Below are 51,384 nucleotides of genomic sequence, written 5' to 3' on the forward strand. Positions count from 1 at the left end.
CGTGGGCCTGGCCAGGGGCGGCGGCGGCGGCACCGCGGCTCTGCGCGGAAAGGCGGCGCGGCCGGGGGCAGCGGCCGGGAAACGCCATTTCACGCGGAAATTCCTTTGGCACTTTATTCGCCTCCTCCGGTGCATGCGGGTGCCCCCACGCATCGGGGGGGGGGGAAGAAAATCGGGCGAAAGCTTCTGGGAATGAAACTCCGCGGTGCTGGCGCCGGCGCTGCGCGGCCCCGGCGCGGCCGCGGAAGCCTCCCGCCGCGCGGGGCCGGGCGGGCGGCGGCGGAGCGGCTCGCCCGGAGCAGCCCTGCGCGCCCCGCGGCGCAGCCCGGCGCCTCTCCCTCCTGCTTCTTCTCTGCTCCGCATCCGCGCTTTTCCGTCCCCCGTTCCCGGCTGCAGAGCTCTCCGCGCCCCCGCCCCGGGCACAGAAGCGGTGCCTGAGCCGCGGGTGGCTCCGCCTGGCACCTCGCTCTGGGACGCGCCGACGGCGATCCCGGCGCTTTCCCGGCGGGTGCAGCACACGCCGGCCGCGGCCCCGGCCCCGGCCCCGGCCCCGGCCCCGGCCGCGGCCGCGCGCGGGGCGCCCCGCCGCCGAGCCGGCTCGGAGCTGCGCGGCGGGCTTTGGCTTCGCTCCCCGCTTTAAACAAACGCGATGTCGGATAATGAGGGGATTCCTCTGTTGTATTCCTAACTGAATTCAGTTCTTCCCAAATAATAAGTATTTACATATATTTCTAATGAAAACCGTTCGCTATGTAGCTGCCAAAAAAAAAAAAAAAAAAAGGAAAAAAAAATCAAAAAAAAAAAACACCGCTACTGTGAAGCCGGGAAGATCGATTCAGCACAGCTCCGCGAGCAGACCGCCAAGATGTTATCTCTGATCGTCTTCCCAAATGCGCTCAGCCCTACACCCGCATCGCGGTGCCATCTGCCCCGGGCCGGCAAGAAGCCCGAAGTTTCACACGGCAGCACCAACATCCCCAGCGGCTTCTGCGGCTCGGCGAGAGATGCTGAAGACGTTTGTTCTTTTTCTGACGACCTGGAAGAAGCCGTACGGGGCTGTAAGAGCTTAATAAACCTCGAAGGGACTCATCCAGCTCCTCTCTCATTTCCTCGTCTTCACGGACCCTTTGCCAGGGCCAGCAGCGGTTCCGTTTTAAGGGTAAGAGTTGATATTATCAGCTACTTCCAGAATGTGTAGTTTGATTAGTGTGTACAATCCTGTTTTAGGTTCAGGGCTGGTCTCTGTGTGGATTAGTTCGCACAGCACATTATAAATAACTCATACAGTTGAGGAAATCCTGCCAAGACACGCATTCAGCCGCGTGGAGAGGTATCTTTACATTGTAATGTGTTTAGTTCCAGCGATGCTTCAGAAAGTGATCGAGAGCAGGAGAGGCAGGACGGGCACTTGCCAGCACGGGGATTCTGTGCTTCCCTTCCCAGCCCCCGGGCTGAGCTGGGACAGACCGGAGGTAAAACGTGAGAGTACACCGTTCATCTCCATGAATTACGCGAGGTCAAATAAGGAAGAGCGAACGTTTTCTAGCTAGGTATCCAAAACAAATCATGGCGATTTTCAGACCTTTTTTGGTGTTGTTTTAATGCTATACTGTTCTGCTCACGAGAACCTTTTATAGACCCCCGAAAGACTTTCAATGAGCACAAGATGTTTGTCCTTTAATACCACATTATCAACAAAGCTCATTCACTATTTTTCAATGAATTATCCCTTTTATTTGTTTATTTCTTTGATCAACTATAAATGAAAGTTATTCGTGTATATAAAACTGAAGTTTTTACTGTTGAAATTGAACTGTACATGTTTACTACAGGAAAAAAATATCAACTCTTGTTTAACAAGACATTATACATCAATAAGCAATAACCTTGTGGAGGATTTGCAATCACCTGGTCTATAAAAACAAGCAGGACAAATAACAGCAATTTATATGCAAAAGTAATGATTTAATGACTATAAGCAAGACAAAGCAATAGAATTGTGCTTCTTTTGCAGACTGGAGACAATGAAATGTTTAACTACAATTTTCCCGTACAAACATGAAACAATATCCATATAGAATAAACACCCTCACAAATGTATAACTGATGGGTGATGAACACACACGAAGTTCGACCAAAGCAAAGCACAAACTGAAAAGTGTTCTGGGCTGTTCATATTTTATGTTGGAAAAGTTCCTTCTACTTAAAAAAAAAAAAAAAAAACTTTTAGAAGCCTCTAATAAAATGCTCCTATGTGCAGGTCATTAAAGAAGAGGCATTCTCCACAATTTATTGGAAATATTAAAGTACCTGTTAAATTTTAATGAAGTTAGTACTGTACCATATACATATATATTATAACAAATTTAGATAAAATGCCTTCATCCAGCGAATTGCTGGCTCCTTAAAATTTATACCAAATAGTTTATGGCTTCTATAATGATCCTGTGTGCTTTTAAAAACACAATCCCACCACACAAAATAATAAAAATGTAATCAAACAGATCAATTACTTCCATGTCCCTTAATTTCTTTTCTTCACTGCATCACTTCAACAACATTTGGTAAAGTAAAAATATATCACTTGAAAAAAAGACAAAGCCAGTAAAAACCTTTTTAAGATTGCCAATTGCCTCCAGGTTATCAGAGACTTGCATGTGCCTTCCCAATACTGTAGCTGTCACACACAAAGTGTTTGTTCCAGTATGAGCAAAGCTCAAACAAGTGGCATCTGCAAGGGTCGAACCAGAAATTTAACAACCATATCATGAGTGCATGAAACACAATATTTTCTTTATAGTATTTATAAATATATCATACAATACTGTTTCCTGTTATGTCATATACCAATATGGCATTGTACAATAAGCATAATGCCATCTGATTCTTACAAAAGCGAATCATTTAAACAAGTCAGTAAATAAAACGGTAATACCCGCTTTTAGGCATACAGATTGTAAAACTGAAGTTTACTTTTCTTTTGATCGGTTCTGCGCAGCAACAGAGAATTAAAGATGCAACATAAGAATCAAAATGGCTAATACGCAAAAATTGTTATTCACAGTGACATGGCTACATATATGCATTATTCTATGCATATTCTTTCCATTTTGTTGAATTTCAAGATGAAAAAGCACTTGCTTTCTACAGGTTCACAAAACAGCATAATAACAATAACAATTGAAGAGAACGCAATGGAGGAGTTAGTCTGGATTAACAAACTACTTCCCAGGATTTATATCAACTTCTGGAGAGTCCCAGGTCCAGATGATGGGGACGGAAACAACTCCACATCATTCCAAACACGTGAAGGTGTAACTTCTGTTTGCTTCCCAGTCCTTCAAAAACAATTTACATATCAATCTTGCGTTTTAATTAACGTCCATATTGAATGTCACCTAGTCCGCCTTTTATAGCCAAGTTCAGTGTCACTACAAAAGAAAGCAATTTGGACGATAGTCACATGTATTAGCATCTATAAAGCTGTAATGGTATGGAGAGACCTATATAAATGAGGGGTGGGGGTGGTAGTCTCATTGGCGAGTCAACCAGACGAAGTAGCCGAGGAGCCATTTATGGAGGTTTTCCGCGCTCTGTTGGTGAAGGACGACTGGTGGTTACTGCTGGGGCTGCTGCTGGTGCCATTCATCGTGCTGGAGATGTGCGGGAACTGCGGGTGAGGAGACTGCACCGGGGTGCTGGGGCTGGGCAAGCACGAGGAGGTGGAGGGGATGCCTCCCGCCGGGCTGCTCGCCTTCTCGCTCCCAGAGTCACTTTCTAGTTCCCCGCTATTATTCAAGCCTTCCCGCTGGTGACTGATCTTCATTCTCTTGCAAGTAGGTCGCACTCGGTACTTGAGGGGGAGCGGCCCGTTCTGCAAGGCAAAGAGAAGACCCCGTAAGCACCCTCGCGCGAGCCACGGCCGGCCACCACCCAAGAGGAGGCATGCTGCTAATTACCCGTCTCCAAGTATAAATGTAGGCAATATCCATTAGCGTGTAGTAGTCCTTCAAAGGCTCCTCTTCATACATCACATCAATCTATTTAAGACATTAATCCTCGCATTAAGAAGCGTACAGGTATTTACTAGTAACACGTGCTTTTTTTGAGGTGAAAGAAGTCCCAAACCAGTAGATCAGGAACTTTAAAATCTGCTATGCCAAAAAAATGGAAGGGCAGAGAGGATTTTTGTAAATATTTTGTAAATATTTTAAATACGTTACTGAACAATTTCTTAATACCTCAGTATATGAACAGCATGAAAAAGTTACACGGGGTCACCAACTCTTCTGTGAGATATTTTAAAATATGCTCTTAATCCTATCAACAAACTGTACACTCTGGAAACACTCTGTGGTTATTGCTTGCTGGAACTCACTCAAACAAGCAATCAAAAATATAAACTAACTTAAGAAGCATGTTAACCAACATTAGCAGATTCAGAATATCAAGAATAAATAAATAAATAAATCTTTTCTCTTAGGTACCTGGAAAGTATTAGGTATATCCATTTTACTCCGCAGGAACTTCCTTAGATGCATCACAGTCATTGCTGCTGGGCAGCGTAAGTATCTTTTGTCATTCACCTAATGATACGTTAAAGAAAATCAGTCTAATGATAACAAGCAATTACTTCCACTAATGTTATATTGTAATATTCTATGTGAATTCTTTAAATGCACACGTTATTATATTATGAACTATAATGTAATGATTTTGAGGGCCATTTAATGAACATTAAAAGGTAAATTACAATTCCAGAAAAAGTAATAAAAATGCAAGTAATGTTACATACTAACAGATTTATAAGTCCTACTAAATTTCTTTCCACAATGCCTATTTATTGCATATTGATTTTTTAGAATGCAAAATAACTCAGATTCAATTTTAAAAATAATATTGCAGGTATTTTTTAATTTCTCAAAGTAGTTTACATTTATAGCTGTAAGAAGGTAGTCTACCTCCTCTGCACCTAGTACCATAATAGCATGTGTGCTTCTTTTGTTCTGGATATAAATATCTCTATATAGTATTCAATCACAAATGTGCGTGAAAGATGTTTGTGTCTGCTATGTTTCCTCTAAGTAAAGGAAAGTTATTTACCTCTTCCTTTGATTTTTCTTTCTCCTTATTTCCTTTTCGTTCCAGCCTGTGAAAAGGAATGAAACAATTACAACAAATAATAAACATAGCTGCTAACAGTCAGATAAACATAAAATATTGCCATTCTGGAACTTGCCTATTCTGGTCAAAGAATTCAATGGATAAGCTTATTATCTCGTCGTCTGTTATAATTCTTTTGTCTTCGTCAGCCACTTCTCCCCTGTCTTCATTAGAGCCATTGGCAGCTGCGCAGAAATTTCCACAATAATTTACATTTTGAAATTCAAATCAGGAAGAATGACAATTCTCAGTAACAAGGAAAAAAAATCTCCATACTAAGGTTATGAATTAAATCTACCTAACTGCTAAAACAATAAACTTTTATTATGCTGAATGTACTTCTTAAAATTTATTAATGGTAGTATATAATTTTTAAGTTAAAAAGGAAAAAGCAAAGCATTTAGGTCTGTGCTATTTTATTAAAGTTGTGAATGAGAGGCTATTACCATCAGCTGATGGATGAGCAGCATAAAAATCTCTTCTTCTTTTCATTTCATCTAAATGGAAAAGCATATATTTTTCTTTTAGCATATACACTGTAACTCCAGGTAAGGATACAGGATAGCAGTTCTGTCTTTGTTTTTCTGCTCTTAAGAATAAAAACGATTTAGCTACTTACTTTTGAAAAGGCCTGGTACTAGCTTGTACACAATATCTTGCAGAGTTTTATCTGACCTGAAAAAAAAACCCAAAATATAAAACTAAGCAGATGAAGCAACATTTTAATCCAAGTGGCAGCTCCTCATTTGTAATCTTTCTCAACAATGAGACATCTTCTACAAAGTGGAATGCTACTCTCAAAAACTTAACTGACAAACTTAATAATCAAACTAACACTGTTCTAAACACTGCTATAAAACAAAAAAACTTTTCAGTTGTGACAAAGCAATTGAAAAATAATTCTCCTAGATTGAATGAAGGCCCTAAAACCCACGTTTCCTTCAAAAAATGGAGAGAGAACACCACAAAGTAACACCAAAAAAAAACTTCTGAAACAAGAAGTATGTTTTAAAGGGGGTTGAATTTTAGCTTCAAAAGTTTTAGCTTCAAAAGTTTCAGCAACAGTTTTCATGACTACAATCTATGGCCCGACTGAAGCATGTCTGTGAAAAACAGAAAGTGGAGAAACTGTCGGCTATGTGTATATGAAAATGGGAGAGAGCAAGAGGGCATTCTATCAATGGCTAGCCTAGGCAAAAATAAAAAAAAAAAAAATAAAAAAAAAAAAAGAAAAGAAAAGAAAAGAAAAGAAAGACCAAGAAAAACTTTCAGTCTCTCATCCAGTGAAATCTTCTATTTCAATCAATGACAAAACTCCAAAGAGAGAGCATATGCACAGGTTAGCTTGAAAAAGAGACAAGTCCTTTCAGATTTAAATCAGAGAAGAAGAGATAACATCAACACAATTACTGCAAGTCTCCGCTTATAAAGTAAAATAAGACATACATGATATATATTACATCTTTCTCCTACCTTATGTTCAAAAGCGGTCGAGTTTTGTGCACTTGGACATCACAAATAGGACAGTACTTGCTTGTCTCCAAGTAACGCACGATACACGTTTTACAGACTGGAAGTCAAACACGTAAGGCTTTTAGTAATAGTTCTGGGTGACACTCAAATATGCATAGATAGAGGTGCGATTTTCTAAGCTATGCAAGCTACTAAATCGTCCATTGTCCGAAGTGCGCTGCTTAAGCTAAACAAATACTCAAATAAGCTGCAATTAACATGAAAAGGAGACACTCGGAGTACATATATTACTACTTTAACAAAGACCGTAGGGCCGTCGTCAAAAAGCCCTCTCGGGCGGCCAGGTCCCCCCATTCCCGGGGCTGCGGGAGCCGCAGGGGCGCTTGCCGCCCGCCCCGCGGGTGCTGCTCGCGGCGCGGCACGGCACGGCACGGCACGGCGCGGCGCGGCGCGGCGCGGCGCGGCTCGGGGGCGAGGTGCCCGCCGGTACTTACAGGAGTGGAGACACTCGATGATGGTGGTGGCATCGATGAAGTACCCGCCGCAGAGCACGCACATGAGATGGGGGTTTAGCTCGGTTATTTTGATTCTGGTTGTTCGGTGCATTTTGGCGTGGCGAACGGCGGCTCTGCAAGACACCCGCGGAGGCCAGTGAGGGGGGACGGGCCGCGGCCCAGGTGCGGCGCGGCGCGGCCCCCGCGGAGCGGCGGGGCCGCCGCCGCAGGCCGCCGCGCAGCCCCGGCGCGGCGCGGCGCGGAGGGCCGCGGCACCCGGCGCGGAGCGGAGCGGCGCGGAGCGGCGCGCCCGCCGGCCGCGCACCGGCTCCGGCTCCGGCGGGGGCGGCGCGGCGCGGCGCGGCGCGGGGGGCCGGGCGGGCACCGGGCTGCCGGCGAGCAGCACAAAGGGGAACCAGCGCCTCCCGGTGCGGCTGCCCTGGCATTTCCGGAGCGCGGGGAGGGGCGCGCGGGGGCGGGGGGACACGCACCTCGGAGCGGGCCGCGCACCGCGGCGGCGGGGCGCCGCCGGGGGAGCGGGCGGCTGCCGCGGCGGCTCGGTGCCGATCCGGATCCGCTCCGCTCTCCGCGGGGGTTGCTATAGCAACTTACACTTACACTTGGCATCCTGCCACCGCTGGGAACACGCGAGAGCCGGGCGGGGGGGCGGCCGGGGGGCGGGCCGGGCCGGGCCGGGCCGGGCCGGGGGTGGGACACGGGGCCCGGCCGCTGCGAGGGGGCGGAGGAGCCGAGGCGCCCGCGGGGGGCGGCGAGCCCGCTCGCCGGCGGAGCCCGCTCGCCGGCGGAGCCCGGGCCGGGCCGGGCCGGGCCGCCGCAGCCCGCGGGGCGCCGCGCTCGGGGTCCCAGCCCGGCGGCGGCGAGCGCGAGAGGCTCCTCCCGAGTCTCGGCCATTTCGGATCCTCGCAGGGGCCTCTCTCCACGTCGACTCGGTGCGAGGAGCCGGGCTCAGACCGCCGCCTCCCCCTGCGCCGCCTCCCGCTCCCGGCGCGCCGCGCTCCGCGGACCGAGCCCCCCGCGCCGCCGGCGGGCGCCGGGCGGCTCCGGCCCGCGCCCCGGGACCCCCGCTCCCCTCCTCTCCTCCCTCCCTCCCTCTCGCTCCCCCCAACTTTTTCTTTCTTTCTTTCTTTCTCGCTCTCTCTCCTTCTTTCCTTCCCCCCGCTCTTTCGAGTCTCGTTTGAAAAGCCTCCCGCGGACGAAGCGAGAGCGCTGCAAAGTTTTGCAAGAGGTGGAAACAGATCTGCAGCACCCGGGAAAGGTGTTTGGCTGGGAGAAAACAAACCTCCGAATCCTTTAATAAGCCTCCTTTCTCAGCAAAGAAACGCACCAAGGGGGGGAAAAAAAAAAAAAAAAAAAAAAAAGCCCAAACCGAATTTAAACGGTACAACATTAGTGACAACATGCAGAGGACCATGTGATCAGATCATTCCTAAAGCTAAATCAACACCTTGTCAACACAATGCAGCGACAAGAGTGAAAAACAAATGTCATTTTCACAGTCTGCAACCCATAAAACCCTATCGGAGGCACTGGCGCTGACGTTATATGCACACATACAACTTAAAATAAGAGGGAATAAGAGGGGAAACCTCACGGGGAGGGAGGGAACCCTACCAGCTACGCCAACTGCACAGTAAATTATTTTCTGTCAAACAGATCCTGAAAAAAAATAATACAACAATGTTACTCAGATGCAAACTATTCATTTCCCCGTGTCAGTGCTCCCACTACACCAGCTCATCTGCCTGGTCCCACTCTTCCCGAGACAGAGCTTACAAGCCGCCCCGTACTGCAGCGTGTGAGTTGATGCAGTCTCGAGACACAGCCTTGCCTGAGGTTCTCCCCAGCTACTCGCAAACTTCGATGTTAGACCGCGAAATAAGACAATACACCAAGGCTTCTCAAAGCTTGGAATTTCCGCCAAACTGCCCAGGACAGGGGTACAATATTTCTCAAAAAGGGTACACAGCGCCAACGAGCGACCTTAGCAGGGAAACTTCTCTTGCTGCTGCAGGAGAAGCTTTGAACGAGCAGCAGATAACCCCCCCCCTCCAATATCAAATGATAGCAAGCAAACAGAAAAGCAAAATGCTAAAGCACCAAGTGAGACCAGATCCCCAAAGCTGCTCCTAACCCCGTGTGGGAAAGCAAGAACCACGCTTCATCGTACTGCGATCTAAATGCCGCTTCCAGGGTCTCTGACCCTCCGCTTTTTACTTTTAAACTGATACCGATGGCTTGCTTTTCCCAGAAAAGGCTTCTGCGCCTCTGTCTCTGAAGAGCACAGTACTGTGCAGCCAGTGACTCTGAGGTCTCTTTAGATACTCAGATCTGGACAGACTGCTTTCACGGTCCTGTGTTTTATTTGTTAAAACCCCTACCTCATCGTTCATGAATATCTGAACTAAAAAACCCAGCAGCGACCGAGGCCATATAACTCGGCGGATGCAGAACCCTTCCCCAGCCCTGACATCCTGCACAAACCTTTTAAGACATTAACACCTTTTATTCCACGCAAGTTTAGCCCCTTCCTAGAAGGAGGAGGATTAAATTCAACCGTGAAGCTTGCCGAAGCCACCCCGAAACGCAGGTTATTTATTGCCCGAAGTTAGCACATTTTGAACATGCTTCGAGTTATCTCCGGGATCAGGGGTTTTATCCAGCGAGCTGCGTCCAGCGCCCGGCTTCGCGGCGGCGGCGGCCGGGGCGCCCTGGGGGGTCCTGGGGGGGGGGGGGGGTGGCGTGACCCCAGCGCCGCGCCCCTCACCGCAGCAGCCCCGACGCCGCGCTTTGCCAGGAGCCAAATCCTCCCAGATGGCTCAGCTCGTGGCCGCAGCACCAGGCGTGCCAACACGCCTCACGCAGGCAACGCAAACAGCCTCTTCACCAGCATAATATGTATTTACACACTGACACACGGAACAACTAAACGTAAAATATATGAAGATAACACTTGCTAGAAGTCAACAGCGCCAGCCAACTGATTATTTAGAGGCCTTAAACAGGTTATGTCAAAATGAAGAAAAACAGAAGTGCGTTCCCCTGCTAGGAATCAGCTACATTATTAAAAATCTATAAACGCGATAAGCTATCAAACCTGCTTTGACAGGTCTCTAAGAGAAAATACACAAAAAATATAGAAACATCATTCAGATAGGTTTGTGTACTTTACACCTATATCCTCTCGGTAAACTCTCTCATTAGTAATAAAGAAGCTGTAACACTACATCTTCACCTATTATCAATAAAACCTACTTTCCTATAAAGTCTATTATTACTCTTTCACTTAAGAATGTCCACATATGTTTTAAAGGAGGGATAGTATTTCTTTCAAAGAACGCATGTGTAGCTCAAATATCTTTGCCTAGCATACTGCAGCAAGGAAAGACCTGAGCAATGGCAACAGAGTGTAAAAAGACCTCCAGCCTTTAAATCATCACCTTAAAACTCCCTATCTGAACTACGCTATCCGTCTACTCCAACATATATTAAAACGTTAATTTTCTAGCTATCTGCCTGATCAGGTAGGTCAACACTTGGTGTCTCCGGCAAACTGAAAAAAAAAAGGAAAAAAAAAAGAAAAAGAAAGAAAGAAAGAAAAAAAGCCTTAGTAGTTTACAGGACGTGCTGTAACTAGGCGCTCTCAGCAGATTCAGTGGACTGCATTTCCAGAATCTCCCTGGTCTTTGGGATAGTCCCATAAAATAAGTTACTCTGACCAGTACTATGCAAAAATCCATTTGATGCTCAGCTGGGAACTGGGCACACATACCTAGATTTTCTGGAACTTTTTTGGAGGGTAGAGGAGTGAATCAAAGTTTCTAGCTGCTGAAAAGTGACTATCTCACTTTTATGCAAATGCCATTTTTCTGCTACTTTTTACCTCTTTATTTGCAAATATTTGCAGTAAACACACAGAAACGACCCAGGTTATATACTGGCAAGGCCATACAATTACATAAACATACACAATCAACTTTCTAGTGCTACCTCCAAACAGCATGACGAGCCAACTCGTGACACGTTTAAGACTCGACAAAGGATTTCACGTTAATTTGCCCTTCCCGGGCTCAAGAGAAAAAATACCAGTCAGAGAAAAGAAATTAAAAAAAAAAAAAAAAAAAAAAAAAAAAGCCACTATGTGCTACAGGCACATCACCTTTGCTCCAAAGGCTCTAGCAAATTGCACACCCCAATTCCCAAGGATCACAGTCAAATTGCTATCTCTGCAAAAAAGTTATTTCTCAATTTTGGTCACCCCTGTCCTCTCCCAGCAGGTATAAACCTAAAAACTTTAGCATTTTAAGCACAAATGTAAGAGGAGACATTGGAAACAACTGGGAACCGCCATCTTACAAACCATCAAATTTCACACAAGTACTTGTCCAACTTAAGTTAATAACATTTTCTGTTAGCTGCCCCGAAGCCTAACAACCCCACCAGGAGGATCGCTACCCCCCACTGGCCCTATCTCTATAAAATGGGTGCGTTATCTGGCACTTTAGCCTCCCCCAGACACATTTATTTCGGAGAGGACTGAAATCACTTGACCCAGGCAGCTCCAGATTTCATGAACGTCCCTGTTTAATCAAAATCTGCCTTTAAACAAAGGGCGCTCAGGCCGGGCTGGCACCACGGGCTGGAAATATAAATATTCTCCTCGGGGACCATGTGCACAGAAACATTTTAGGGGGCATCTGGAGAAAGAAAGGAACTAAAATTTGCAAATGTGGGTGCGTAGCGAAAGCGAGTGCACAGGCTGCTGCTGCTGCGTGTCTATATGTGTGTGTGTGTGGTTGGAGCAGCCTGTCAGCGCTTTTCCCATACGGAGAGCTTGGGGGACACCTAGGCTCCCCTTTGCAGCCCCCAAACCAGCCGAAAACCGCCGCAAAGCCCCCTCAGCCCCCCGCCCCGGGTAAGGAGACACCTCGCTGCATACATACCCGGAAAAAGGAGCCGGTGGGTGATGATCGGAGCGGCCAAAAAAGACAATGAAAGTTAAAAGTCGTTCAGCAGAAAATGAATGTGAGCCAAGCGGCCATCTTGAAATGAACTGCAGACGCTGTCAATTGCAATAAGCTTATTGCTGCTGCTGCTGCTGCACTCTGCTCATTTTAGTTACAAAACACCCGGGTTTTCTCCTCTCTTCCACCGACCCTTCTCACTCCCTCTCTCTCCCTCTGAGTTTGCGTTTTGGGTGGCTTAGGAGCTGGGAGCGGAAAGTCTTTCTAATCCGGATGGGTTCTCTCTCCACCAGCCCATTGTCTCTCCCTCTTCCCCCTGCTCTGCCTCTCGGTCTCTTTTTTTATTATTATTATTTCATAGTTGTTGGTGGGGGGAACGGGGGAGGGCGGGTGGAGGAGGGAAAAATGCAACGCTGAAGGCACACAGTGGAAACTGACACCGTCCCCAAAATGGCTCGGAGTTCGCCCGCCCCGCCAGCATCACGTGGGGCTCCTCATTCCTTAAGGGTGGCCTGGGAATTAGCGGCGGTGCAGCCGGAGCCCGGCAGCCCCGCCGTGACCCAGCCCCGCACCCCGCCCGCCGCCGCCGCCCCCTCCCCGCCCGCGCCGCCTCCCCTCCCCGGCCCTCCCGCGCCGCCGCCGCCGCCGCCGCGCGCGCCGCCGCGCGCCGCCGCCCCCCCGCCCCGCGCCGCCGCCGCCGCGCGCGCACCGCACGCGGCCGCTGCCTCCTTTTCGCCGCCGCGCGCCCGCCGCCCGTCCCGCCCCCGCCCCGGCTCGCCACGCTCCCCGCGCGCGGCCCCGCCGCTCTCCCCCCCGCCGCGCGGGCTCGGCTCGGGCTCGGGCTCGGCTCGGGCTCGGCGATTTCCCTTCCCCTCGCTCGGCGCAACATCCCGATTCCGCCTTTTCTGCCCCCTCCCCCCCGCGCGCCGCGCTCGCTCGCTCTGCCCATTCCCGTTCTTTCTTTCATTCCCTCCGCTCCCGACTTGCCGCCGCCCCCGCCCCGCTTCTCACCTCCGGCGGCCGCCCCCTCCCCACGCGCGCGCCTGCCCCACGCGCCGCCCCCCCCCGCGCCCCTCGCCCCCGCCGCCCCAGCTTCACGGCGGCCCCACGCCACCCCCCAGGCGGCCCCTCCGCCTCCGCCCCGCGCCCGCGCCCCCTCCACGCACTTGTTGCTCGCTCCCCACGCGCGGCCTCGACGCCCGCGGCCTCCCGCACCCTCCCCCCCCGCGGGCGGGCCGCGCCTCCCGCCGGGCACCGCCCCCGGCCGCCTCACGCCCTCGCCGCCTCGCGCCCGCCGCCCGCCTGGCGCACGTGGCCGCGGCCCGCGGCCGTTGGCGCCGGGGGCGACGCGCCCCCTCAGAGGGGCCGCGCGCCGCCGCTCTCCCGCGCGCCGCGGCGGCCCCCGCCGCCCGCCCCGCTCCCTCGGGCGGCCGCCGCACGGGGCCGAGCGGCCCGCGGCGGACAACGGGCCGCGCTCAGCCCGCGCCGCGCCCGGCCGGGGGCCGCGCCCGGCCTGCCGGCAGGTGCGGGCCGCGGTGGCGGAGAGGGGCCGCACCGTACCGCACCGCACCGCGGGCGCGCAGCGGGACCGCCGGGGCGTAGCCGCCGGCGCTGGGCTCCTGCCGGCGGCGGGGACGAACCCTGGGTCCCGCACAAGCGGCAGGAGCGGTCCCGAGGCGAAACAAAGCGCGGTGGGCAGCTTAGCCGGCGCCCCGCAGCACTACCGCGGGAGGAGGGGACGCTGCGCTCAGCGGCGCGGTTCCAGGAACAGCTAATTCACTCATTAAAAAAAAAAAAAAAATCCAAAAACGCAGAACAAGAGCGAATCAACTTTATTAGCTCCCGGGGGAAATAATCAGTGATAAATACTTAAAGTACACAAAATAAAACAGAAGGAATGCTTTGAAGACACTACCGCTAACTGAATTTCTACCGTGAGTTAATTTTCACAAAAACATGACATGAGCAAGGAATAGCATCTGCCTTCACGAAAATAGTGATTTTACTGAATTCACATCCAAGAACTCATAAAAAGGATCGTTTTACATCACGACATGCAAATAGAGACGAAAGACATTTGTCCTGTAGTAGACGCTCTTAGAGTACTTCAACCCCGCAGACTGACACCTTCCTTCCATCACATCTGAGTCGCTCTTTCGAGACTTTTTGCAGCATCTTTTAGTTTTCCAACTAAATCCTAAGAGATGAAATATTGTTTCAGAATAAAAATATTTTGCAGAAAGTCAGCTAACAGTAGAACATAACATTCTTTTACACAGCAGGGCAAGGGATAGCAGCACTATACCACAAAAGTTGCGATTGATATATAATGCTAGAAAGACAGTTAAAATAACTTCACGTTATAATGTAGTAAAAAAGTAGGAGTTGAAGGAAAACACCTTTTAAAATATATGACTGACTAAAACAGATCACTATTTTTAACGTGAAGATTTTATCAGCATCATTATGACGGTTCTTGCTACCATTTGGTCCTACATACATTTCTAAGAATACTGAAATTATTTTGAGTGCAATTTTACACTAGGACCATTCCCAGTCAAAGTATGTCAGATTCCACTGAGCGAGTGAACCAAATCAAAACACTTATTTGTAAGCTAAAGAGGGATTTGGAGAAACACGTTAAAAAAGTAGCAGTGTAAATCTGAAGTTTTAATATCTCCTAGTCTCTACCCCCAATCCCTTTTCCCAGTCTTCCACACTTTGGTGACTTTCAAGCATTACAATACCTCTTTTGTTCAGTTACACATTTAAATCGCTAAGTGAAGATCAACGTTTGTTTCATGTTTGTTTCATTTCTTACATGTCATTAACATCACTGAAGAGCCTTCAGTTCATTCACTATTTTAAATCACCATATATATTTAAATCATTGATCCATTTTGCTCTAATAATTTCTCTGCACCACGGGAAATGAGAGTTTCAGAAAACTGATTGATTTCCTTCCAAATAAATATTACAGCTATGAAAACAGATAAAATATTTGTGCAGGTAGAAAGAGCTATTTCCATGCAATCAGTTACTACACATCTTTATTTGAGAAGGCAAGACAACCACATGCAACGTTTTGTAGAAGCTTCTCTACTACCCTCCTGATCCCAGATATTTTTCTGAGAACAGTTTATAAACTTTCATTTTGATTGACAGTAAAAGAAAAAAAATATATTCACAACTAGAGTCAAACAATGGTGATGGAAAGAAGTACCTGTAATTGCTCCATCGTGCAACTAAAGCTAACATCTGGGTGTGATCCTGAATCACTGTTCTGAAGAGAAAAAAAAGTTTTATTAAAAAATGACAAGAGATTGCATTTTTTCCTTTGAGGGTACAGGGAAAGGTAGGTAGACAGTACCTCTACATTTAAGGTCACCAAATAGGATGGTCGGTAAGTTTTATGAAGTTGATTAGTCTAAATTAAAAACAAAGAATATACAGAAAGTCAGATTTCAGAACCAAAATAGACTAAGGAAACAACACCTCGATGTGTTAAATTACCTTGATCTGATATTCCAAGCGCCAAGATACATCAGTTATATGGAGAGGAGATCTGCCTATGCTGAAAAACACAATAGTTACACATACCCCACACTTAAAGAAAAAGTCATTTTTCTGAAGTTGTCCACAAACAAAGCCAAGAACCTTTTTCTGATACTTGTAATGTTTAATAAAAAGTTCAAAAAAGTTACTTAAGGAGGAATTACTGAAGGAGGAAAAAGAAAGTTTCAACAGTTGTTTCCTAAAGTCTGTTAAAAATTTAAAGAAAAATCTGTGAGCAAAGTTTCTTACTTTCATCACCTGAAGTATCTACATATGTTTTTCAGGACACTTTTAAAGTAGCTGTAACTGAAACTGTATGTGCTGACAAACTGACCTACCTTCCCAATAGGATTTCCAACATATCCTTGTTTTTCTGGGGGGGAAAAAAAAAATCTGCTATATTCAAATAAATTGTTACCAGAGTGGGGAAAAAAAAAAAAAAAAAAAAAAAGCAAGCATGGTAAAATCGGTTTAAAAACCTGATATTCGGTGCAAAATTCTTCTATTCTTTCTCTATCCAGTTTACAGTCTTCTAGACATGTGCTACAGAGAAAAAGACTTTATGAGTTTTTTGTTAACATTAAGTGAGCAGTATAGTTTACAGTAAGTAACAGCCACTAGAGAAATGAGGTAGCTTCAAAGCCATCAGTACCTTATAGCAGATTTGTCGGCTTTCTGTTTCCCTGCCTCCAGTATACACATTGCAGCTGCTGCGTGGCAGTGTTTTAAGACCGTAGGGTCAATATCTTTCAGGTCTGGATCGTCTAAAATAAATGAATTACTGACGCCACTCTTATCTGCGAAGTCCCAGTGCACGTTACCAGGGGCTCCTGCTTGCCCTCCGAACGGTGCCTCTTCTCCACAGCGACACACGCCCGGTGCCTCAGCGCGAACGCACCGAGCTCGCGGGCAAGGTGCCGGGGGCACCGCGCAAGGGAAGGGACGGCTTACGCGCACCGCAGAGCCGCGCCAGAACGGCCTCACCCAGCGGTCCACGCGTAGGCGCAGCTCGCCGAAGAGGGAGAAGAGGCACCGCGAGGAAACCCCGCCGCCCCCCGCGGGCCGGGGCGCGCTGCCCCGAGCGGGCGCCCGCGCAGGCGGCTCGCGCTGCCCCCGCCGCCGCGCACCGGCCCCGCGGCGGAGCCCGCGCGGCGCAGCCGGCGGGCGCGGTGCCGGCGGGCGCGGCGCAGCCGGCGGGCGCGGTGCTCTGGTGCCGCAGAGCCGCGCTCAGCGCCGCGGCCCGGGCTCCGCGCGGGGCCGCCTGCGCGGGCGCGCGGCGCGGGCGCTCCCCGGGGGCGCGCGTACACGCGCACGTGTATAAACACACGAGCTCGCGCGCACCGGCGGCAGCGGGGGCCCCGGCCCGGCCCGGCCCGGCCCGCCGCAGGCCGCGGGGGCAGCGGCCGCCGGGCGCGGCGCGGCGCAGGTGGCCCGCGGGCGGCGGCGGCGGCGCTCCGCGGGCGGCAGCCGCCGCGCGGGCGGGGCGGCCGCGCTTACCCAGGCCGGCGGCGGGGCCGAGGAGGCCGCGGAAGGCGGCGCGGAGCAGCGCGGCGTAGGCGCGGCGGGGGACGCGGCGCGGGTCGCCCAGGAGCCGCCAGCCGCCCTGCGCGTACGGCGACAGCTCCATTGTGGGCGCCGTGACCTTCGACACGGGCACGTGACGCGCGCGCAGCTGATCGCCGCGCGAGGCGGGGCCGCCGCCGCCGCGGGCGGGAGCGAGCGAGCGAGTGAGGGAGGCGCCGCCGCCGCCGCCGCCGCAGGGGCTCCGCGGCGGGCGCGCCCGGAGCCAGCCCCGCTTCCGCAGCGGCCGGGGGCCCCGCCGCCGGGCACGAGCCAGGCCGCTTCCTAGCAGCGCTGGCGAGGCAGGCGGCGACCCCGCTCCGCCGGCGCCCGCGGCGCGGCGCGGCGCGGCTCGTTCCGCCGCCGCGGCCCCCGCGCCGCCCCCGGGGAGCGGGAGGCCACGGGCCGCGCCCCCCCCCCCACCCCGGGCGGCGGCGCGGCCGGACCCACCACACGGACACGCACACGCGCCGCCCCGCGCGCGCGTGGGGGGAACGCGAAAATCCTCCCAGCCCCCGCGGAGAGCTGGGGGGGGGGTCGGTGCGGCCGCCGCCGCCCCCCGCGCGCGGGCAGCCGGCGCCGGCCGCGCTGCGCCCGGGAGAGCCCGAAAGGCTCCGCGGAGCCGCGCGTTTCCCCCGCGCTGCGCCGGTTGCAGCAGCCCGGTTACTGCCCCGCGCAAGCATTTTGCGCCTTTCTGTTTTCAAAAACAAAACGCTGAAAGAAGGCGTTTTCAGGCATTCATAGGTGTTATTTCCGCATGGTCACAAATTGGCACCCCCGTATGGTTTCACAGAGTTTTTAAGGATTGTGGAACAATGTTCATGTACCTACGGAAAAGCACATTGTGCATGCACTGCTGAAGGCTCTCCCGTCCCTCGCCTTCTTCTTCTTCTTTTTTTTTTTTTTTTTTTTTTTTTTTTTAAGTCAGAGACGATATTGTTTCTGACTTAATTTTATGAAGGATTTGGCTCGTATTACAGTAAAGAGAAGGATTTGTTACAGCATATTCCTTTAACTCATCAGTACTTTATTTCTCAGTAATTCTCAGCAGTGCTTATGTTTCTTGTTAAAGACATGTGATGCTTTTCAACTTAAGCAAGAGTCGACCAAATAAAGCCGTTTCTTAAGTAGTAGACCTACTGTCTATTAAGTCAGAAAGCCATGAATACAATTGCATCAGTTTGCCAGTAAGCTGGGGTTTTTTTAGATATGTCTGCCAGCAGATGTATGTGTTTAATGGTATTTTGTTTAATTTTTTTGCCATAGCTATGCCTAACTGACATGGGAGCACAGACTCAAGATAATTCTTTAATTAAGACTTCTATATCATTTTGGTAAAGGCATTGCACATTCTGACATACAGATATTGGTGTGGACTGAGAGATAAGTCTTTACTTGATGAGTCTTTATTGATGATTTTAGTAGACATACAGAGTTTTCTAAAGACATTTATGTGTTAAGCTATCAAATTCCTGATGTGAGGCATTTTTTGTTAATATTCATTTATGTATTTAAATATTGTCATAAAACATTTTTAATTTAATATTTTACATGTAAACAATGAAATGGCATGGATCAGCTATGGATCAAATTAGGTGACTGATCTAATAACATTTAGGTAAAGGCCTTATGAAATAACATGAATTGTGATGTATAAAACCTTTGAATAAAACCAACTTGAAGTGTACAAAATGGTTTAGAAAGGAAAATCATATTTTCCTTTGTGCCTTGTATTTCTCAATGGACAACAGCATTAATATATAATTTAGCCTTCACTGAACTAAGTTTTCTGCAGAACATTTCATAAAGGTAAACTCTATATTGAAATCTGCTTCAGAAAGACTGTAAAAGCTGAAGGCCCCTTTGAGTTTTTGTGATGAAACCACATGTATATAATGTTAAAAATACGCTCCTTTTTCTATAAAAGATGTATATCAGAAGAAGTTAATGTATATTCAGAAGTAATATATATTCAAAAAACACAAGACAGACCTGAAACAGCAGACTTCATAATTACGTTTCCAAGTATGTAAAATAATAGAAAAACAGAGAGGAGTGTTTTTCCTCTTTATTTCTAATGTTATTTGTCTTAAATAGTATTGGTAATAAGAATAGGTGAGATATTCCATCGTCATTTAATTAAAAAATAATGACTCTAGTCTGCTGCTTTGATCATCTGCTAATCTATGCTGCAGTCCATTTGTAGGTGGACAGTGCTGTCAGAGGACTGGACTCCTGACTAGAAAAGAGCTTTGAATTTACAATTTTCATTTTATCTGAGCTATTCAAGGTAATTGACTGGTAGCAGATTTAATTGAAAAGCTGTTAGGAGTTTTGTACTGGTGTTTATATTCATATTACTGACTAATTATAAACAGTCATCTAAGAGCTGAGTCCTGCTGTTGAAACCAGTTAAAATGTTGTCCCAGTAGGAGTAATAAGATCATGTTTTATCAATATTTGAACCATGTGAGTTCATCACTGGAATTTTTTTATTCTTCTCTTTTTGTGGTATTGTAATTGTTATAAGTAAGAGCAACTGTCTACATTGCAGTATAAGATCACACTTCAGTTCTGATGCGGTACCTGGGTAATCAGGTCGTTGTGACTTCTGAGTTTCCTGACGCTCTGGGTTGTCTGGTAACTCTGTTGTAAAAACAGGAGTTTTTGTATGCTTAGGAGTTTGTATTCTTTTTTACTTTGAAGTTAAAAAAAATTGCCCTAACTGCAGGATCAGGCCTTTAATCATAATACACTGTATATTAGGCCTCATGATTTGATGAAGAAAGAACACGTAGATTGTTGCTGCGTGTTCTGAAGTAATACTCCTGATCTGATACTTTGGCATAAAAATTAATAGCACTGAATTGGTGAACTCTGAGCTTCAGAGCTATGGGTGACAGAATTCCTGGTAATTTTAATTTTGCCAGAAATGAGAAAGGCATTACAGCAGAAAGGTGGGTCGACAAAATAGGCTATATTTTTATATAATTGTACAATATAGACAGTATACATAAGGCAAGAGTGCATAAAATGGAGGAGGAGAAGAAAAACATAAAATGGAGGAGAGGACAAAACTCTGAATTGCAGAATTACAAATGTAAAGAGACCACAGCTATAAAAAAGCATAGTTATTTTAAGAAAGTTAGAAATGTACAGATACGGCATACAGATATGCATGTTACAGAAATTTAATCTTTAAAATTCCCTCCATTTTTATAGCATTTTGAAATTTATAAATTTAAATCTATCTTAAAGGCAGAACAACCGCTAATGATTCAATGCAAGGTTACATGTTTCTTTTAAATCCTTTAGTAATTTTCATTACAAAATTTATATACTCAGTTTACCTGCCCGGCCTGTCAGCCTGGCTTTTTTTTTTTTTCTTTCTTTTTTTTCCTTTTTTCCCCCCTCTCTCTCTCTCCTCTCCCCACCCCCCCCCCCCCCCAAAAAAAAAGGAGGCGAGATTGTTTTTCAGATTGTTAAATTGATCTTAATTTTGTTTCACTGCTTGGGCATAGTGCACACACCCCTTTCATTATATTTTCCAAGAAGAAGCTAAACTATATATTGAAGAAAGAAAGCACAGAAGAAATGCATTAACATTTGAATATTAATTAATCAGTGAAATTAACTACTGCAGCCCACTCAGGCTAGCATTTTTTAACAGCATATGCTTTGTCAAAACAAAATAATGCAACACCATTCAAAATGCAGGGGCAAATCACTTAGCATGTCCAGAGCATTAATGCATAAAATTTAAGAGTAGAAATAAGTACTTTGAAATGCCTCAGAATAGCATTTTGTCTTCTATGTATTGTTCTCCACTGGGTTAGCAGATAATAGCCTAAGATGAGTTTTCTAGCATTGATTTTATGCAAAATTATTATTGACTTCAATAAGAGTTTCATCCACAGGTTAATGGAATGCCCCTGGAGTCTTTCTTTTAAGTAAATAGCAAGCCTTCTTTATTATAAAGTACATTTTACTAAAAAAATCTTTGAAACAGGTAAGAACACTAAACAATAAGTAACTAGTTACAACAAAATTTATTTCTTACTTGATTCCTATCTGAGAAAAGCCCTTGACACTCAATGCTTCAGTCACTGACATCAAAGAACAAGAGTATGTAAACCCAAATGGCTGAAGATTTTTCTCCTGTCACTAGCACCAAAAATGAAATACAGCAAAAAAATACTGCCTTGAACCAAGCCATGCATGGATTATTAACTTAGCATGATTCTTGTAGACAGTCCTCATATCTGGTGAAATTGCAGCACTTGTCACATATTAAAAATCACACAAAAGAAACTGGAAGTATGAATTTTTAATTCCAATAAACACATTGTTTGGCTATGGATAATGTTTATTTCAGAAAAACATACTTCCTTTACACACACATAATACTAATTAATAGATCAGCAGATTAACTTTTTAAATAAGTATGTGAAAGCATTTGGTCTTTTAATTAACATAAAAACTATGGTAGCTGAATATACTTTTGATGAGGTATTTAACATTTTTATTCCAAGTTTAACCTGAAAACATATTTGCTGGGTAGGTAGTATTTTTGGAATTAAGTTATATCAATCTAAAAAAAAAGCAATAAGGAGTTACTTATTAACATTTTGATTAGCTTTGTTCTGATTTGTTTGTACCTTCTATTTGTCAAAACTTAAAATCTTTTGGTTTTCCCTTCATACATTAAAACAGGCATATATTCTTAAGCTATAAATACCTTTTTTTAAAAGCTTATCACTTTTAAATTATACACTTTTAAACTATTATTTTTTCATTTTTTATTTAAGTACTGAGGTGAGATTGATTCTAAGGCAAGCAGAGAAGAACTTGTTTAAAATATTACAGCTTCTCTGATTTGTAACAATACTAGAAAATCTTATATTCCTTAAAAAGTTAATTTTTCTTTCATTTTACTGAGAAAAGATCATTTTAAATCAAAACTGTCTTTAAATGTATTTGTATTTATACCTTATATGCCAAATAAAGCCCTACTGAGAATTTGTACAGCTTTATGTCTAAGGCTGCAAAAAAATTAGTAATAAACAGGCATGTAAGCAAGCTTTGTTGTGATGTACTACATAATACATCCCCTCAGATAGTTTTGTCTTTTTGTGAGTTTTAACACATTTTAGATCCTACAAATTAAGTGAAACTACTGTATTTACTGTATTTTCAATCACTTCATTTCAGTCTCTGATAGGAAAATAAAACTATATAGTTCATAATATATTTGCTCTTTAAGATAAAACTCTAGTGTCTTTGACTAAATTTGTGGAGAATTATAAATGAGGCCTACATAAAAGATGCACACCTTTAATGGTGAATGGAGAAATACAAAAAGATTCCCACTGCTTCAGCAGAACTACTGAGGTACTTCAATGGCTAGTCCTGTGTCACAGATGAATATTGTTTATCATACTCACAAAAAAAAAGAAAATATACTATGAAATGCTTTTTTAATTATTACATCTGTATTCTCTCTTTGTAAGCAACTTTATTTGCAGTACATTTTAGACTGATGTTTTTGCTGCCCTTCAGATCATCTAACATAATTTACAGATATTTCAGAGTTGTAGGTAGCGTTTTCACACTATTCAGGCAGCACACAGATGCAAGCATCATGCAGTACTCATAGTTCCTTTATATTTAGCCTTTTTAAAAAAGATTTATTGAGAAATATCTAATCTCTACATGCTTTTAAAGTGTAAGCCAAATACATCTGAAACTTGACAGTGTTTTAAGTAAGACTTTTTTACATGTTCAAACACTTAGTGGAAAGACTATAGTCTCACTACTGGAAGCTTGTATGGGGGATATTATACGCTATTGTCAAGCAGCATTCACAGTCTGTCACATTAGTGCTAGAGATGTGTATAGAAGAGTAATTATTATAAGCCGACATCTAGCAAATGTAAGTAAAAATAGACAAACCTCAAAGGAAAATTAGCCTTTTTTTTTTAAGGTATTATTTGTGTCCAGATGTTTAATGTCAGGACACTAAAATGTTATTTAGCATAGGATCTAGCTGATAAAATAATTTTGTGTTTATGTAAGAAATAGAAACATGTTTTCCTTAGCTCTCCATTTAGTTAGTTCCTTCTCAAGGTAGATAAATACAAAAATATAAACAGAATGAATTAGCAGTAATCCAATATTTAAACAGATGAATGGTATAACACTTTTAATTCCATTTGTATGGTTCAGCAGTATTAGGCAGAAAAAGTATATAAATCTAGTAAGAAAATGTGCAGTTTTCTATTAAAGATGTAACAAATACTGTATCAAGAGAGAGCACTAAGTAGTATGTTTTGTTGTTGTTAGAATTAATCCTGCTATTCCAAGGAAATGCTTGATTCTGCTGTTATAGCAAGGCTTGCATGACAAAATGATAGATGCCTTAAAAGAAGTTTTGATAAATAAAATCCTGTAGACCTTGGCAATCACAGTTTCCTTTTAGCAATCATAAGGGATGGGTGAGTAATATTTGGGAAATAGTGTTATATAAGATGGTTTATTGCATCTAAAAATATTAGGGCTAGATCTGCAGCTCATGTAAATCAGTATATCTCCTTTCAAGTTTCTTATATCGTTTTGTATCAGCAGAGAATCTGGCCCACATCCATTATCTAGAGGGAGTATCAACTGCTACAAAGCATATTTATCTAACCAGAAGCAAACATAGTTTGCGTAGCTCATTGATGTTTCTTGTAACACTTATGTTAACCTTTATAATGTGATAAAGATCTGGCACAGTTATGTATGGTTACAAATTATTTTAGTTTGATATTATCAACGATCATAAATTAGTATTTATCACTTTTAAAACTGCTTATAATTACATTGATAAAAGCTTAACTTGTTATTGATAAGGAACTAGCAATTTAGGACCTTTCTGTTCTTCTAATTGACTTTTCTGGGAGCAGAATTAGGCCTGTTCTCTGAAACAATTCTGTCTAGCAAAGTAGTACATAGCTTTGTTAAAAAGTGTATTATATTTTTGTGTTCTCTTTTAGATCATTTCATTTCTAGTGACCCACACATTTTGCAGTGCCACTAAGTTTATGTGCCTGCCTTTTACAAACAAACAGAAGTATTAGTTGACCCAGTCAAATCACTGAGAGTTAACCCCAGACGCAAGTATCTACGATGTCCAAATTAAAAGGCTTAATTTAAAATATTGCCTTATGAGAAACAGAATTAGAAAGCAAACCCGACTTCATTCTTTATTTGTTTCCCTCAAGTAATGAAAGGGAATTTCACTAATTATTAGAATTTTGACGAGTGAACATTTAGTATCTGTAGTATCTCAACTGGTGGGTATAACACTGTAACCGCCAGAACCGCTCAGGAGCAGCGCTAACAGCGACTCACGGGCAAATCGCAGCGTTGAAACAGACGGAATTTTACACACGCTCAGTCGTGTGCACTGTTTATACAACATCAAGTATAGTTCAGAGCGCAGAAATAGTTTTGACGTAAAAATACGGTTGTGATTTCTTGCCCGCTTTTTAACGGCGAATGACACGGCCAATGTTGCGAAACAAAGAGGAATGCTCCGGTGACCTTAAATTTATTACGTTGGGAACATGACTGAAAACTACAAGTGTCCATGTACTGTGTGTTTCATGCAAGATTTATTTGTTGTGAGAGAAAGCCGCGATGGTTGGTTAGTGAATTAGGTCAATAAGCAGTAGGATAGTGATAGGGGAGATTCTATTGCTCTTGGGGATTTAGGCTTCCTAGCACGACATTTAAATCAATAGGAATCATCAGCTACCCTAATCTGTCTGTACCAAATAGCACTGGGCCTTAGGTGATAGAAAAAAATTGGAAGAGACCCTGGGAAATTGCTTTCTTTCCTGAGACAATTAATGAAATACAGTTGTGTAGCCACTTATGAAAGTATTTTATCTCCTTTTATTGTATGTATCATTTTATAAAAAATACAATGTATTTCCAGAGGTTATATTTTAACACTACATATCATCACCAGTTGTTACTGATACACTTATAGAACTCTTCAGCTCTTCTTGAAATAATTTTTGCAAATGTGTCAGTAACCTATCAAAATGTATACTGAAAAGAGACATAAGACAAGAGATTCCCGTTAAACAAAAATGTTAAGATCCTGGCTTGCAGCTGCCGGAATTAGTTAATATAAGACAATGTTGATACAGTAGAAATGCTAACAGAAACTTAGAGTAAAATTTACAAAGCTCTCCTGTATTTACAAAGGGTCCTAAATTCTGGAAGTAAAGTGAACACTTTTTCTTTGATAATAATTCAAAGTGCTGAGAATAACAAAAAAGAACTAAATGAGTGCATCAATGAGATGCAAGGATAAATCTACACTGTTTTCACATTCTATATTTTTATTGAGTTCATAGGATTTTGAGATGAATATATGCTGCCATAGCATACACTACTTAGAAAGTTAAGAATCAATGTTCTTCTTCTAAAAAAAAAAAGTTTGTCTTCCTATTTTATTAGAACCAGTTAAATAGTATTTCACATTTGTCAATTTGCATATGTTAAATCATAAGTAAGATTTGTTATATATATGATAAAACAGTTTTAAACAATACATTAGAATCAGCACATCATGGAAAAACTTATCTTGCTTCCTCTTATTGTATGCTTATTATAAAACATAAGTGCACTGGTTCTTTGTTTACATGTTATTTGTTAAGAGGATCTTTTTAGACAAAAGACTTTATCTTAGACCACTGTTCAAAATATATCTTAGATACTGCCCTTGAATTCCACTGTATCCTCCCTTAACAGCATGTTAACCTCAGAGAGCCGCGTGAGCTTGTAAGATACTCACTGTCGGGTCTTTCTGATTCTGTCAGTCAGGAGTTCTGCTTGCAGCACCTATATGCGATATGTATTTGTACAGTCAAATGTTGTTGCCATTATACCATTTTTACAGAGATAAAGTTCCATTGAGGCCAATTAGGGACTACTGGAGTGAAGAGTGAGCAACAAATTTCAAAATTTGATCCATCATTTCTTGGCTGTTGATTCTTATGCCCATCTGTTCACATGGCAAACGACCCACTTGGAAGTTAGCTGGACCTTTCCCCTAGGAGATGAGTGACAGGCAAGAGCAGCTTAGTCGGTCTCCGGAACAATGTGAATATAATTTCTTCTGCAGAAAGCGTGGTCCAGTGTCTAGGAGAACTGTGCACCATTTGCCTCCTTTCACCTCATTATATTTTTGACAGGAACGTAGTTATGTGAAGGAGGAAAGAAAATCAGGGTCTTACTGGTATTGTCTGCTGCCAAAAAGACAGGTTGTATTGGAACAGGTGCTTTGAAAAGCTGTGAAAGGCAGCTGAAAGGTGTCAAAATGTGTATAACATGAAGCAACAGTTCACAGATATTTTGTGTGAATTTGGTCTCACAGCAGAAAATTTCAGAAGGGATACTCCACTGAAAGAATCTGTCTTAGAAACATAACTGTTTTAATGGGCATCCACTTGGCTGGTCAAAAACAACACATGTGATGCCCTCACACAGGATGAAAGATGAAGGGGGGAAATAAAATAAAATAAAATAAAATAATAAAAAAAGGTTTTCCTCTTATTACATTTATATCCTTCATTATCTTGGAATTTTCAAATCAGAGGGAAAAAAATCTAATAATCTGTTCCTAAAACATGACAAGCCGGTCATCTAGACTAAATATAAAAGTAGTTCACTTAAAACTCCATAAGCTGTATTTTGGTGAGTGATTAACTGCACAGTGTGTGTAGGTAAAAGAAAGAAGAATGCGTGATCCTTTTTATAGTACCGGACAAACTAATGCCTGTGAGCCACACTTGTCCCTTGACCTTGTTAAATGTGGCCCACGTGTTGGAGGGAGTACAAGTAACTTTTCCGACACATTCCCTTCCCACATGTTTTTCCTGCAGTGTGCTACTGTAGCTGGTTCTAAAACACATGGGAGTACAAGTGGCTTCCCCATGTGTATTTTAAACCTAACGGAGCTACAGCAGTCAAAAACACATGGGGATAGAAAAGGAACATCAGAGAAAAAATGCTTTTCCACTATTTGTGCTCATGTTCTTCATGTGTTCAGGGAACACATGAGAGAGCAAGAATAGGGAAAAAAAAAGACAAGGGAGAACAAGAGAAGAAAAGAGGAAGAGAGTAGAGAAGCAAAGAAGAAGGAACAAAAGAGTATGGAAGGAGACAGAAAAGACGATAGTAGAGATGGCATGGCAGGGGAAGGACGGGAATTGATAGGGAAAAAATCATAGAGCAAATCATCTAATTGCTCAAATGGAAAAAATCAAATGCATCTGTCTGTGCTTTTTCTTTCAGCTTTTTAGATGGTTTGTGTATTTAGTTTTACCAAATGTAGGAAGAGGCATGTTTTGGACATTCCCCAATGTCATCCCTCCTTTCATTTTCTGTCTCCAGATACTGCATCTTTGTTTCTGCTTCTGCTTTCTGTCTCATTCTGTCTCCTGCTTTCCCCTCCCCTTTTTCTCTTCTCTGTCTCTCACAGGCAATGAATGAGATGTAGCACATCATTGTATTAACAAAGCCAGGGTTTTTTCCAACCTTGCCTTAAAAATGGAATGCCAGCGAGTACGCTGTTATTCTTTCAGGCTTTTTTTTTTTTCTGAGAAGACTTAGTTGAGACAGCCTGAAGTCATCAACATAAACCTAAGTGAGCATATGGGGGAAATGTGACTTCCACTCCATTGCTAGTCATGGGATATGGTCATAGTCTTGATTTCAAGGAGCTTTACAAGAAGCCAGCTCTGAAAAAGTTTTCCTTATACTTGATGAAGTCCAAGAGGAACAAATAAACAATCTCCTACCTTCCTTCATGCTCGCAGCCACACGTGTGCACCCACAGCCTCTGCTCTGCATTTCCCTAGGTGTCCTGCTTCATGTGTGTTCCAGTTACCATTGGAATTCAGCCATAATTTGGAAGGAGTCTCTTTATTTTGTCATGTTGCACAACAAATATGAGTACACTAATAGGAATGTGCAAATATTATGTTATTTAAAATTATACATTTGATTTAATTTAGATTGGAATAAAGACGAATTGGCTTGGAACTTAAGTTTATTTGTATTATTGTTTGATAGTCTTTAGTTTATCTCAGAAGTTTTTTCCTGAATTTTGGATGAAGATAGTATAATACTCAGTTTTGGTATTGCATTTAGATTTCTGATTTTTATATTTAAATGAAAAGAAAAACTCCTAAAACATGTTTGCATTTTTTTTAAACCCCTTTTTCTTTTGGCACTAAGTTTTACGTTCTACCTATCTTTTTGACTGGTTTTGACCCATTTTAGTTGTATGCCAAGATCTCAAGGTTTCCAAACTGAAATCAGGAGCTAGGAGGATGAACAGCTTTTAGGAAATAGTCAACAGCTCTCAGGGTGCAATTGTAAAGGTCATTTGTTATCACATCTGTTCCTGTCAAGGCATCCTCTCTGAGGCAAAGCCCATTTGAGAGTCTGGAAACCCTGGGAGATTCTGTGGCAGGATTTTCTCTCTCATGCTGTATGCTAAAAAGAGTACATTCATCTGCGGAGTTCTCCCAGTATTAACAAGAACAGGCAGAAACCATTCTCCTCTGCCCTGTTTCACAGCAGCCTTCATTTCCGAGCCCCTGGCCTGATCCTAAGTGCAAATAGGCTGTTAACAGTGGGGTTGGTCTGTTTTCCCCTGCATCTCTTGGGACAGAGTACGCTGGAGCCCATCATTTAGCAGAAAGTCCAGAATTTCTTGAATATAGCTGTAAAGAAACTGCCGGGGTTGAGTGACCCCTAAGTTTTACTACTTGCAGTTGGAACTTCCCAATATTACAAGCTGCTCACGCCACCAAGTCACTGAGCTCCTTAGGCTGAGAGGGTTGTGCTGGCCGTGCTGGGCAGGCACGGAGGTGGGTAGGGTCCATCTTTGTGCTTCGCCCCCGTCCAGTCACATCATTGGAATCACAGCGCCATTTGCTGCTGGAATAATGCCATGAGGATTTTGCGTACAGAAGGAGAGTCAAACATGCATTTTATGATAGTAATCTAATCTAATTGTAGAGCTGTTACAGTATACATTATCATTACAGTACTTAGAAAAATATGGGCAGAATTTAGAATATCTTGTACTGCACCCGAAAGAGTGTTATCTAGTACAGTTTTAAAATAGTCTGTGAGAGCAGTAAAATATCTGATTAACTTAAAAAAAGTTGTCATATCAGGTAGATAATACTTGTTTAAAAATGTAAGCACATACCCAAGTACTTGTTCACCTAATCTATTATTTATGGAAAATGTATTAGTCTAATATTATGGGCCAAAATATCTTTTAGCGCAAACTGGTAAAGCCACTTGGGATTTATGCAGCTGTGCCAATTTGACTAGCAAATTACTTCATTTTGTATTTTTTTATATTTAACAGATAGACTATTTAAATTAACAAAGCTATATTATAGCTCGTTTTAACATCTTAGAAAATAAACTGTTTATATAATTTAAAGATAGTAAAGTGCACTAGTTTAAAGTGTAAGACATTCTAAGGTATAAATAAATTCAGACAAAATCTTTATTCATTCTTAGATTTCAGCTGATTGTTGATGTCTATACTGCTCTATGAAGATGAAAAAGGTAGGAAAAAGTAGTATTTTGGAGAAGGCTTTTGTCTTTATTTAGAAAGAAGTTCCATAATTGTTCTACAATGTACTTTACATGGCAAAGAGCAGATAAATAACAGTGAATTCTGCATCTGTCACTATTCTACATCTGTCACTCAAAAAAAAAAAAAAAAAAACTCTTTGCCTTTTTGGGAAAGATGCCTAAGGATGATAGGATATGGCTGATAACAATAATCCATATTTTGGCAATGAGAAGATTGTGACAACATTAGCCAGAGTAAGGGAATGCAGTCTTAAAATCAAAACATCTGTTATGGTAACTTACCCTGCTATGTCTACATGTTGCAGCATCATAACTAACATTCCGGCATTATCTTTCCGTAAGAATACACATCTAGCCTTGAAATTCAGCACTAACGTCAAATTAATTTGCTTTAAACATCGGATCATAAAATTAATATTACTGAAGCATGGCAGTTCATTTTTAGATACTAATAGTACCAGTAAGTGGTCTTCTACTTGATAGATTGCAAAACGTGTTGTATTTTATCCTTGATTATGAGAACAATTTGATTTGCCTCAGCATAGCTATTAAACAGTTACAGAGAGATTGATTGTAGTGGTATGAAGGATTTCACCATTAATGGTTTTACGAGAGAGATTCAGACTATAAACAGATTTCATGGCCATTCTTAACCAGAATGTCTAAGGGGAATCCCTTCCTACCCCGCAGCCCTCCACATTAGCTTGTCATGGAAATTTCTGTCAAAATAGAGATTTCTTTGATTTTCTAGTGCTTCATATCACAACACCTTGCTGTATCGCCAGCATTATATCAGTAAGGGCTTCGGTCATGGTTGCATAAAATGCAGGGGACAAATGCCCAGAATAAAACACTGTAATGAGTTAAAAGAAGTATAGCACATAGTGAGCCTGATCCTGTCCCATGAGGGACTTCATCCCATTGATTTTAGAGAGGATCAGTCCCCTCACACGTACTAGTAAACGTCAAAGTTGATTCGAGTTCTGCCATTTTCTACCCCCTACTCTTCTACTTATCAACAGGACCCAGGGCTGATAGCCTATAGTTGTCATGTATCTTGAATTTAGGAGCGGATATGCAGTGTCTGCACTTGCGCAGCCAAATTACATTGTGTGTCCTCTGTTCATTATGTATGGCTGTTAGAATAACTTATTATGATACTGGACTTCGAAAGAATATATTAACTTCCTGACTCTCTATAGCAATACCATACAGCTGGTTCGAATAAACATTCCAAGCCCGTGCATTTTTCATCTTGAAAAAAAATAGCAATCCTGAAGAAGTTTTGTATTTATTCAGTGCTTACTGTCATTGCTTTTGACACCAGCCACAAATTTAATAGTTTTAAAAATGGGAGTTACTCTCTAGGCCTTCACACCAATTCTGTTTTGTTTTTCTTCATTTATTTTGTTGACTACTGCAGTCAAAATGAGAGGAAAAATTGCTCATGTCATTAATTTTATTGAGTTATTGCAATATTCGACCTCACTAAAATTATATTGTTGTTTTTTATACTTTGAATAAATTGTGACTTTTTATAGAAGTAGAATCCATATACGGAATTCAAGTTGCTCTTGACTTTACCTTCTATAATGCATTGATACTGACACAAAAACATAACTAGCTAACTATGCTATATGTATTAAACTCTTGCATATTATGAAAAATATGTTTTTTCCTCAATGTTTCCTTGTCAGTTAATTTATTAATATTGCTTCTATTAAAAGGGCTGATGAAATGTTAAGACTAAGAGCTTTAGGCAACATCATCATGTGTATCATGGATATTTTTTCTGGATAAAGGTTGAAGATTTGATTGCATTTGGCCAAACTGTTTTTTATAATTATATTATTGTAGGTTGACTTCAGTTTTGGCTTCAGAGAGACTGCACCTATATTTTGCTCCAAATACTGCTCATCAGCAAGATATTACCACCCACTAGAGAAAATGGGATATATCGCAGCATGTCGGGCTTCCATTTCTATTTAATTCTGCCATTTAGTAAGTAATTTACTGATAAAAATTGCTAGATACTCCAGGTTTCTGAGTTGTATTCTTTCAGTTTAAACATTAATTATGGATTAAATAATCCTGTGTATGTTCACAATTTATAAGTTCTTTTCTAATCTGAAGTTAATTATGCAGAAAAAAGTAATATGCCTCATGGAATTCAGAGTTAGTCATGTATATGATAACTATTTCTAAGGATTTTTCAAAAGTTGGACACTGTATTTTATATCTCTTATATAATTAAGAGGTCTGGTCCAATTACGAGTGATGTAAATGAGAATGTGTCACTGATTTCAATGGGAGCAGCAGATGATGTTTTTTCATGATTACATCATACATAAAGAAGGCAAATGTGTATGCAAGTCTTATAATAATGCTGTAGCTACATTTTGATGTGTTTTGTTACAGTCTGAATGAATGGACAGTATGGCTATAAATCTATCTTTGATTAAGACAGATTTTTCTGGTGTCCTTATGTAAAAGATTATTTTATATAAACAAAGTTACAAGTTTGACAAGTATAGAACCATTCGGACTTACAGTGCTTTCTGAGTAAACACACACATGTAAAAATGCTAATTTATGACTGGAATTAGGGGTTTAGATACAGGTTCTTTTCATTCTGCTTTTGCATTAAGGAAGACTTTTGCATGGTACCCGTTCAAATAGTCATGAAACTTTGCTTTTATCAGAGATCTAGCTATTCTTTAATCTATCTTTATCTATCTTTAAAATTTACAGACAAGCTAAATCAATCTATCATTCTGTAACAGGAAGGTAAGGGAGTATTGTAAGCTTTTAGTACTAGACAAATACATGAGAGTAGTCTGAACTCCCAAATGCTCTATTAAGGTCAGATATGTTTCAAATTAGAAACCTCTGTTCTCACTCATAAATGTCTCAAAACGTTCAACTTCCAATCTGCAACTTTGGATGCTTGAATATTATAACAGCAGCCACTGGTATTAGTAGATAGTGATCCTTGTGCCATGACAGGCACATATAACTGTAACCCTGACCAGGTTCATGTGACTAGAGAAAAGAAAGGCTAGAGCTGCTGCATATTAGAACTTTACTATAAAGATGACTCGTTTTGAATTAGTCTGTCTATATAAAATATACTTACAAAAAGAACATTAGATTTAAATCCTTTTCTCCCCATTGACATGACATTAATCATACTGCTTTATAAATGTAAGGAAAGCAAAACATAGCTCACGCTCCTTGCCTTCACATTTGTTGTTCTTACCAATGAATGACTGTTCATTTATCTTGTATGTTTCCAGCTTCGATTTTAAAAATTATTTTGGGTATTGTTGCTTTGTAGTTTTTCTTTTGTTCTTGCTGACTGCAAGACATGCAACATGACAAGCACTGAGCATCTATTTATGTGGAGCATTCAAAGAAACGGAGAGTTATAAATATGGATGTTTGATGATAACATGTAACTATGTCAAAGATATTCCTTCATGATTTTTTTTTGGAAGTGACCATCCGAAACGATAGGGAATAGAAATAATGGTAAAAATAACATTATAAAAATACATTTTATATAAATATTCAGAAGTACAAAATACATTCTTAGTTCCAGGTAGAAAAGCTCAACCTGAACTATTTGGAGACAGATGTCCCTGTGTCTCTCTATCCCCCAATATCCATTTTCTGCAAAGCTCTTTTAAATGTGAGAGAGGATAAAGTTTCCCAACAGTTTATTGCTAGATTTACAATGCTAGCAACAAAGGCATTTGTAAAAAATGGGATAGACTTCTACCAGGAATTGATCTCTGTTTGGGTTAATGGATTATATGGCCAAACTGTGACTGTGACTAGACTATATGCAAGATGCTGCCACAAATGCACAGAAGAGCCCGTCTTGCAGGAGACTGCTGCTGGCATCCCTCTGGGTAACATCTCAGATGGGGTTGTGCTGATGCCCACATTTTCATACCAAAGCAGGAAGAAAGGTCAATGCTTCCCTAAAGATGATGTAAGCAGTCCATGTCCCTGTATTGGTTAAAGAAAATTTGTTCCTTTTGTAATTACTCCTAACTTACATTATTTCAAATAAGCATGAACAAGACTACTCATTGGTCAACACATTGGTGATTAGTTTTTTGGCTGTGTATTTTAATAGTGTTGGTTAGATATTAATAATGTTCATTTTTGATCCTTGGATAGGCTAACTGAAATCAGTAGGGTGTAAAATTGGCAGTATGAAGCCTCATTTTGTATTTCAAACATATATGTTATTTTAAGTAAGCTCTAGAAGACCTGTGCTACAGCAAAAAATAAATAAAAAACAAAGCTGAAATGGTTTGGCACAACAGAAAAAAGAAATATATCTGCTGAGTGCAATGAGCTCATTTTGTCCCAGAATCTGTACAACACTATGTAACTGGTTTATGAAACCTTGCTGCCATTGAGGTCTGTGGCACCCCGCTTTTGTTGCTGTTGGAAGCAGGATTAGAGTTAGATGGTCCGTGCTCTGCTGCACAGAAATTCAGTGGCTCCTTTGGGTCGTTTCTTGTGCACACCAATTTGTTTCCTCTTCTTTATTTCAAAGAGCTGCATTTAAGGGTTGCCATGCAGCCATGTAGTAAAATGTAGTAAAATTAAAGAAGTGCAGAATGAGAAAAGCATACAAGAACATTTAAAAGTAACTTCAATTTTTGAAATTTAAATCCTTTATAAACAGTTGTGAGATTAGGGGTATTAATTTCAGTGCGTCCTATGCTTTAATAATTGCTTTTGAAGGTGCTCTGGCCTTAGATCAGGGCGACTTTCTTTCGCGCTACGCAGAACGGCCTAGTTTTGCGCACACACGAACTGTTTTTTTTTGTAAGAAAGGTACAAAGGAGCAGTATTCCCACACGTGTGCATATACACGCGCACGATGTGACGTCGCTCACCGCGCTCGGCACACGCCGCTCTGTCGCTGCCCTCCTGGCAGGCCGCGCAACCGCCCCGGCCGCCTGCCCGCAGCCCCTCAGCAGCCCCTCAGCGCAGCCGCCATTTCCTCTCCTCGGCGGCTCGAGGCCTTGGCACTGGTGGGGTGGGCGGCGGCGTGAGGGGCGGCCGCCAGAGGCCACAGCTCGGCGGAGGGGGGCAGCAGGGAAGCGTCCTCCCCTGAAGGGCTCGGCCCGCAAGGCTTGGCGGGCGCCAGGCTCTCCGATACATGGCGGCTGGGGAAGCACCGAGGGGGAGCAAATGGCGGCGTGGCTGCACAGCGGCGCGAAGCGAGGCAGCGGGGGCGGGGTGCGGGCCGCGGCGCGGCCGCGGGCGCGGGAGGGCTCCGAGCGCGGGCTGGGGGAGGCTCTGCCGAGAAGGGCTCCGGCGCCGGGAGGGCAGGGCGCTCGGCGGGCGGCCGAGGAGCAGCGGGCAGGAGGGGCGGAGGCAGCTCGGCCGCGGCATGGCGCCGAGGGCGCTCCCCCGCGGCGGGGCGGTCGGCGCGGCCCTGCCGCCGACTCGGCCTCGACATGGCTGATGCTTCCGGCACTCAAAAGTACTGGGGCTTCTCTGTAGCTTTTTATTAATAAGCAGAAACTCTGTGACCTTCAAGCCTTCTTCCATCCCTCCAGTTTAAGCAGTTCTACAGGTAATTATTTTGAGAACAATTACACAAGATGTTACCTCAGGCAAATCGTATAAAATTAAGAGTACAGTGCTATATCGTTGAATTTCAAGTCGGTAGGAAGTATTAAAATCTGTAGCCTTCTGGCATTCCTGTGGTTCAGTATTTATTTGTGATACATGCCAGAGGAAAACGTAATGCTATACAGAAATAAATGTGATCGAATCCTGTTTGCTTTCACATAATTACATTTATTTATTTCAGTTTAACCTGCATTTGAAATGTCATGTGTATCTCATCTAGGCTAATACGTTTTTTAAAAAAATAAACCTTTATGGGAAGTGTGTTGAATAAGCAATTTGTTTTCCTTGTAATTAATGGATTTTTACCTAAGGTACAAGTTATAAATAAACTAACAGTGAGTGGTAGTTTGCTGCTGTCATTCAAGTAGTGGACAGTTGGGTAATTACAGACCATCAGAGAACTGCTGCAGTACTGATTATTATCTTTTAAGAACTTACCAGCCCTTCATCATTCAAAAGAAACTTGTATTGAAGACTTTAAATATATACTATTAATAAAATAAACCTATTAAAAGGTATGATGGTATTTTCAATTTACACATGAGAATAAGTCATCTTTCCTTCGTTGCTTAGTTTGATACCAAATGCCATATTGTGGAACAGGTAACTAAATATTATTTGTTTCTGTGTATGTATGTCTTTTCTTGGGACTTGATTGTGCAAACATGTGAATAGCTTTATAGAGATGAGGAGCTTTGGAGCTGAGTCAGACTATACCTCTGATTGAAGTTACTTGTTTTTTGTAGGACTGGATCCTTAAAATTTCAGAAAAGCCATCTGTAAAAACCCGGTATGCAAACTGTAATGTATTTGAACTAAAAAGAAAGTACTCATGAGAAAGATACTGCAGTAGTTGTATCTATTATGAACTGGAAATGCATATAATTTCAAACATGTTATATATGAGACACTTCAGACTTATTTTATATGTTATATATAAATATCTCTTTCATAAAGATTTTTAAATATTTGCAGAATTTTATTTTCAAAACTAAATAAGTTGCTAGCCATGAAAATATTTATTGACAGCAGTAATTCTCCAGTTATTTCATATCAAAATGAACAAAACCTATTACAAATAAAGAACAAAATTCTTAGCCTGAAAATTACTTTGGCAATTTTAGTTAAAAACTGGGCTTAGGATGGAAATGACGTATCTATAGGTCTTCTCGTCATAGAGCTAAACCCAAATGTAACACATTCCATTCTGTGATTTTTGTATTTACTAGAATTAACATTTGAAGCATGATATTGCAAAATGTATTTATGCACATAGTGGTGCATGTCTTCGGGGAGGAATTAGTACATACAGTGTAATGCTGATTGTAGTATGCTTATATCAAAAATACTGTAAAGCTCTTGGATCTTGTCAGGGCTTTGGATTCAACCTCGTGGTACTCATCTGGGTAAACTCTGTACAGATAGCAGGCATGTGGACTCCAGTAATAAGGCATCCACTACCTAAGCTAATCCATACAGTTTGTGTCTGCCTATTTATCTAGTGTTTATATGAGAATGAAAAGGTTAGTGCTGCAGCTTTTACTTAAAATACATCCATAAGGGATGATTGTTCATTTGAGTAATATTTCCAGAACTAGGATCATAAATATCTCTAAATAGAACACTGAAATTGTTAATAACATAAATAAATGCTAAATATTTTACTCTTCAGCTGTTTTCATTGATCCAAATTCTAATGATCATTAAGACATGTCAAAAATATGGGGATACGTTGTTTATACAAAAGGTCATTTGAAGTCCGTGGTAATTTTTAATTCATTGAATTGTTTTCAGCAGGCCTATCTATATGTAGCATAATCTCTTGCCTGTTTTCATCAAAACATCCCTAAATTCATCATACATGAAAACAGAACTGGAGGAAGAGGAAATGAACAATTTTCCAATTTATGTAATTTAAGATAAATATATGGGGGGGGGCTTTAATGCTTATTGGCCATATGAAATACGGATGATCTGTACTTATCAAGCTGCAAAAGCCTGTTAAAGGTAGCAGAAATACTGTTTTTTAAAGGGTTCTGTGGTCTTGTGAGACCATTTTTTCATTTGTCATTGAACTAGGTTCTATGATTTGTAAAAAAACAAACAAAAAAAACAAAACAAAAAAAAAACCCAAAAACAAAAATCATAATTTTTTCATTAATTTTGTCATGCCTTGGCTAGATATTTTTGGCACAATATTTTGAACCAGCTTTACAAATTGCATGTTAAAAACAAATGGAGCAAATTCAGAAAATGAGCTATTTTAAGATTGCTTGACTATTTCATTGAGAATTGACTATTTTAACTGTACAATTATATTGAATATTTTAATTTAACATGAAAATTTCCAGATGCATGAATAGTCTCCGGTATACCTCTTTTTTGGGGGAGTGTGTGGGGAATACGCCACGAAAAAGAAAAGGTTAAATATCCGAGAATCTGGAAATACTGAATGCATGAATGAATTACGAAAGCGATTCTTAAAATGCTCTTAGTATAGTATTCTAAAAGCTAGTAGATGTTGTAATGGCAAGACTATAAAGGGATATAACACTTAAAGATAAGCCATACATGATCATATGTTTTTCGTATTTTGTATTTACACTTAGGTAGTTTCTTGTGGAAATTGAGCAGATGTACAGTGTATTAACATGTAGTGTTAAAAAAAAAAAAGCAAAGTTAATGATGCCACAATTACAGCTAGGCTGTATGAAAAAATGAAAATGCTGGATGTGTTCTGAAAAATACGTAGTTGTAACATGTAATGCAGGATGCTCAGGAGTCTCTTCAGTAGCAACTAGGATATGTTGTGTGTGTTTAATAATACACCTTTTTATTAAAGTGAAATTGCATATATGTATAATAATTACTTGGAGGCAGTAAATAATTACAATACAAACCTCAGGAAAGTTGATCAGGCTTTATGTAATGAAAGCAAAGTGAGAAGGGAGAAGTAAAGAATAATTTTAGTCTTTTCAGACCTAGAAGGTTCCTGGGCGGGTGAACTGATAAGATTCTACATCTTGTCTGACTGCTGTTGAACTAATTATTAGGACCTTACATCATAGGCTCTACGGAGAAGGAGGAGAGCTTTGATATGGTCAGAATATGCTGTTGTGCACAGCCTGTATTTCCTTTTCCTGGGAGGATTCTTCTCTGTGCGAGCTGCAGTGTCCTGTGTAGCAATGGAGAGGTCTGAATGGAAGGATCCCTTTCCCCAGGGATGGCACATCTTAGTAAATGTTCTGGTGACTTGAGCCAGATGCCAAGGTCTGGATTTTCACTAAAATATATTAAAGTTCAGAAACTTGACCTCTTCTGTTCCCAGTCATGCACCGTACATGATTCTTTATTTAGGGGCAAGTTGTTCTCATTTTGTTCACAGACCTTCTTGAAATAAGTAGATTGCATCTGTGTGGAAAGGAAGAGAGATTCAGCTTGTGTGTTTCTCTGAAATAGTTTGTAATAGAGCCTGATAATAATAGTTAAAAAATAATAAAATTCGTCTTCAGTCCCTCGCAGGAAGGTCAACAGAACAGAATTGTGGATCCTTGTAACACTCTTGCCTGATCTTACCTCTTGCAGACCTGCTTAGCTTTTTGTTAAATGTTCGAACAGCAGTCTTCATACACTGTATTCGTGCTTTTAGACATAGTATCTTGCTTTTGTTTTACCTTTGATTTTCTTGGTACATGATGCCATAAGAAGATTAAGATAAAATGTAATCATCTGTCCAGTTTCCTTCCTATAGCCATTTTATGTATTAAATTCTCAGGCCTCACGGTGTTCTGCAGATTATCCAAGAAATGATAAATCCTTGGTAGGAGCCATCAAAGCATCTTTGCCAGTTTGTAGCTGCTAAAAAGACCCTCACATCTCTTTCACTGTCACTGCATTATTGATTAGCCTGCAAAATACGGAAGCTGTATTGATCGCAAATATTTAGGGATGAAAAAGAAAACATTGTCCTCGAAGGTATTTACATTCTTCTTTTCTCTGTTAAGGAGATCTTTCTTCTCTTGTGTTTCTCTTGCAGTCTTCTACCTACTACATGCTGCAAGCTGATGTGTTCCTCTGGTGATACTGGCAAGATGAGCAAATGGTTTTCTCTCCCTTTTGGGGCCAGTAGTCATCAAAAAGCTGAAAGAAACAAAAGAAGGAGAGCATTTAGATAAGGATCGTTTGATTGGTTTTGTACCCACATACCTTTGGGCAGAATAGAAAGTAAAACTAATTTATTTTTTGACTATATTTTAATTATTTGTATTTAAAAATTATTTTGACATTCCTGCCAATTTAAACCTCTGTGTCTGAAAAACGTCTTACCTAATGTAGCCCATAACAGTCTGTCTCTGTATTCATAGGTTCTCTTAACTCAGTTACAGAAATACTCTTGTGCAGAAAGGTTGAAACACAAGACCTGAGAAAAATCATAGCTTGCTGAATCATTTGGGTGAGATCTGAAAAGTGACTTTGCAAATGAGTAACAGTGAGATATACACAGCAATTCCCTGCGGATTGAGCAAGTTACCGCTCGCTGTCCCTTCTCCATGAAGTCCCTGCTTGGCTACATTGGCACATGCAGGTGATTTCTGCCTGATTAGTGTACAGTTAGTTCTCTGCCTGGTACTTAGGCTGAAATCATTAACATGTGTCTTGTATGTTACCTGAATGAAAGGCGAGTTCACGAGTTATTATTGCCCATTTTTTCTCTTTGCTCCTGCACTTCCCTGTTTCGATTACAAATCCCCCTCCAGGCACAAAGCAAGCTGGACACCTACAGAGCAGCTAAAGAGTTATTTGTTCCCTAGGTGGACACTAATGAATGACTGCAGTGCTGCCCTGAGTGAGGGGGTCCCCACTATTAAAAGTTTAATAGAAAGATCTGAGAAGCTGGGGGCCAAGAAGAGGAGGAGGGGACAGGGAGCTGTGAGTAACTCACTAAGTGCCTTCTCTGTTCCTTTGCCACAGTGGAGATTATACCGTCCGTTAGGACAGAAGTGACTGGAGAGAGAGGTCAGTTCTCTGCATTTTCACCTCCTTTTGCCTTCAGTCTCACCACAAGCTGTTGAAACTGCAAAATATGTTGGTTCCTTTTCACTGTAAAATCTCTGAAAGCAGCAGGAATATGGCCCATCTGAAAAACAAGCCATTTTGTCTGGTTTCTTAACCAGACAAATGATTTCTCTCCTACTCCTCTTTGTTCTCTTTTTTTATTCCTAGTCTGTCTCTCCTTTCTTCCCCCCTCCCTTTTTTTTTGTCTTTTTAATCTCCATAGTATTATCTTTCTCTGTCTCATGCTTTTCAGGATAGGTGTATTTAATTTTCAAACTTAAAGATTGTTTTTTTTATGATTCTCTCTTTAAATATTCCAGCTCCCACATACATTCCCATACAAAGCAATCATAAAGTTTCATAAAACAATGGAGATACCTTTTTCCCTTTTTTAACTGGGGTAATAATAAACCTCATGATTTTTTCTCACTCCAACCGAATTCTAGGAGAAGCACCAGTTTTAATTTTTGATGTAGTCCATATTACCGTATGAAGAAAATGGAGTGCTTATGATATTGAGAGAAAGAGAGAGGAAGAGAGAGCTGTATCCCTTCATTTTTTTCTGCTACATATTACCAAGAATGTTCTGAATGTCTCTTGTATAAGGCTCTTAGAGAACAAACTAAACCTCTTGTATATTGTTCCTCTTACAACTGCAAGAAAAAGATTTTTTTTTCCAGGTTCAGGTGACTAAAATTTGTGCTGTCATGGGGTTCTGCATGATTTTACCAGCATCAAAAGGGGCAACTGGAGAACAACATTGGAAGAAGCTTCCTTGCACTAGAGATACTTAAGAGTTATAATTGTGCTATAGCCAGCCTTTAGTGTTTCTCATTTGTTTTCATGATGTGAGATCGAAACCTCCCAAGTCCTCCATTTTGGCCATAGAATTCTAGAATTAGAGAACTTTTCTAACTTTCTCATGGTTGCTGATAAACGTAAGTGGAAGAACTGCAATTTCTTGAGTCCCCCGTGGTTCTTTGTCATAATATGTGTCATCTTTTGTAGTGATCTCTTTTGGGAGGAAATGCAGAAACCTTTTGAGGCTGTAAATGCATCCACAAAAGAGCACTAATGACTGAATTTGGTGCAGGTCTCCTCTGACACTTTCTGATTAAGAAGAGGTTTCTGGAAATGGTCTTTGCTATTAAACCCATCAGCACTGGTTTCTTGAGATTGCTGTCTGGCAGAACATGCCAGATTCATATCCGGAAGTGTCTGTAGTGGATTCACAGAGCTTACCTGGGTTCTTCTTTCCCTCTCAGAACACTGGTGTTCTGGGTGAATTATGGCCTTTGGACAGATGTAAAGCTGATTAATGTGATCACTTACAAAATAATTTTTGGAACTGAAGTAGATATTTTCTGTAGTATACTAGTATATTTCAGAGATATATACATTGTGGTAAGGATACAGAACCTGCATTCTTCTTGAGATATTTAAAGGATTCTGGTTTTAAGTCTGCTATAAATTTTGCCCTTCACTTTTTTCTTACGTTTATGCCATGTAAGAAAATACTTCTATAATGTGTTAGTAATCAGATTGTGTTGGAAGTTAACATATGCTTTCATATTGCTCTGAATATGGTTGCTTTCCTGAATTGGGGCATATGTTTAGAGCTTGAATCTGATTCCTAGACTTCAGAGAACATCAAAATAGACTGCTGCTCCTGGGAACAGAGACTCTGGCAATTCCTGTGTTCCGCAGAGACTCCATCAAAGTTCAGTCGCATAAGTTTCATTTTTATTCTCATGATACTCGCTATTATTTTAAGAACACTTAAGCATTCTTTGTAAGTGCAATTATATATATAAAAAAATGCAAGGAACAGGAGATTTCTTCCTTTCTTAGCATGATAAAAGGAATTGCTTGAGAAAAACGTGTGCTATGTGAGAACCGTTACTTTTACTCTCATTGATGTTACACGCACTTCTTGTACCAGTAAAATTTTCCTTTCACTTTTTTTTAAATGCTTTCTTAAAATTAAGGATCTTTTGGTGAAAGCTGTTAAAGTGACTGCCATAATGATTATACTCTTCCCAGTAGTTGTTCCAGAGCAACTAGATTGCAGTGAATTACAAAATGCAATTCTCTCTATAGTGTGTCAGGTGAGATCTGAAAGTCACTTCTGAGTGTAGTCTTCTCTATTTGTTTTTTGGGTCCTTTGCCACAGCTGCAGACTGGATTCCAAATCAGTGATAACAGTGATGGCTATTCTGTAATTTTGGCACAAGTCAAGCTAAAACAACTTTTTGTGTCTCTTGAACATAAGTGCAACTCTACATTTCATGATCCAGAACCAGGCAGCCAATGCCATTTCCCTTTCTGGTAAGTGTGATTATGAAGGTTGAGCGAATGCTTGACTTTTTAGGTTACCCAATAGTCTGCAATTAGCAGCAGCCCAAGATTTCTGGATTTTCTCATCTAGTTATACAGCCTTTTTAGCGTGACATGCGTTCTAAGACAAGTCAGAGCTAATTGAACCAGAGAGGTCAGTTGAATACCATTGTTCAGTCTTGTTCTTTACTTTTAAGGTAAGCTGATCCTATTTGCAGAGATATTCTTTCAGTCATGGCACTTTTTTGACTTTGCTAATAGATCCCAAAATATAAGATATATTCTGTATTTTCTGTGTGTCTGTGTAGGTGTATAGGAATAGTAAGTTAATAAAGTCATAAAAAGTAAGCCACCTTTGTATTTAAAAAGCAGTGAATCTGTATACAAAGAACTGAATAATAAAAACTCTAAATGCATTTTATTGGGGGAATGAAAAGAATAAAAATCTTAAAACTGATCAAGAAAAACTGTCTATACCTGGTTCTTCCAACCTCTTGAGTCCTTCTTCTGGAGTATTTTCCATAGTTTGATGCTTGCAGCCCTGTAAAAAGTAAACTTTTGTCCTAAAAACTTAGTGATGACTCTGCTTTTAATAATTTTCGTAGCAATGTTGGATTGTTAGTTGTCCATTTATTTTGTATCTTAGTTTCAATAAGGACTAAAATCATTTATTTCAGAGGAAGATACAATAAATCTTTTGATTTTAAGCTGTTCATTTGCAGACTTCAGTTCCAAAAGAAGCAATTAAAAATATATCTGAGAAGAAACTGAAAGTTTTAGTGACTAGGCATCTTTGTAGTTTAGGCTGAGTTGTAAATTGAAAGAAGACAGTTCACCAAAAGTGATGTATAGAGAATAATAAATAATGTAGGTGCATGTGTAGGGGTAAATTATCCTTGTGAGCTACTATAGAGTAGTTAATGAGTAAATGAGTTAATATAAGTAGAAATTTTCTTTTCTTTCTGATATAGGTTGTTGAGGAACTGTTCTAGATGAATATCTGGACTTTTCTGAGCAGAGGATGAGTGCATGGTATGTTTATAATACTCCTAATCAATATGCAGTTTCTCCCTTTACCTATACTAGCTGTCTCTGACATGGAGGAACTAAGGCCTCTATCTGAAGGACTTGGATGTCATATGACAATGAATTTTTACATTCATGAATCCCCAAATGATAAAATAAGATTATACAATATAAAAATAATGTTTGAAAATAAAATATGAAGTGGATTTAAATATTATATGTACTATACAACTATTAAATGTGCTATTTTTCTATATAATATATATTTATACATATTTTTATAAAAATAAATAAGCCATAATAAAATACTAACCCTAGTTTGGTATTTAGATCCCATATACCAGATACTGAAATAATTAAGCAGCTCCAGATGTGATCCACAAGAAACAGTGTATCAAGGGAGAAAGCTGCCTAGAAATTAACAATAAAGAACTGATGGGTGTGAAGGTTTGTCTGAAGTATCATACTTTTCTGGTCTCTGAATGCCTTTAACACTACTTGACCTCCTCCTTTGTTCTGAAAATGCAGTCAGAAACCTTCTCCTAAGGGTAAATAGCTACATCTTTTCCATTTACAGAGTAGTGATAAATAGTGTTGCCTTTCTGCGTGATAGCTCATTAAGGCTTTAGCAGTCATCCAAAGTCGTCCATGTTCAGTTATTTTCCTGTAGTGCTCTGTGGCTTTCAAACTGAAGAGATAATATTCACTGTTGCGCATGTTCTTTTTATTTTCTTTTATGCCTCTTAAGACTTTAAATGAAAGGCTTTAAGATTCGCTGAGGAAGAATGCTGCCAAGAAAGGTGCAAGTGACACTGTGCCCTCACCTGCTTCACTGCCGCTGTCCGTGTGCTTTGAACACAGCTTTGGATGTCTAATGCTAGTTTCAGAAACCTAAAAGTAGATCTTACTTTGCTTAGTCTAAATCCCTTTTTAGATGTAGCCTCTAGATGCAGATTCTTGAAACAGTTTATGTGCGTTAATACTAATGGGACTACTTGCGTGTATAAAGAAAAAAGTTTAATGCTGTCCTAACAGGTCAGACCTTTGTTCAACACAATTCCTTGGTATTTTCACTGAATAGCTATGTTGCTTGGGCATAAAGTGAGACATGAATGCTCCACAAAACTGTTTGTCTGTACTTCTACACAAAGAAAATAGAAGGGGTTCTTGTGAGTTGAATCTCCTGAATCGGGGAACAGCAGCAGACCGGACAGGAAAGCATGCCACCATGAGCATCCTTAAAAACCATTATTTTAAAACATATTTTAATTACTACTGAGAGTTTGAGTCTTCTCTTCCACCTTTCAAAAAATGCAGTTCAGAAAGGTACCAAGGATATGCAATAAAGATTTGAGCAGTAATGTGGCAATACTGACATTTAGATAGCTTTTTTTAATCTCAAAGAATATAGAAAGATTGGAAAGGCTGAGGTGTGGACGATACGTGGTCAAGCGAAAGTTACTCGGTGGGTAACCTGACCAAGCTAATGTACAAAATATGAGCACTAGAATCAAAAGCTCTTGCTCTTACTCGTATTGGTGAAGACTCTTTGGTTTCAGGGGTGAGTTAAGACTTCTTGGTCCTGGGCTGCCAGAAACTTGATGATAACTGGTATCTACTTGGAAAGGAGTTGGTACTCATCTTGTATAATGGATATAATGTGCCTGCTTGACTCTTAAAGGTTACAGCGTTTAGTGGACAGAAGTGCCATCATGCAGAGTTTCATGGGGTTATAAGGGAAAAAAATGAAGCAGCTGACATTGCAAGACTTTCAGAAAGATTCAGACAATATAGTCTGTGACAGAAAAGGGGAAAATATTTGCTCACATCTGAATGTGAAAACCTTGTTTATTGTAAAATAATATTTCAAGTAAAATAGTGGGAGTGTTAGCTTTTCTTCATTGCTGTCAGAGCCTTAGAAAGGTAAATGTAACTTACCTACATACATTCAGTAAGATGCTGCCTATTTTAATAATCTAGTAGTTTTCTGCAGTCAATTAAATTTACTTGGAAATACATTAATAGAGCAATTTTGCAATAATATTTGGGAATTACATTTTAGCTTATATGTATAATGGATGAATTAGTAACACTCATGAAGAAGCTATTTTAACTCTTTGATTTGCGAATTTATTTCACAGAAAGTGAGTTGCCATGAGCGATGAATAACTGGGAATTAATCTTTGAGACTGGGTGGCAAGAAAAATATCTGCCATTTAAACTATTTTCTTTGCTGTCACTTACACTATTTTCTTTTTGTTTTCTCTCCCTTCCCATAACATTTTGTAAGATTCGAATAATATTTAATGGTCAGGGTTGTGTATGTGTTCAGCTAACCACGGGCCAGAACATACCGAAACTAAAGTACAGCGTTTAAGAAGATGATTTTTGGTTATGTGCTGGGATACGTGGGAGCCGCTGGAGGACATGAGTTGCGCTGCAGAGAGACTGCCGCCGTGGGAGTCTCTGTGGCGCAATCGGTTAGCGCGTTCGGCTGTTAACCGAAAGGTTGGTGGTTCGAGCCCACCCAGGGACGGTCCCTCTTTTAGCTCTGCCACCGCCGCTCGCAGCCCGCCGTCGTTTTGTGCGTGCGCCGGCGGGAGGAGGCGAGAGCGGCGCTGGCGGCTCCGCAGGCGCCTCGTGCTGCCGCGCAGGAGGGCCCCGGCGGGGAGCCGCGGCGGCGGCGGCCCAGCTGCAGCGCGGGCGGCGCCGCCCGCTCTGCGTCCCGGCAGCGAGCGGTCCCGCCGCTTGCGGGCCAGGCGGTTCGCGGCGTGCAGCGGGCGCCGCGGCCTCCCTCCGCGGCCGGGCGCGCTGCACCGCGGGCGCTCGCCGGGCCCGCGTCTGGCCGCCGGCCGGGCGGAAAGGGGCCGCGTTAGCGCCGAGCCCCGCGGCTTCGTTTTGGTCTGGGCGGCCGGCTCTGAACCGGGAACGGGGGTGACTCTGGGAGTTCGGTCGGCCCTTCCTCCGGCAGCGGAAGATGCAAATACCTCGCTTGAACTGCGTAACACTAATTAATGAGGGTGCGGAGCAATTAGGATTTGCCTCAGGGGGCATTGGGCTGTCGCACTCTGCTACTTGAGCAGTTGCCATCGGATAACCGGGCTTGGAGCCGGGGCTCCGGAGCGGCGAGGGGGAATGCCATTTGCAAAAAGGGTTATTATAACTACTGCTTTATATGATTATCGTTGTTTTCGTCGCTGTTCATTAGTCCGGAAGTTAAAACGCACAACTTCTTTCTTCCTTTTTTTCTTTCTCTCCCTCCCTGACGGACGAAGGCAGCACAATTTTACAGCCTTCACAACTGGTGCTAAAATCGTTGTGGAGAAACGGCGCCAAGGAGCAATCTTTTACCTATGAGAGTCTATAGGAAAGGCGAGGCCACCCCCTTCGCAGCTGCCCGGCGGGTGGCAGGCAGCGTCGCCGCGGCCGCGGAGCGCCCCGGCGGGTGGCTGCGCTGCGCTGCGCTGCCGCGGCCGCGGGCGGCCCCGCTGGCGCCGGCGGCAGCAGGGCTGCTCAGGCCCGCGCGCTGCTGCCGGCTGCGCTGCCTCGCCGGGCTCTCCCTGCCCGCGCGAAGCCGCTTTGCATAAATGAATGTTAAAAGCAATTACGTTGGGAGCTTCGCCTAAACGTATCAATTAGAAGTTGGCACCTTCACCATATCTGAGCCCGTGACCTGATTCAAATGAGCATTTCAGTCGTGTAAAATACGGCTGCCTTCCAGACCGACTCTGCGAAGTCTGCTAGGATCTATTTACAGTTTATAGAAAACAGAATTCATATTAAAAATCCCTCCTGCCCCAGTGAAGTTGTATTTCACAGATCTCTCTTTTCAACTCGCCTGTTTTAAATAAAGGATATAGCCCTCTTAAAGGTCAGGCTATGCTATTGATTTACCATTGGTGACAAGATATGGCCCTCGCTGGCTAAGATACTGGGGAAAAGACATTTATTTACAAACACCGAAGAATCATTTTAAAGTAATAAACCCTAAATCGTTAACGTGTTGGATCTGCAGCAATTCACTGACATGTATTTGTATCATCTGGATCTTTTACATTTCAGTAAAACATTTTGAAATATTGGCAGCTTGTACCCAGCATCAGGGTAAGTGTAGCTCACTGCCAGACCCACCTAGTATCGTTACCAATACTTAACCCATAAGCGTTTCCTGCAAAATAGTGGAATTTTATTTTAACCGAAGTCATTTAAATAAATCTCTTTCTTGCTATTTACATGTTGTTTGAAGTAAAAGGATCAAACCTGGTAGCACTTCATTCGCTGCAGCTAGCAAAAGCATCGTAGGAGGATAGAAATTTAAAAATCTGCATCTGTCTCTGTTTGCATTGCCCCACTGCCATGTAGACATTAAAAGTTAACAGTAATAAAGAAAAAAAAAAAAGCGAGTGTAAAGCAGCAATAGCTAGAAAGCTAGTAGCAATTTAGGAGCTAAATTTTACCAAACTGATACTGCAGAAGGAAAGACAACCGACTGTGGGACCATAAAGCAATCTTACTTTCTTTATCAAGTCCCAGGATGGATTTTATAGAGGTGATTGTTACTGACCACGGGGCTTGTTAACGCTTCTTGAGGCTGTTGCGTGGTGTTGTGTACATGTGCACACACAAAAGTGTTAGAATAGCCACAGTATGCATACTGTGTTAGAGAGCTACACAGAAGGACGCTCTTTCAAGTGCCACATCCTATGTTTAGTAATATAAAGAGACGTTCAGACAGTGCTTGATAAACTCATTTTGTAGAAGTGGAAAGATTGTGTACGGAAAGCACCTCATCCCATCTGCTCACTGATTACAATTAAGGTTGCAGAAAAGGGGAAACCTGATACATTTTGGGAAGAAGACAGGGAATCGAGGCTTTGTGTTAAGTCAAATGTGTGTGTGTGTTTCTTTTTTAGTGAAGCTTTCAGTTATCAGCCATGGAAAAAGCTTTTAATAGCTGTGTAATGTAGCAATAGAATCTCTGATTCTTAAATTAATCCATTTATCTATATTAAAATTAGGAGAAATAAGGGATTGCATCATTTTATACTTTTAGGAAAAAGTTGACACATTCAGAGTGACCTCTTAAGAAACACCGAGCTGAATTCCAGCATTAATATTTATCTACCTAAACCAATCAATTTGTAAAGCGGCTGGAGAGTTAAGAGATGCTGTTGAAATGGGCGAAAGAAACCGGAATTACACAACCGTCAGGACAAGACAGTCTGGCGCTTGTGTGCACAGCACAATTAGCGCAGGTAAAAACAAGAATAGCGCGGGTGCGCGGTGGCTCTTTGTTCGCGCCCGTGCCGAGGTGCGGATACTGGGCTGCGGGCAGAGCGGCCGCTCGGGCTGCGCCGCCGCGCCCGGAGCCGAGGGCAGAGACGGCGGCTGCCGCTGCGGCCCGGCGCGCGCTCCGCGGAGCCGCCGGCGCTGCGCTGCGCTGCGCTGCGCGGGCGCCGCTGCGCTCGCCTGTCGGGCCGTGCGCGCCGGCTCCCGCGGGAGCGCCGGGGCAGGGCAGGGGCGCGCTGCGGACCCTGCTCCTTCCTGCGCGGCTAATTGCTGCGGAGGGGCTGTGGGGGAAACCAAACCCCACCAGCCCCCGCCCGCCGCGCCCCCCGCGGCGGAAAATCGCGGGCGAGGCGGGCTGCGCTGGGCTCCGCGGAGCCCCGGGCGCGGGCGAGGCGGGGCGGCGCCGCGGGGGGCGAGGGGCCGCGGCCATTGCCCGCTCCGCCCCGCTCCGCAGCTGCTCCGCTGCCTGCGCGGGAGTCCAGGTGCGGACGCTGCCCCGGGGCCGCGCCGTCCCGCGGGTCCTGTGCGGGCTGCGCTTTGCGGGCCGGGGCGGGCGCCCGGCGTCCCATCAAAACAGCACCCCGAGGGCGGCTCCGCTCCTGCCCTGCGCATAAAGCGGGTTTTAAGCACCCCCCCTCCGAACTTGCGCAGGGTTTACTGCCTCGGGAGCGGACGAGGCGCGGAGCGAGCCATGCGTACCCCGAGTAAAGGTGCGGGTCTGGAGTAGCGGAGACATGAAAAACTGGAGCTCGCAGAAAGGGTGCAGAAAACAGCCATCTTGAATATTTTAATCTCTGGCAAGTGTTTCTTTGGAACAAAATGGATGTTGGAGGGAAACAGCATAGTTAACATTACTGTAGCCTTCCATCTCTAGCACCGTCCCTCTCGCAGAACTCAGCTGGCGCGGAGCGGTGGGACTGGGAGGAACCCACAGCCTTTCATCTGCCTGCAGTGGTAATAAATAATCATAACGTGAATGCTGTGGTCTGGGAATTTAGTACCTCCCGAAGTGAGGGTGCTTTTTTTTACCCACGATTTATATTGATTTCTTTGCATCAATATAAGTCATGTAATACTGTAAAAACACTTTTAGAGCTCGTTCAACATAAACAATTGGTCTGTATTCACCAAGAATACATTTGGAAAGATTTTTTTATTTTATTTTTAATGCCACACTGTATTGGTATTGTCACTGAAGTCAAAGGAGATGTTCCTGCTGATTATCCTGGAGACTGGATTGGGCCCTGAGCTGAGAGTTAGTTATATATTCATGATATGAACTATTAGCCTAAAGATTCATTGTTTGGCCATAAAAATCACTCTAGGCTGAAATCAGGCTTAGACAGTCCCCAGGATTTTTTCCACTTCTAAAATGGATTAACAGCTTAAAAAAAAAAAAAATGATGGTGAAAACAAATACAACATGCTCATTTCAGATACTGTTTGTTTTCATGTAACTGCAAAACAGCCTTTTTAAAAAAAAATAAGATTTTTAAGGCCATTAATACTGGTCAGGCCCTTACATATTTTAAAATAAATTATTTTTATCAAACCCAATAATCAACGGAGGGGTGTGTGCACGGTAAAAGCAGAGACAGTAAGTCAGTGGTTCGGATGCACAGACTCAGGCTTGCTCCATGTGATTATTTATTTATTTATTTTCTTTTTGCTGTTTGCTTACTTTGGACCTACTCCTGCAGATAAGCTCAGCAGAAACAATTCTGATTAAAAAAAAAAAAAAGCCAAAGACAATTAATAAGAAAAATGCAGAAATGGCAGGAGGGCATTGACTAAAAATTAGAAAATGAGATTTCAAGGCAGAATTGATTGATTTTATTCATTCACTGATAAATGTCAAATTGGGCAAAATAGCTAATCCTAGGTGCTTGTTCTTGGTTCTTGTTAGGAACAATTGTATTATTATTAGTAAAGTTTCTAAATTTTCAGAGTATTTTCACATCTGCATATACAATTCCAGGTTATTTCAGAACTTTAAGACAGATGTACTTTGTGTATCTGAACATTTCTGAGCCTTCCTTTTCCCTATGGCTTGATATGTAAATATGTATTTATCATCTGTTTCATAGGAGCGGTGATGTTTGTAT

The 51,384-nt window shown here is 42.5% G+C and overlaps 1 protein-coding gene and 1 non-coding gene across 2 annotated transcripts; one reads left to right on the forward strand and one right to left on the reverse strand.

The window, feature by feature from the left end:
- Nucleotides 1-1,735: 1,735 nt before the first annotated feature.
- Nucleotides 1,736-17,310, reverse strand: BMI1 (BMI1 proto-oncogene, polycomb ring finger). The gene is made up of 14 exons (XM_062567603.1): nt 17,165-17,310; nt 16,320-16,722; nt 16,147-16,210; nt 16,006-16,040; nt 15,315-15,395; nt 7,131-7,264; nt 6,637-6,733; nt 5,783-5,838; nt 5,610-5,660; nt 5,240-5,348; nt 5,104-5,149; nt 4,488-4,586; nt 3,960-4,040; nt 1,736-3,874 (listed from the first exon to the last, which is right to left on the reverse strand). Exons 1-14 carry the CDS (start codon nt 17,292-17,294, stop codon nt 3,545-3,547), a joined length of 1,716 nt encoding a protein of 571 aa, XP_062423587.1. The 5' UTR covers nt 17,295-17,310; the 3' UTR covers nt 1,736-3,544.
- A 29,142-nt stretch (nt 17,311-46,452) lies between these two features.
- On the forward strand, nt 46,453-46,526 carry TRNAN-GUU (transfer RNA asparagine (anticodon GUU)). Its single transcript has one exon. It is a non-coding gene; the product is annotated as a tRNA-Asn (tRNA).
- Nucleotides 46,527-51,384: the final 4,858 nt, after the last annotated feature.

Source organism: Rhea pennata, chromosome 2 (assembly GCF_028389875.1).
Source record: "Rhea pennata isolate bPtePen1 chromosome 2, bPtePen1.pri, whole genome shotgun sequence".
Taxonomy (NCBI): domain Eukaryota; kingdom Metazoa; phylum Chordata; class Aves; order Rheiformes; family Rheidae; genus Rhea; species Rhea pennata.

What these genes read in the sequence shown, in the direction of transcription:
- BMI1 (XM_062567603.1), bottom strand. Translation starts at nt 17,294, where the DNA reads ATGGAGCTGTCGCCGTACGCGCAGGGCGGCTGGCGGCTCCTGGGCGAC. An exon ending in AATTTTGCACCGAATATCAG is followed by an intron (nt 16,041 to 16,146) that starts GTTTTTAAACCG and finishes TTTCCCCCCCAG; the next exon opens with AAAAACAAGGATATGTTGGA. An exon ending in AAGAAAAATCAAAGGAAGAG is followed by an intron (nt 4,587 to 5,103) that starts GTAAATAACTTT and finishes ACGTATCATTAG; the next exon opens with GTGAATGACAAAAGATACTT.